The sequence below is a fragment of the Nelumbo lutea genome, chromosome 3, assembly GCF_056320005.1.
Source record: "Nelumbo lutea isolate HS-2025 chromosome 3, American lotus-T2T, whole genome shotgun sequence".
Classification (NCBI taxonomy): Eukaryota; Viridiplantae; Streptophyta; class Magnoliopsida; order Proteales; family Nelumbonaceae; genus Nelumbo; species Nelumbo lutea.
Genome location: NC_142686.1, coordinates 53,573,918 through 53,646,006, shown reverse-complemented (window position 1 = coordinate 53,646,006; position 72,089 = coordinate 53,573,918). Strand labels below are relative to the sequence as shown.

The 72,089-nt window shown below is 36.9% G+C and overlaps 2 protein-coding genes across 10 annotated transcripts; one reads left to right on the top strand and one right to left on the bottom strand.

The window, feature by feature from the left end:
* The first annotated feature begins 17,902 nt into the window (after positions 1-17,902).
* Positions 17,903-42,671, top strand: PKDM7D (Transcription factor jumonji (jmj) family protein / zinc finger (C5HC2 type) family protein). 9 transcript variants are annotated; one of them, XM_088979112.1, is made up of 14 exons: positions 17,903-18,056; positions 21,191-21,247; positions 21,382-21,453; positions 21,530-21,677; positions 21,803-21,874; positions 21,962-22,039; positions 22,162-22,683; positions 22,794-23,021; positions 23,224-23,385; positions 26,109-26,477; positions 26,573-28,166; positions 28,258-28,361; positions 37,341-37,538; positions 41,970-42,671. In XM_088979112.1, the coding sequence occupies exons 4-14, from the start codon at positions 21,555-21,557 to the stop codon at positions 42,297-42,299; spliced, it is 3,780 nt and encodes a 1,259-aa protein (XP_088835238.1). In that variant the 5' UTR covers positions 17,903-18,056; positions 21,191-21,247; positions 21,382-21,453; positions 21,530-21,554; the 3' UTR covers positions 42,300-42,671. The 9 variants fall into 9 exon arrangements, with proteins under 9 accessions (XP_088835238.1, XP_088835233.1, XP_088835237.1 ...); XM_088979107.1 differs by having other exon boundaries at positions 17,910-18,056; positions 21,382-21,677; XM_088979109.1 differs by having other exon boundaries at positions 18,006-18,056; positions 21,191-21,252; positions 21,382-21,677.
* A 1,754-nt stretch (positions 42,672-44,425) lies between these two features.
* On the bottom strand, positions 44,426-47,626 carry LOC148865007 (putative arabinose 5-phosphate isomerase). The gene is made up of 3 exons (XM_088975998.1): positions 45,930-47,626; positions 44,809-45,032; positions 44,426-44,703 (listed from the first exon to the last, which is right to left on the bottom strand). Exons 1-3 carry the CDS (start codon positions 46,728-46,730, stop codon positions 44,547-44,549), a joined length of 1,182 nt encoding a protein of 393 aa, XP_088832124.1. The 5' UTR covers positions 46,731-47,626; the 3' UTR covers positions 44,426-44,546.
* Between the last annotated feature and the right edge of the window lie 24,463 nt (positions 47,627-72,089).

Genomic DNA, 72,089 nt, shown 5'->3' with positions numbered 1-72,089 from the left:
GTTGATTCAAGCCTTAGAGATGGGGTAATTTAGTCTAGTGAAAAATAACATTTATATATTTACCACTGCTCTTTCGTTGATTCAAGCCTTAGAGATTGGGTAATTTAGTCTAGTGAAAAATAACATAAGCCAACCACATCTATTTATACTTTTATAGATAGTATAGATATATAAACATAAGTTTTACGGAGAAGTAAGGACAGGCCCAATGCAGATTTCTGATTTCCACTGCAGAACTATAAACATTCAAAATGGCAACAACCCACACTCTATGCACCAATGCCCGCCCGTAAATTGGCATCAATTCCGAGCTGACACCTACCCTAACAGTACTCTATGTCTATTAATTCTGACCCTGGGTTTAACCATCTATCTCCCAAAGTTTTAAGGGAAAACTTTAAAATGGTGTTTCTATAAATCCACAAGCACATACAAATATGATATGCCTGATAGGCAGTGTATCGTACCGAAGTTTTGAACTTAAGTATTGTGCATCAAACAGGTTTGGGTTCAACTTATATTAAGCCTTTTCACACATGTGCCAGACTTCGGCTTGAGGTTTTCCACTGAAAATAAATTAAAATATAATACTGAGGCAGGAGCGCAAGTGGAATTAGATATTGAAATATGCATTCTTTTGTGACTACCTAGATATGAAAGTTGGGCGGGCTGGCTCGGGTTTTAGCTCAACCCAAACCCAACCCTGGGAATTAACCCTAAAAGTTGAGTCTGAAGTTAAGCCCAAACTATTCAGCCCAAGCCCAGCCTTAATGTAATATGCAACACATATGCACATATATATGTATATAATTGGGTCGAGGCAAGTTCAACTGCTCAGACTGAGTTTGGGCTTCTTAAAGACAAGGCCCAAGTCCAGCACAAAACATTTAAAAGCATGAGCTTTTGAGCCCAGGCCCAGCCCAAGGATAAAAAATTTAAGCCCAGCCCATGTAAAATTACAGGCTGGGTCAGTCTAATCTTAAGTTGGGCCCACCCAAATTGCACCCCTATTTGTGACAATGGTATTTTCTTCTCACATTTAACCAATAAATGATTTTTTAATATTGCAAATCAAGTAGTGGCGACAAAACAGGGGTATATATGAGCAAGGATGTCAATGGACCAGTTTAGGTTGGATTGCATCCAAATCAAAACTAATTTGGACGGATTTGATGGACCTATAAGATATATTGAATTGGACAATTCCAAAGTATTTATTGGATTAGATTGGACCTAGACCACCCCTAGTGGACTTATATTAGATTAGTTTGGATTGAACTAATACATGGTCCATTGATAGAAGATAAGAATACAGGTGCCAATGGACCAGGTTTGAGTTGGAATCAAACTAAATTAAAACCAATTTAAACAGATTGAATGGTCTAGACATTGAATTGGATCAGTCCAAGGTATTCATGAGATTGATTAGATCTAGTCTATTTATAATGGACTCATATTGGACCAAATTCAGTCCAATTGACACCCCCTTTACATTAGGTCCATTAACCTTACGACAGAGAGCCTGCAATCACGTGGGTTTGATCCCGGACCGCTGGACGCCAAGTGACCATCTCAGCTACCAGTAATTAATCACCTAATAAGTAAAACATAGATTAGGGGTCTGTAGAATAGGATTTGATAGGAATTTTTCCTTTTTTTTCTCACATTGGTCAGGTGATAGAAAGATTACCTCTTACATATAGAGGCCGGTTTAGTCTGTTTATTTTCATTATACCAGTTTTTGTTCGAGTTACAGATCATGCACTTTCACTTATTAAGACTGCATTTGGCATTTCTTATTTTAAGGATTTATTTCATGAACACGACTCCCGATCTCCTACCTACAAGAACTCTACCCACATCGACCCATAAAACACTATCTTTGTGCATTGGGAACATCTCCCTGTGTATAATAAAATGCAAGAGGATGAGACGTTTTCATGTGGCTTCAATGTTATGTGGGTGGGAAATCCAGACTCAATGAACATTGATTTTTAATAGCAAAAATGAGATAAATCATTAAAATAAAGAATGCCAAATGTAACCTATGTTTGGGCTCAAAATTCTCATGCGGATATATAGGTCTTGACTCGTTTGGTAAGAGGTAGCAAAACATGATGCAAACCCTTATTAATATATTTTCTATACAAATGACCAAAATGTTGAGTTTTTTTTTTTTTTTTTTTTTGCTGTTTCTCTTTCATTCTTGTAAAAACAATTCCAGTAATTGAAACTAACAATCCATTTGGTTTCGATGGAAATAGATAGAAAGAAAATCCAAAGTTTGGTACAAGGAAAACCAAAAGAGAATAAAGAGTTGAGACAAAAATATGAAGAAAATTATCTCTTATTCTCTTTGACAGTTTGACCATTAATATTTTTATCCTAAAAGTAAAAGATGGAAAAGGAAAAGAAAAAGCAAAGAAAACAACAAAAAGTAATTTGGATTGGATTGCGTGAATGAAGAGAAAAACAACAAAAAAAAAGTAAGAGGAAACAAAAGTGACCCAACTCTCTCGGACATTAGTGAACATGAAATTCCAGAAGACAAATCACACCCAGACGGAGAATTTGACCCTTCTTGAAGGAGAATTTGGACTGACTTGCGTCCTGTTATTTGTTCCTGCAATGGAGAGCTTATTAGAGCCATTGCTGTTACCTGCCAACTATGCCTCTGCTTGTGAAGCCAAGAGTTATAGCCTGTAGTTGTACGTTGGGTTGTTTGGAAGCACTTTGGATTTGTTGGTTATCTATTGGCTGGATATGAGGATATCCATTGTTGAATCCTCAATAGGAATTCATAGAGCTGTAATGTGGGCCAACATGGCCCAGCCGCTACAGTACTATGCCATGCCGGGTCTAGGTTGCGGAGTGGACTGCGCCTCTGAGGCATGGCCCGGTCAGAAAGCCCGGCCTGGCATGGCCCAATGCATGAGTCGGTATGTCATGACCTAGATACCAGGCCGGCATGGCATGCATGTCGCCCATGACAGAATATAGCCATTGGAGGGGCCCCAACAGAGAATCCATCCCTGTCGGGGATTAGGAATAGAGGACAACTTTTATCTCCAATGGGAATTAAGGTCGGGGATAGAGATTTATGCCAAAATCAATGTTAAGGGCGGAGAATATGATCCCTGCCCTGTTGTCATTCCTAGCCATTAGGGGGCATTTTTGTATTTTAGATGATTGGGGTAAAAATGACCTAAGTGTCCTCTGAATTAGGGGTATTTAAGTTTATCACTCCTAAAAATGATCAAAATATCCCTCCCAACAGCCATAAATAACTAATTTTTAAGGGTATTTTGGTCAAATTAATCCCCCAATTCCTATAGATACCCTACCCTACGCTACTTAATTCTCACCACAATTTTCATACTCTATTACTCTCTACAATGGCCAACTCTTTTCAAAATCCTTTTCTTTTGTTGACGAAGCCCAGTGGGTAACACTAAAAAGGAGACATGCATGTTTGGAATATATTTGAGATTGTGGAAATCTGTAGAAAGGGAAGAAGAGCAATTTGTAAAAAATGCAAACGTGAATTTAGCTGCCACAGCAGTGGTTGCACTGACCATTTATATAAACACGTGGCATCTCACCTTAATTAGAGAAGAGGAGGAGATCGAGCATCTTGAATGAATAAATGACCAACTCCATTTTATTATTTTTTTAGTGTATTCTTTTTTCTGTACACATTAAATTTGAAAGGATAAATTTCTTTCCAACTTAATGTCTATTAGTCATGTTAATTTTTTCATATTATATATTTTTTTCATTTTTTTACTAATTTTTCTTATTAATCTAGAAAAAGTGGAAAGCTGCACTGGAACCCGGAACTGAAAGCATGGAAAAGAAATATGGTAGCTAGGTCCGACCTGCCATGGCCAGCATGACTGAGAACCAGGCCACGGGCCGTGCCAGGGCTGACCTGGGAGGTATGATCCCCCCAATGCCCGAGGCCTGGCACAAATGGCACAAATGGCGTCTGGGCCATGGAACGGGATTTTCTCTTCACACGGGGAAACATTTCTCATGAATAATAACTTATAAGTATGGGAGATGTTTCCAATGCATGGTAAGATGTGCGTGTAAGGAGCAGATCCGGTCTCCTGGGCCACCTACTATTCATGGGGTGCCGGTCCACATAGCAATTTATAATTATGCAACAATCTGTGCTTACACGATCAAAAGTGCATTCTTATTGAAGGGTGCTGAACGAGTTTGGTTTTGATTAGTGCAAAGCCCATGCTCACACCATTCAAACAGTCTCTTGCAACCTTGTATTGGGAATATCTCCCTATGAAATAAAAAACATAAGTATGGAGATATTCCCAATGCAAGGCTGTAAAGGCAGTTCGAACGGGCTTTACAAGTGAAGCCCAACTCACTCCTGACACGTTTAAGGTGCTGATGAGTGATGAAGATGGAAGCAACAAATGTGAGACTAAAGCGAAGTGGTTTTTCTCCAATCTTTGGTCACTTTGTTCATGGACAATTTCGCCATTTGTGTCTCAACTAATACCATTTGGAATATGTTTATGCTCTGTTTGGGAAGAATACAATTGTGTGCAATGCAAATACAAGGTTTAAAAATATAGTATACGAAGTTTTGTACTGTATATATTTGTATTTATACTCTTTCCAAATTGAGTCTTAAATCTTAATGATAATAATCAGTATTATATGATTCAATCTGGACCATATGGTCAAATTGTAAAAATTAGGAACCGGTGACCTTTTTAGGTCCTGGTTAAATGACAGTTTTTCCAGTTCTTTACTGGCTGAACAGCAAAACTGCTTAGTTAATCAGTAAAATCTGGAACCATGGAGCATTCCGGTTCTTAATCTAATTCAAATCCTACAACATTGATAACAACAACAACAATAACAAGCTTACTGTGAAGTGTTCTTACTTGGGAGCAATTTGATGACAGCTGAAGTTGCCAAACTGAATGAGTTATTATTGTTTTATCTCTTAAGGAGGTTGTGTGCTATGATTGTGGGCCTTGTCAGAGTTGCTTAAAAACAGCTGAAGTGGCTGAACTGAATAGCTTACTGCTTTGTCTTCTAGTTAATAAGTTAAGGAGGATCTAAGCTCCTAAACGGCTGAAGCTGAAGTTTGGGTAGAAAAGTACAGTACTCTATATATTCTCCAATATTTTATCATTTAATTATTTTGTCCACTAAAAGACAAAGAAATTATTTATTCAGTTCAGCAATTTCAGCTGTTATCAAATAGCCCCTTCCACTTGAGAAGAGAATAAGTGCCACAAATAACAAAAAATAAATAATAAAGCATCCCTCCGAATGGATTAACCTTGGAAGTATATATCATGGGTTGGGTCCAAACCATGGTAAAACAGAGTATAGGCATGGAAGGCCAGGAGGCCCCCTAGGGATATTTTATCATATAACATTTTTATGCATCTCTTTATCTATTCTATAAAATAAAAAATTATATTTATATGATGGGTTTGGTTATGATACAAGAAAGATGTGATATCAGAAAAACTTGTAACCAATCAACCGATATCATAAAATTGATAACCAATCAGGTGTTTTTTGTCAAAATTCACTGGAGATTTTGATTTGTTAAGACTTCCAAAAATTCACAGGGGCTTTTTTCTTGTATAATATGTTTATGTCAATAAATAAAATAAAAAATAATATATAAACCAGGAGAAAGTAGAATGCATCAACATTTTACAACTATGCCACTACTGAAATACAGATAAATTCTGAAAATCATCTAGAATGGGCCTGATGGGCTTTGAGATATCCAGCACAACTTCACCATACTTCAAACAGGTTCAAGATATGTGTAGGGTTCTTATGGGTGGGAGAGATGAAGCAATCAATCATTCATCATTCAATTCCCTTTACAAGATTTCTTGCCTATATAAAATTTTCGGGGGGAAATCTACCATACCAGAAAGATATGATACCGGAAAAGCTTTAAAGCACTCCGTGAATTTTGATTAATGCAACCCATTGATCACTTCTTTTGTGATACCATTAGATTGGCCTTAAATTTGTTCGATATCATATCTTTTTGGCATCTTAGTTGAATTTTTCTTTTTTTTTTTTTTTATAAAAAAATTATTAACTATGTCAGTGCCGTAGATTTTGTGTGCATTTTCCCGAAAACTTTCTATCTCGTGAGAAAAAGATATGAAATAATTATGGATGTTCGTGTTTCCTTTGTAGTTCACCAAAAATTTTTTAGGTTTTTATAGTTTAATCTACCTCAGAAATGTTAGTCTCATGGTAGAAGTGGGATGAATCCTGATCATAGATCGATGTCAAATCTATGAGCAAAATGCATTTATAAGGAAGCTATAATTTTAGATTTATGAGGTGAATTACAGTCTGTTTTCCTAAAATTTTTTAAATTGAGCAAGCACAAGTGTGGGAACAACACTGCAGCAGTACAGGTTTGGTGCATTAGGACTTTTGGAGCCTTGAGCTAAAAGAGGGTACACAATTTGCCGGGAACAATTAATACAGATCCCGACTCAGCCTTGTATCATTGTCGTACACTTTTCTCAAATCTGTAACGTTGGTTAGTTGCCTCACGTGATTCCTTTCCTAAATGCCGTTCCATGGTGGGTGGCCAACAACTTGTTATTTTCCTTTGGGTCGTGAATTTTGATGCTATCGTACCACAAAACCACAAAAGAGAAAAGGGTAAATTTAGCTAATTGATTAAGTGTGTCTTTACTGTTTGAAAATTGACATTGACATCTTGGACAGCCAATCTTAAAAGATCAGATTTCTAAAGTAGAGAGGAGGTGGAGGGCGGCAGAGATCTCCGTCAGCCTGCGCATGCTCCCCCGTTCGGTAGTTGCAGCTGCCTTCTTTTACGGCAGAGATCTCCGTCACAGGTGCAACTGCATTTTCTGTTCCTCTCAGGTCTTTCCCGTTCGGTAGAGATTGGAGACAAGGAGAGAACCGGAGACCGTCAGACATCTCCAGAAAAAAAATGGTGAGATTTCAGACAAAGGTTCAAAGGGTCTGGGTTTTATAGGGAGACCGAGATTCCTTTGAAACCCAACCCACAAACATTTAAGACCCTCTGCATTCTCGTCCATCAACCCAAATTGACCTCTACCCAGTTCCTTTCCGACCATGTAATGAGCTTTAATATCTTCAAAAGGCTTTTCCAAGATCATATCTTGCTTATGAACAAGGGAATGAAGAGAAGGCTTTACAGGCGTGGCGACCGGCGGCTGAGGCTGGTGCCTTTCGGGTAATGGGTGGGTCTGGTGGTTAGGAATTTTGGGCTGCGCATGAACGACAGGCTCTTGTCTTCTCCATTGATGCCTAACAACATTCGCTCCTGATCTATGCCCGTTAACATCTAGCTCCGGCACCTAATAACATTCGCTCATGAACGACAGGCCCTCTGCATTCTCGCCCATCAAACCAAATGGCGCTCGGACAAACAATCTGAAAGGATCAGATTGAGAAGGAGGGGGAGGGCGGCAGAGATCACCGCCCGCCTGCGCACGCTCCGCCTTCGGTAGTTGCAGCGACGTCGTCGTTGGCGATGGTGATGGTGATGGCCGCTTCGATGGATGGCGCTCCCTCCCTCTTTCGATGTGGCCATCTATTAGTCAAAATGGTCGCTGGCCATTTCCAACATTCCCTTTCCCCTTCATCTCGTCGACGACTATTTCCAAACTGCTCTTATCCCCTGTCCCCTGGTTATGAAGGCAATCCTATTATTACCCCATCTTCTCATATTTGTTTTCACTGTTATTTGGTTTCATTTTTAGTCTGAACTAATGGACTTGTTTTTATTTGATCGTGTGCTTCATTTAATGGCTGCCATTAAATGAGCTTTTTATTAAGTGCAGTTAAATGAACTTCCCGATTACATGGTAGAATTGATAGTTCAGCATAAATAAGAGAAGAAACAATAAAATCAACAAAGAGAATTATAGACCTTTAAGGGCTTGAATTTGGGTTGCTGAACGTGTTTAGAACTAATGGAGAGTAAAGGTTTTATTTTGAAAACATGAAAAGAATAAAGGGTAAAATAATTTTTTTGTCTTTCTGTTAACGGACGGTGAGGTAAGGAAAGTATTAGTCAATTGTCAGAAAGAATAGGGATAGTTAGTCAATTTTCAAACAATAAGAATATATTTAATCAATTAACTAAACAATAAAAATAGTTTAAGAAATTTATTCAAATAAAAAAAGGCCACTGTTGAGATTGTCCTCCCAAATGGCTTAAAGCTTTGACTGATATATGACATGCAGAGTTTATGCTTAGGAGTTGTAGGGTTTATTGGGCTGCATTTGTTTTCAGTGTAAATGAGAATTGAATAAATTTTATACCCTAAATTGAATTTTCTTGCATCTGTTTGAGGTGTTGTTTTGTATCTTAAATGAGTGTAAAATTTAGCTCTGGGTGAGTTTTCAGATCCTGGAGGATCCTATGGATTATGAAGTTCATTGTCTTTTGGTTTTATAATTTTTTTGTTTTTTGGATATTTGGTTATAATGACTCTTGAACTTTGCAAAAGACCATTTTTATCCTAAAATATTAAGTTGCATTTGGCATTCCTTATTTATGGATTTATCTTATTTTTGTGCCTATATCACATATTCATAAGGGTATTTCAACTGCCAACTACAGCCTTAAAAAGGTAATTTTTGCTTTCAAATTATGGTAAAAAAAAGTTATTTTAAGGCAAAAACAAACAATGTTGGAGACATTGTTTTACTGATGTGATACTGCTCAAATAAAAAAACTAAAAAATTACATACGGATACCGCATAAAATTCTCATTTATTCACATGTGACCAAGAGTAAACACAAAATATTTATTTTTATTTACGATTAATTAATAAAAAATTGTTAATAAAACAAAAAAAAAAATCTACTCTTTCAGCTAAGTAACTTTTAAGGGGAAAAATAACATGTGGGTCCTAATTAAAATTAATAATAAATTATTGATTAATAGGCATGGATAAGGTTTCCGTGGGCAAGAGATTTAGACATGATTGGAGTACATCGCAGTTTTAGAAATGAAGCTTACCCTAATTATATTATTAATAAAAAGGGAAAATCTATGATACCGAGCAGACATCGCATTGGAAGAGCTTTGATTAGTCAAAACACCCCCATGAATTTTGATAAATGCTATCTTATTTCACCTTTTTTATGATACTAATTGATTGATTGTAAGTTTTTTCTGTATCAATGTCGAACCTTAATAAAAAAATGCCTATTTAAAATACAAAAATACCCTTTGTTTTTTTCTAGGGTGGTAAATTAGAAACTATCACCCTTGGCATTGCACCTCCTAACTTTGTATTGTAATCTAACACTCCCTACTAGTAGACAGCTCGGACATCGGACTGGGTAGGTCGCGTGGCCAAACTGCAAGAGAGAAGTGATCAGAGTGTCAGGGTTGCTTTACCTGGGGTGGGCACTCTGATGCTTAAGTTAGCGAGCTGAGTTTGTAAGCTTGAAAGTGAGAAAACTAGAGTGCTTAGAAAGCTAAATCACGCGTACAAATTTTGTAGAAGGGGATACCTTTATATAGGAAGGCTGTTGTGAACTCCATGAAGTGCGTCCGGGATCTTTGGGCTTGGATTTTACATGGATTGGGCTTGGATTTTTGGTCCTTAGGTTGGGCTCAGGCCCAAGAAATCCGTTTTTTTTTTTTTTTTTTTGGGCTGGGCTTAGGCCTAGCCCTTAGGTAGTTTGAACCCTGTCCGAGCCCAACCCAATTATATACATTTATACATATATGTGTATATATGTAAATATATGTATACATATTTACATACATATGTAAATATATGTATATTTGTATAAATACATTTATATATGTATAATTTTAGAGTGGGTTCATTGACCAACCCGAGCCTAAGCCCAACCCGAGTGCATCAAATTACAAGGCGAGCTGGGCTCGAGTTGAGAAAATAGGGCTTGACATTAGGATCGGGCCTTAAGCCCAAATTTTAGGGTTGGGCCTGGGTTGACCATAAACCCAGCCCAACCCGCCCGATTTGCACCCCTAGGTTTCACGCCTAGAGGTGGACTCCGTGTAAGCAGGTAGTGTCTATCTAGTCATGCCCAAAGTGGGCGGGGTAATAATTGGCTCTTCCAACGTGGCGTCATGATCCCGAGGAAATCGAAGATGATAGCTCGCTTAAGGAGGAGGTCGCTCAACACGTAAGGCAGGTTGCTAATGAACTCGGGTCAGGTCGGCAGAAGCAAGTTGCCTCTTACACTGACCTGATGTCTTGTTGGGTCGTTCGCAGTTTAACTTGCCAAAGCGGTGTCGAGGTCGTCAAGGTGGATGCGAGGTGTCTGGAGCATTCCCAAGATTTGCTTACATAGTGCTGAGATGTCACTTGGTTGTTTTGAGGTGCAATGTGTCATCACATCATTGGAGGGCCAAATCGCCCCTCATCAGGTGGTAAATTAGAAACTATCACCCTTAACACTGCACCTCCTAACTTTGTTTTGGGATAAAGAACCTTTAAACTTTTGGATTTAAGCACTTTACCCCTTATTTTATTAACATGGTTGATGGTGAAGATAAACTTATTAAATTATCCATTCAATAAAATTAGATGGGTTGAGAGAAAAAATTATCAAAGTGATGCAAATAGGTGTGTTAGTGGCCATTTGGCAAGTCTCTTTAGGAAGATCTTCTGGTAGCTCTAACAGTCAAAAGATGCATTGAGCCTGTGCATAAAAGTCTGAACAGTCCGAAGTTAGTTTCACCACTGCACATCTTTATGTGCACCTTTTCTTGTCTTTCAACATGAGAATAAAGCGAGAAAGACGCGGAAAGCTCTATTTGGAGCTTTCCAAAATCAGCCCAAAATGGGTTTCTTGCGCCTTTTCAATTTACCGACTTTTAGTGGCTAAATTTATTATGAACCAAATGGAAAAAAATAAAAAATAAAAAATAAACACAGCATGGTCTACCCAGCTTATAAACAGCCGAAATACGCCAAACAGGGCCTTAATAAAGCACAATATCTCTTTTGGATTGGGTTTGGACATCATGCCCGTTAGCAAGGGGCACATTGCTTAAATCTAAAATTAAGGGGTCTTGCAAAACGAAGTTTGGGGAACTAACTACTAAGTATCATCACCCCAAGGTGGCAGTCTATAATTCATCTTTATTTTTATGACTATAAATAAGAATATCTTTTATCATTTTCACTAGAGATAGGTGCCTATTTAGAGATTAATTTCCACATGAGTCCTAATTTTAGTTCCCCAAAATTAGTGTCTTAAAGGATTAAAACAAGTCTTAATTTGTAATTTTGTATTGGATAGGCAGTTGCCACAAATTATTTTTATTGGGTAGACTTCCCACAAAATCCTAGGCCTCTATTGGGTAGCCAGTCTCCATTTCACCCTCAACTTTCTATTTCATCGAACCAAACACAGGGCAAATCTTGCAACCAATTATAGACATTACCAATTAAACCAACAGCTTTTATGTTTTTGTGACTTAAAAGGCTGGGCCTACATTTGTCACAAATTTGCACCGACCCATCAATTTGTTCGAAATTGGTTGTATATAAGGCTTGTTAGGAGAGTTAACCATTTGGTGCTATATGGAGCTGTCAATTTGATTAGATTTGGTCCAATCCGATCTAGTTCAATGTGAGTCTATTATAAATGGACCAGGTCCAATTCAATCCAATGAATATTTTGGATCATTTTGAACCGATTTAATTCAATGGTTGGACCATTCAATCTATTCAAATTCATTTTGATTTAAATTGGTTTCAATCCAAACCCGGTCCATTTACACCTATATTCATATCTTATACCAATGGACCCTATATTGGCTTAATCCAAGCCAATCCAATATAAATTTTTCATGGACGGACCGGGTCTAATCCAATCTAATAAACATTTTGGATCAGATTGATCCAATCCAATATGTCTTATTGGTCTGTCCAATCCGTCCATATTGATTTTGGACTGGATGGGGTCCAATCCAAAACCAGTCTCTTGACACCCTTAGCTATATGTAGATCAAAATTTTATTTTTCCTTAAACTAAAAAGAGTTATTGTAAATCTAATGAACAAAGTAGAGCTACAACTTGGGTGGATTAAGGGTTAAGCATTTGTCAAATTTTGAATGGGCTTGATGCTATCTAAATTCTTTAAAATGGGTATCCAACTTGAAACCCTAGGACAAATCAAAACAATTTAAAGTGAAAGAAGAAGAAGAAGAAGAAAAAGATATGTACAAGTGGTGTCATTCATGAGGACAGAGGAAATCTGTAATGTTAAGGATTGATTATAGTATATTTACATTTCTATTTTGACCTTGCATATTGTAGATTTTGCATATCATATGGTACCTGGTGTCAAACTAAGTGGCTTAAGACATTAACTAGAATATCTATCCTAGTTTAAATGGTTCAGTTGTAGGGTTCAATTTGAACCTTAAATCTATCAAAACTACTCTAAATCTTTGAACCAGAAAGGCATCCATTCAATTTAAAAAAAGTATATACATCAATGATCAGTCCCACATGCATTTTTCTAGTTGAAGTGACTCATGTGACAAGACAAAACATATTTTTCATCAATTTGTATTGATTAATCCAAAATGTTTTAGGTAGAAAAAACAATGATACCAAATACAATTGATGAGGATGGATTTGGCCCTCAAATGATATTGTGACATATGGCACCTCAAAACAAATAGGTGACACCCGAAACCACTTAGGCAACAACTTGCCTTAGCCAAGTTGATGGTGTCCCACTTGGCGGCCTGGCCCAGGCGTGACCTGACGGCTTGGCCCAGGCGTGGCTTGACGGCCTGGCCTAGGCGCGACCTAACGGCTTGGCACGGGCGCCAACCTAGCAGCCTGGCATAGGCGCCGACCTGGCAGCCTAGCACAAGCGTCGACTTGGCGACCTGCGAGACATGCTCGTCGACAAATTCGACATGCATTTCCAAACACTTCCACGATCCTTGGAAGTTGGCCCACGTACCGAACGATCCAGAGGATGGTCAATGTGCATGGCAGTTGCCTCAGGGAATCTCATACTACTTAGACGACTTCTCGGAAATCTCAGATGCGGTGTGTGAATCCCACGCCAAACAATGCCTATATAAAGGCACCAACCCCAATGGCAGGGGGCGGCGGCAAGGGGGGCATGCAAGCATATTCTAACTCTCATACTTTGTGATTTTTAGCTCGCAGTCTACTATGAGAGTACTGATTTAAGCATCGGAGCGACCTCGCCGAGTTAGCCACCCGGGTCCTCTGACATTGATTCCTTGCAGGTCTCTAAAGAACTACGAAGCTCAACAATTAATCCAGCTCGCCACTATCCAGCTCGGCACTCTGGTCAACTCAACACCAAATAGGCAGCTCGGCCCTCTGGTAAGCTCGGCAACTAATAGGCAACTCATCAACTAATAGGCAGCTCGGCCCTCTGGTCAGCTCGACACCTAATAGGTAGCTCGACACTCTGGTCAGCTCGTCACCTAACCTGCCTAGCTCGGCCCAGCCAACTCGTCACCTGACCTGCCTAGCTCGGCCTAGTCAGTTCAGCACCTAACCTGCCCAGCTCGACCCAGTTAACTCGACACCTAATCTGTCCCCAACTTGGCTTGATCAGCTCGGCATCCAGGTCCTCATCCAACAAAAGTTTACTTCGGCCTCTGAGTCATTGGCCACTTGAAAGCAGACCAAATGACAAGGTACTTAGCACAAAAATTTGATACATCACAAAAAATTGATTCATCCACAACCTTATTAGCTTTTGGACTAATACAACATTGGTAGTGGTACTAGCTAGTTTGTAATCTAAACGTCTAAGAGGTTTAAAAGAATCATTATTTGGTTATGCTTACCAAATAGATAGGTCATTTTCAAAAGACATTTGCCATTTGATTTTTAACTGTCCAAAAAAAAAAGTTACCCAATGGCCTTGACTTTTCAATTGTACATTTAGCTCAGTTTGAAAAGAGTGCAAATACAAATATCCATGGTATAAATGTATATACAATGCTACAATGCAAGGTTTTGCATTCTATGTATTTGTATTTGTACTCCATTCAAACTGAACCTTTTGCATTAATGAAATAGTTCAAAAGACATTTGTTTTTGCGTCAGAGTAATCTTCCAAGTAGGTTTGATTTGACTAAAAAAGGTCTGATTCTATGATGAATATCAACCTTTTTTATTTGGCCATGGACATATATAACCTATTACCAAGAAAAAGACATATGTAACCACTCCACGCACTCGTAGCTACAAATGTTCCCACATCTCTACTCACAGAATACCACCACCATGTATTGGGAACATCCAACATCTCCACATGAATAACAAGGGGGATATTCCAGATTCTCATCTATAATATCCCATGGATATGATGTAGGAACAGCTTGCGGGTAGCATATCCAAGCCCATCTTTAACAATCACAACTCAAAGCACCCTGATCTTGACACTACTTTCATTTAAATAGTATTACTACTTAATGATATTTTCAAAAATTTGATTTAAGAGTAATATGAAACACTGAAAGGTTTGCTTTCTAAGTCACAGCTTAATAGAACAAACCAATGGTTTCATGCCAAGCTTATAAATCCTTAGGCTCCATTTGTTTTGCAGTGAAATCAAAATACGCATTAGATTAAATGCATGAGAGTGCATATGGGCCAAGTGTAAAATTCTGGTTTACTATTGTCTTAGGTTTTGATTCTGCTTTATTTGCTTCTGATGAGGAGTAATTAAAATGAAGAGTACAATGGTATGGTCTCCACCTCTATATGAAAGAGAACAGAATCACGAGGAAGCTAATTTGTTTGAGATTAGCAAAGCAAGAGAAATAAAAAATAATATTGTCCCACTTTATAAGGTGGTATGAATTTTGCATGAGGTAATGGCATGAATCATTTAGGTTGTGTTTGGTTTGAATGAAAAAGTAGGAAAAGGATGGGAAAGGAAGGGAAAGATAGGAAAATCTTTATAAACCTTGTATAGGTTTCCCTACTTTTCCCTTCATTTCTTTACCTTTTTCTTCAAACCAAACATAGCCTTAGGGGGCGTTCTACAATATGAATTTTTTTGTTTTCACATGTTTTGGAATTGGCCCATTAGCAATACACACACACACACACACACACACACACACATATATATATATATATATATATAGTTGAACTCTGTTTTTATTTTCAAAAGGAAAAAATAAGTTGGTTTTGTTTTAAAAAAGAGTACATGTTTTTGGAACCAACAAAGCATTAGTTTTTTAAACAAAAACAATTTTTTTTTAATATAGAAACTATATGATTTATGGAGCATGAATTTGAATAATCAGATGAAAACATGTTTTTTAAACCAAATTCAAGAACATGTTTTTTGTTTCAGTTTTGAAAGCAGAAAACAAACACAACCATTTCTTTGCTTTTTTCTTCTTAGGCCCCATTTGTTTCACAGGAATAGGGTTCTGAAATTGGAATCGGAATGGGCTTTTCCGATTACAATTGTTTGGTTGGGTGGAATTGCGATTCCTGCTGGAATGAAATTCCCCCCATTTGAGGGAATGTTCATTCCCCGTCCCTCCATTGAGAATGAAATCTTATTCCTTCTGATTTCAATTCCCATTCCCATTTCTATATGAACCAAACAAAGTATGAAAATAGACCATTCTAATTTCGACTGCAAGCCAAACATACCCGTACCCTTAGTTCATAAAGTGTTCCAATTATTTCCGCTAACTCCATGGTGCATATACCCACTTCTGATGTCAAATGATTTGTGTGTAAATTTCAATTTATTTTTTATTACAAAATTTACTTTATTTTATTTGGTTGCAATATAATGAAGTAAAATAAGATCCCAAGCGGAATAAAGTAAAACCCTAACCAAAATTAAACTATAATTTGCATTGTTTTCACTTGCACTCCATACAAATCAATGAGAGCCCACTAAATTGGGCCTACATTTAGCTTGTGATTTAATCCCATATGGGGGCCCATATCAAAACAAGGTATGATCCATTTTAGCAACAAACGATTCCTCATCATTATGAGGGGTCCCTGGGTTTATCATCTGGGGTGGAGCCAAGTGTGCCGTACCCCCATCCCAATGGAATGGGCCTCCAATAATTCTTTCAAGGTTTCTAAAATGGCCCCACCAAATGCAACCAGTAGATTAATGCCAAATGGGACATATGAGATGCCAATACAAGGTGGGGGATTGATATTGAATGTGAATGAGAAGCCAAAACCCGTTTCCATGTGAGGGACCCAGATAGCATTCAATCCCAAAGGCAAGAAAATTCCATTTGCACCGGGATTTGCATCATCTGACAAAACCTTCCTTCCCATGTTAATCACGCTCGTCAAATTAGGCCTTAAACCCAACGGCAAATGATTGTGTGGTGCAAAAATCCAGGCCCAGCCCAATAACCTTTCACGTGAGTCATGTGACACAAGGTTGGATTTTCTGGGCCAGGCATGATTTCGGCTCCGTTATCCTGGCATATAAATTTGAACGTTGGACAAAGGTTCTGATTTCTGAGGATAATAACATGTGGGCCCTTTTGTAGGAAGACAATTAGCTTGTGGGTCCGATTGAGGGCCCAACAAGACAGGTACGAGTTTTGTAGCCATTGGACCAGGACAGTCCCGACCCAACTCACCCAACTACAAATGGAAAGCGTGTCAATCGAACGTAAAACGCGTTGTCGCGTTGAGAGTTTTGGTAGTTAGTGACGCCGTAACGGGTCTATGGCTCTACATGTCCGTTTAAGCAACAACGAGAGTAATCTGATTGTACGTTCGTCCCAGAGAGGTGGGCCCGCATCTGCAAAATTTTAGACACACCCTCTAATTTAATGTTATGTTTGATTTAAAAGAAAAATGAGGGAAATGAAAGAAAAGGAAAAGAAAGAAAAAATCTTTAAAAATTTTCTATAGATTTTTCTACATTTTCCTGCTTTTCCCTACTCTTTCCTTCAAATCAAATATAGTGTAAGGGGATCGTGAGTTCGTGATACTGCCCCCTCAAATTTTGTTTTGTAACAAAAAAAACCCCTCAAACTTTCCCAATACATTCTAACATGATCTTTGTCGGTGTATTCACTGATCTCATGCATGTTGCATGGTGGTTTCTAATCTTATAGTGAGATATGCAGACACAAATAATGGTGTAATGTGTTGGCACAGTATTTTTATTGGATACTTGACTTCCCTCCCAACAAAGTTCTATTCATGAGAATATATTCTCTATGTGCATGTGGATGCACATGCTTTGGGGAGTTCAACTTGAGTCAGGGCAAAGTCCATTTCCACAGTTTTTATTGTCTTAAATTGAGAATATCTCTATACTTATGTGTTTTATTTCATGGGAAGATATTTTTAATACAAAGTTACAAAAAAACTCTTAGAATGGTGTGGGCACACTCGGATAGAAGCCGATCTCTTTTGAGGTTTAAAAAGCACAAGGGTAATTTGGGGTTTAAAAATATACACACTCACCACATACATGATACATGATAGCCACAAGAAAATATTTGTATAGCTAGGGAGCTAATTGACAGAATGGTAATGGCAAGGGGAAAGTGCTAAGCTCTTTCAGTCAAAAGCAAAATTCAGTAAGGGGTTAAATGTCACAACCCCTAAGTCCAGAGTGGATTCTGTAATTTACACTTAAAAAGTAACAACTTGAAAAGATGTGGCGAATAATGGCCATGTGATCAGATTATCCAAAATAAACGGCCCTGGTGATGGTCCCATAGATTGTTTGATCACATCCAACCGTCAATATTCTGTCACGTGTCCGAGAAATTTTTTACTTCCATCACGCTACAAGTGTCGATCAACAGGACTATAGGTCTATACTCCATAGATGCACAAAAGGGTATCTCCAAAGTCCAAACTAGCGAACTAAAGATAGAGAGCCAAAGCCAAAAGGGAAGCGAACCAGAAACCCACCTACTACTTAACACCTTTCTTTACTTTTTTGATTTTTCAGTAAGTTCTGGCTGAGACTGTTCATTGGTGGTGGAGAGGTTGGGTCCCGTTGAAGGTTATAATACCAGCAAATTCTCACCAATTTCTCGCGTTTTCTGCTCCAATTTCTCAAAGCCTTTATTACAGTTTTCTTATTTGTTTATTTAAGATAATTTTTTTATATTTATTAATAATAATTTGTAATGTTTGTAAATTGTAGGACTAAAAAGGCCATGAGTCCATGACTATTTCTTTAGGGGCTGTATGTAACTATGTATGATTTCTGTTTGTTAGGGTTAGGGTTTTAAAATCGATTATTTCATTCTCTCAAGATTTTTTTTTTCTTTTCTTTGAATCGTTCCTTTTGCCAGTGAAATATCCAGTATTGCTGAAGATAGGTTTGTTTTGCACCCATAGGCTGAGTCAATTGGCTCCATGGTTTCTTTATTTGCAAACTTAGGGTTTATTGTTGTCTGTGATTGGTTGAGTTTCAGACTGTAGAGACTGGTTTGGGGTTGAGAGGATGCAGTTTTGTTTCCAATCTATAGTTTTATATACCCACCCATAAACCAGTTTTGCTAAAGAGAATTTCCTTTTAAAGGGTTCGTTGTTGTGAGATATCTGGTCTAGGGCTAGATCCGCGGTCAAGAAAGCGGTTTTTCTGCATCGACTAATCTACTACAAGAAAGCTTTATTGTTTTTGGACCTTTTCGTTTTTCTAGATTTTTGTTGAATTTCTCCCTTCTAGGTTCGTCTGATTATTGTTTTTTCTTCAATATCTTGGGTGTCATCAATGCACTTGAGTTGATTTTAGGTCAAAAGCAGGAATCGTTCTCTTAAGTCTAGAATATGTAAGTTCACTAAATTTTAGAAAATTTCTTTCCTTTTTTACATGTGATTTTTCTGTTGATTGCTCCAATAAAAATAATATTTATTGATTAATGTTGATTTTTGTTGGTAGAGATTACTGTTCATTTTTTATGATAAATAAATATCCTCTATTAATTAATAATTTTTATGACTTGTTAAGCACTTTTATTATATTTTGGTTCATTTTTGTTTATAGTAGTGATCTTCAATATGTGATGATGTTTAGAATCCTAGTATCAAATGATAAGACTGCTTTATTGTTGAATGTGATAAGGGGAGAAAAATTCTTTGATCTTTGGTAAGATATGACATTTTTATGTGCTGACTAATTTGCAATTAAGAATCTTTAGCCTGCACTTGTGCACAGATGGTTTTGGTAGAAAGATCCATTAAGAATAATAGTTTTGTCAACCACAAAAACAGAAAAGCAAACTACATAGGGCATGGCAAATTTTTGGAAGCAAATCTTACTGAAGAGTTTATTTCTATCTGCAGTTATGCTGCTAGTTATTTTCAATAATCAAGGTTTTGATTCTGAGATTGCTATGTTGGCATATGCATCTTAAAGAAACTTCTGAAAGATACATTGCTTCAGCAACAATGATGAAATATGAATTACTTCTTTGTTCTGTGAAATTTGAGAAGATAGATACTGGACATCTCTTATGTCTAATGAGTTATTCCAAAGTGAAAAATGTTCATAGAGGATGTGATCCTCTAATTGGAAACTCTGGATGACATTGTTTGCAAGTTTATGTTGATGGTTCATGGTTTAAGCTGTAAGTTCTGGTAATATCAGCTTGTGTGTGTATCAGATCAAGGAATACATCAATTATGAATAAAGGAAGTACAAACCCAAGATCTTGGAGTGAGCTCAGAAAACCAGCAGAAGAAGAGAACTGCCCTTAAAGATAGGTGGTAATGCCAAAATTTCCATTGAAACACCTCAGTATGGAGGTCTGCTCACTCCCTAGTCCTTCTTAGGAAGCACATTAGCAACTGAATTGGTGGTTCAGACTCAAAAGCCAGTGATTTCACCTTTCTGATATGGTTGTTCATCTCTTATGACCTGTTGAAAGGTCAGATATTTTGCTGATCACAACCTAGGAATCACCCTCACACAATGAATTCAACAAAATCCATTTTACGGACAGTTCAAAACCCAGAATGGGGGAAATGATCTGAGCTTTAGCAGAACTAGTCTCATCTGTGGGTCCAACATACACCAGCAATACCCCTTGACCACTTTTTGAAATTCAGATAAACCATGAAATCCTGGGGTTATCCAAGGAACATATGTCAAATCCAATCATCAACAATTTGAAGTACATGGAAATGCCTTGTCTAGGGGTCAATGGGAGTGTCCCTAAACAATTTTACATCATGAAGCCAATAAATTACTTTGATGTGGGCAAGCTCAAATAGCTCATGAGAGTCGATAACTTGAAAAAATCTATCATTTGTATTACTTCCAGATTAAAAGATAATATATAGGAGGGGATATGCTACACAAGTATATGAACAAAGTGTTCATTATCTAACCTGGCCCAAAAAAGTTATTTAGGTGTGCTTTCACTAATTAAAAAAAATTTCTGAACCCCTTTCTGATTAGAGAAGCATATCTGCCATTGAGTTCAGCTCCTCTTGAGTCTATCTTATTTGGATGTTCATAGATGTGAAGATTTCTATAATCTTGTGAGGGAAATGGGTGAAACACCAGAGTCCTTTTCAACCTTTTGACACCATTTTTCTGTGTTAGAGAATCATTCTCAATTGCCCTTTTCCAAAGATGAAAGCTGAAGCTGATTAGCTATTGAGCATCCATAAGAAGAGCCCTTGCTTCTGCTTAGATAGAATAAAAAATCCCCAATAGGCACAGAAGAGGTCCAGTGAATCCTTTCATTAATTCTACAAGCAAACTCCATCAATTCCATTGCTGGTTTCCCCTAATAGTTTGACTTAAATGAAAAATATGAAAATTTACCAAGTTCAATTACTGAATCACAATAAACAAGATAAACAAAAGTTCACAATAATCTGCTTTCTCTATTAGAAACGGTGGTATTATGTACAGAAAAGATAATGTCATTCTTAGACAAGAATCATACCATCGGATGACCTGTTATGCGCATTTGATGTTCTTTCTATAATACCATCTTCCTTTTTAATGACCTTTTTTCCAGATGACCCCCTGAAAAAAAAAAGAAAAAAAAATAAAAAAGCACATAAATAAACAAAGAAAAGAGCAAAACTGAAAAAGAAACGAAAATGCTGTTGGTTTTGGATATGGAATCAACTTCTCTTGTAGAGTCCACTTATAAGTTTTATTTATGTCTACAGATGCAGTGCCAGGTTGATGGATGTCTTCATGTATTGCTTACTTTCATACAACTTTTGGTGAGGTTAATATATCCTAGTCCTCTTATCTTTGACCTTAAATTCATGTCTATTTTTAATCTTAGGATTCAACTTTGGGCTTTGAACTGCCATATCTTAATCTATTTTGCATGCTGAGTTCTTTTGATTTACAGTGTTGATGGGGACAGAATGCATAAGAGCTTGTGTTAAAGAAGAGAAAATTGAGATTCCCACAGTTCCCCCAGGTTTTGTGTCACTTACATCATTCACTTTGAAGAGGATAGATGATAGTTATGTCATGACTAGTTGCATGGCCTCCAGTGCATCTGAACAACAGCCAAATCATATGGATATGGAAGATGATATTGATAAACCAAAACTTACAAGGTGCCTTAGGCAGAGACCTTGGATAAACTATAGTCAATTTGACAACAGCTCAGATGAATCTGATTCTGAACAGTTTGATCAGGTCAGTTGTTTTTTCCACTTCTGTTTCGTTGTGCCTTATTCTAGGATGTTAATAATGTAAATTTCATTCATATCAATGGAGTCCCAGTTCTGAAGTATTTCTTTGATATTCCATTTCTCTTTCAGAACCTTTCTGCAAGGCCTCGCCTTCCAAGGGGCATCACCAGGGGTTGTTCAGAGTGCAAAAACTGTCAAAAGGTAGTTTTCTCTAGTTAATTTCCAAATATGTGAATTTGGCTTATGTTTCTGTGATGCATGTAATTGATAATTGACATCTTTGACTAGGTAACAGCAAGGTGGCATCCAGATGAAGCATGCAGGCCTGTCCTTGAGGATGCTCCTGTATTTTACCCAACTGAAGAGGTCTACCCTATCTCTTGTCATTTTATGGAATTGGTTGCTTCTTGCCCGGTATTTTTACTTTTTCATCAAAAGATAGGTTCTTTATAGAAGAAACTTCTAAAAGTGCTTTTAACAATCTCCAGGAATTTAAAGATACATTAAAGTATATTGCAAGCATACGCCCAAGAGCAGAGCCATATGGGATTTGCCGCATTGTACCTCCCTCTTCTTGGAAACCACCGTGCCCTCTTAAGGAAAAGAATATATGGGAGAATTCTAAATTTGGTACTCGCATCCAACGGATTAATAAGCTTCAAAATCGGGATTCACTGAGGAAAATATCTCGAATTTATACCCACCTGAAGAGGAAAAGGAGAAGATGCATGGGAATGGGATTCAATTGTGTGACTGGTAATACTAATATCATTAATGAAACTGCATATTATGAACCTGAGAGATTTGGATTTGAACCTGGTCCAGAGTTCACTCTGGAAGCATTTCAGAAATATGCAGATGATTTCAAGATGCAGTATTTTCACAACAATGATGAGAGTACAGATGTGGGTGGTAATCAGACTGTTCTTCAAAAGAAGTTGGAACCATCAGTGCAGGATATTGAGGGCGAATATTGGCGAATGGTTGAGAAGCCAACTGAAGAAATTGAGGTATGATGGAAGAAATTGGTAGGCCTAATACGAAATTCTTAATTCTTAGGGTTTTTCTCGTCTAAAATTATTTGGATAGCTTGATATATTGCCCTGGTATGCTTTTGTAGGTGCTCTATGGTGCTGATCTAGAAACTGGAGTCTTTGGTAGTGGGTTCTTGAAAAGGTCCTCTCCAATGATGTGTTCCAATAGTGATGAGAAATATTTGACGTCTGGCTGGAACTTGAACAATTTCCCAAGGCTTCCGGGTTCTGTTTTGTCCTTTGAAAACAGTGATATTTCTGGTGTCCTAGTGCCATGGTTGTATGTAGGCATGTGCTTTTCATCATTTTGTTGGGTAAGGGATGATTTTCTGTTTAGTTTTCATGTCTGACTTATCATTATCTTTTGCTTTAAATTTCTACGAGCAACTTGCTTTAGTCAGTATGTTTCATGGTTTAGCATAAGCAATAACTGTGCATGTTTTATAGGAGCAGTTTTTGTATTATGATCTCTATTTCTGTCTCTTCTCATCCCTCTCTTTTTCTTTGGAGGAACAGCATGTTGAAGACCATCACTTGTATTCATTGAATTATATGCATTGGGGTGCTCCAAAAATGTGGTATGGTGTCCCAGGGAGAGATGCCCTTAAGTTGGAGATGGCTATGAAAAAACATTTGCCTGACTTATTTGAAGAACAGCCTGATTTGCTTCATAAGCTTGTAAGTTTATCTTTTTATATTACTTAGCCTATATTATCAAGGATGCATAATTTTGTAACATTGTAGGCATGGATACATTTTTGCACCGGTTAAGATTTGTATCCATCGCTAACGATCCAAAACCAAATTCACTTGTATTATTTTATTTGGACCGGTCAAAACTTGAAAATATTTTGAGGCTACAAATTTTATTTTCTGTGACTAGAAGCCTTTAGATAAAGTCCTGAACTGTTGGGCAAATGAATGGACTTTTCTTTTTTTTTTTTATCTATTTCCTTTTTTTATGGTAGCTAAATTATTAAATTTATCATTGGAAAGTAGTTTTATGTACTGTATACCAGCATCCGAGAACTTATTTGCCTATATTATACAAAGTGCCCTGTACCCCTTTTAGTATTCACATTACTCTATATTATATTGGCCCCAAAACAGTCTATCCCTAGTTGCTCCTTGCTTGGGCAATGCGTTAATCACTCACTTTACTGATCTAGCAACCCTATTTTATATGGCTCTCAACTCCCTTGTCAAGAAATTTATCTCCCTCATCATGTGCCAGTACGGCCACAGGCCTTGATTGTTAGTCTCATCCAACTCACTACCACATTTGAATCCCCTTTCACAATTACATTTTGGAAACCCAGATTTCTTCTGGTTCTTGATCCTTGTACTAAAGTTAATAATTCTGCCCTTAAAGAATCATCAGTACTAGATGGTCCAGAATATATTGCAACAATATTTCTTTTACCTCCCTGTCATAGTTTTCAAGGCGCCAAGGCGAGGCTAGGCGACGGGAAGGCGCCTAGGCGATGGATTTTTTTATGTTGAAAACATAGATCCTAGGGTAGTTCCCTAGGTACCATAACCATATTTCCTTAATAATTATTCATAGTTTTCATAAGAAAAGTATAAAGTTCATATTAAAGTATAGAAAATCAACATATTCATTAGAAACCCTCCAGTGCCTGATGATATAGGGTTTCTAATGCTGCATCCATCAAAATTCAGCTTTCATCGATGTTCTTGAACTCTAGGTCTTGTCACCGATGAATTTTCCATATTCCAACCCTAATCCCTTGTGATTTCATGGAAAAAGGAGCAAAGAATTCCATGGATTTCACCCAATGTCCATGCTTGCCACACGTCTCTTTCTTTCTTGCTATCCCCTTGAGTATTTGTCATTTCTTTCCTCCCATAAAGACCATGAGATGGCTGCCCTTGTGCATCTCCACAAAATCTTCCTTCTCCCTGACTCCTTCTTGGCGTTCCGTAGAAAAAGGATCAGTCCTGCTACTTCATTTGGAGGATCCCACTTGCAAGTTGCAGCCAAAAATAGAGAAGCCACTCCCACTTTCTCTGAGGTCAGGTGTCAATATTTTGGGATTCGATGGCATCCTCAGCAGATCCAACAATTTACCTTTGGTGGAAGGTATAGGTGGGGTTATTTTGAGGCTGGATAGGAGCTTTGTTTTTGCTTATAGTGGCCCTGTTTCTGCCACTGATGTCTCAGAGGCTGAAGTCCACACATTGCTTGTTGTTCTTTGTGTGACTAAATCTCTGCATTTGGATTCTATTATGGTAGAAAGTGATTCTAGAAATGCAATTGGCTGGGCCAAAAATCTAAGTGATGGTCCTTGGATGATGGCTCATCTCCTTAATGAAATCTATGATATTGCAGCTTTAAATGGATCCCTAGGATTTTGAATTGTCAAGCAGTTGCTCTACCTAAAGCTGGGTTGGCAAGTTTTTTTTTTTGGGTATACTGCTAATTGTTATCCTTCTTGAGTGGGCTTTTATTCTTTTTGTTTGAAGCCATTGTGTGTACATTTTCTCATGTACATCCTCGTACTTCCCTTTTTTGTTTAAATGAGAGTTATCTGTTCTCAGTGATTTAAAGGCATGCCTGAGGTGTGCCTAGGTGCTTCAGGTGCAGCACTCTCAAAGGCGTGAGCCTGGTGCTCCTTGCACTTCGCATTAGCTATTTGAACTAATGCAATTGGGAAAAGAATAAAAAGATTGAGAGTTTTACATGCTGAATATATTTTATATGTTATGCTTGTTTTTACTTTTAAATTTTCATTTTAAATATGTTTTACATTTTATGTTTATGCATTTTAATTTGACATAAAAGGTTTTTCTTTGAAACATTTATTTTAAATTTTTTGATGGACTATCCATTTTATCTTCTCATGAAAATTCTCTTTCACTATAAAAAGAAGCAATGAATGTCCTTTAATTTCTATCTTCTCAACGTTAAGATTTCTTAAATCTTCCTAGGCTGCTCTTATCATCTATCCTTTCAAAGGGCTCTTTTTTTCATTGCTTCTGATAACCCATTTAGGTTGTGACTAGTTAGTCTGGGGTCCTTGCCATAAGGATAGGAATATTGGATTGATACTGTATCTACATTTATAAACCTCTGATCACATTCCTTGAGTTTAGTTGTGGTTTTTTTTTTTTTTTTTTTGTGTGTGTGTGTGTGTGTTTGTAACAGAAACTTATGTCATTTTTTCTAATTTTGTTGGAAATTAGATAACTATAACAATATCATGATTTTTTTTCTGTCAATTGACCTACTAACATGATTTTAGTGAGGATAAACTTTAGCTGGAAACTAAAGTTGGTTTTGAATTACAAGAGATGTTCTGTATCCTTTCATGTTTTATTGTCCTTTTCAATATTGTAATCTTACTTCCTTTTTTTTCCCGGGGGGGGGGGGGGAGCAGGTCACGCAGTTCTCTCCGTCCATTTTAAAATCTGAGGGAGTTCCTGTCTACCGTTGTGTCCAGCACTCTGGGGAGTTTGTTCTTACCTTCCCTCGATCATATCATTCAGGATTTAATTGTGGGTTTAATTGCGCTGAGGCAGTAAATGTAGCGCCTGTTGATTGGTTACCTCATGGGCAAAATGCTGTGGAGCTGTATTGTGAACAGGGGCGAAAAACATCCATTTCCCATGATAAGCTGTTGCTTGGGGCTGCAAGGGAAGCTGTCAGGGCACAGTGGGAACTTTCATTACTGAGGAAAAACACCTTAGATAACTTAAGATGGAAAGATGCATGTGGAAAAGATGGGATCTTAACAAAAGTTCTCAAGGTAAGCTCTGCTGCAATAGTTAATGTGCATGTCTCAACTTGTAATTTTTTATCAAAGTTATTGTTTCTAACCACTTAAGTTTCTGATTTGCATAGACACGCATTGAGATGGAGAATGTTAGGAGGGAATATCTTTGCACACCACAATCAAGGAAGATGGACATAAGCTTTGATGCGACAAGTGAGAGAGAATGCAGTGTATGTCTATATGATTTGCATCTTTCAGCAGCTGGTTGTGAATGTTCTCCTGACAAATATGCATGCCTTAGTCATGCAAAGCGGCTTTGTTCATGTCCTTGGAGTGCTAAGTTTTTTCTCTTCAGATATGAAATCAGTGAACTAAATCTCCTTGTTGAAGCTCTGGAAGGGAAACTAAGTGCAATATACAGATGGGCAAAAGTAGATCTTGGACTCAATTTGAGTTCTCATGTCTCCAGAGATAAAGTGCAAGTACCTGGGCTTGTCAGTAGTTCATCCCCTTTGTTGGAAGGAACCTCACAAAAAGAGCAGGCATCACAGGATTCTTTAACTTTTACCAGTACTGCTGTTGGTTCTACTCCTAGATTACAACCAGTAATTAAACCCCCTTTGTCCCAAGTGACATCTTTGAAAGACCTGAAAGCGGCAATAAGGGTCAAAGCATCTGGTCTTGTAGCTAGTATTTATCCACAGCAGAAAGAGAAACCATGTGAATCTGTGTCAATTGTTAAGAACAACATTGAGTCATGTGTACCAGATAAACCTGAACATGATAAAGAATCAGCACGTCATAGCTTGATCGCATCAGCTTCCAATGCAAGTAGTCCAGTTTGTCAACTCTCTCGGGAAGACTTGTCATACACTGAGCTTCCTCAAGGTTTTTCTAGTCAAAAGAACACTTCTGGTTGTGCTGACTTAGGTCTGATAGGGAAGCCTTCAAGCGACTTAGCTGTGGTAGAACCTAAAGTGAACAACATAACAAAGTCTGGGGATGGTAACATTATACTTCTTAGTGATGATGAGGATGAAGAGCTACATGGGCAATTATCACATACGACACTGGGTTCTTCAAAGGACCAGGAAGTTTCTAAGAGACTGTCAAAATGTGATGACAAAGTGAGTGCATGTGATTACCCAAAAGATCAAGTCTTACAAACACCAGAAACTAATGCATCAGTAATGAATGAAGATGATATTAGTTTGTTAGCAGATGTTGGAAAGGAGGATGGCTCTTCTTGTCAATTGCATGTAAAAGTTGAAGACTCTGAAAAAGCTAAAACATGCATGGCATACAACTTCATGATGCAGAAGGATACTTCAACAGGATCCTTCCATCAGAACCTAACTTGCAATGTAGGTTCTCCAACTGCAGATTCTGAAAAAAATATTCAGGGACTCTCTTCTACTCAAGCCACTGGCAAATGTAATATGGCTAATGTAGAGAGCTGCTTTCCACCATATGACAGTGGAACGTCAGCCAAGGATAAAGATGAAAAGATGGGGATACATGTCAAACCAAATGTGGAAAGAATACCACCAGTTATGGGAACTCTGTCTTCTGGCCCAAATAATCTGGATAGGTATTTCCGTCAAAAGGGTCCTCGCATTGCAAAGGTAGTGAGAAGGATTAACTGTAATGTTGAACCTCTGGATTTTGGTGTTGTGATTTCTGGAAGTTTGTGGTGTAATAGTCAGGCCATATTCCCAAAAGGTATGCTGTGTTCTGTGTTCTCCATGGTTCACCTCTCCCCCCTTTCCTTTCAAGTAAAACAATTATAGTATGCACTTCTTCCTTATTGCAGGGTTTAGGAGTCGAGTTACATACCTAAGCGTTCTAGATCCAACAAAAATGTGCTACTATGTTTCAGAAATCCTGGATGCAGGACGGATTGGGCCTCTATTTATGGTAATTAAAGTGTTCCTTTCATTTTTGAGTTTCCATTATATACTTGATTCAATAATTTTTTGACATGGAGGTTTGATTTTTCATTTTTCTGTTGTAATATGTGCAGTCAATTTGTTTCTTTTCTATTGGTGCTTAATATTTTCAATGCTTTGAGGAAAGATTATTTTAGCTTCATAGAAGAGTGAGATCTCAAGCCTTTATTATAGCCCAGAAATAGTTTCTGATGTGATTGTTAAGTTGGGAGTGATGAGTATAAGAGTTACATTGACGAACACAGAATATTAGGGTTGGACTTGAATTTGAATAACATAAGTAGAAGTTATGTAGTATTATCATTTGATGACCGAGGTATAGTCACCATATTTGAGGTGGCACCTAGGTGACAAGGCACCCTTGGAGGAATCTGTTTGTGGGAAATGGTAGATTTCCTACCACTCCCATGGAATCTTGTACTATGTGCATTTTTTATTACAAATAATACAAATTTGAGTCACTTATCATAAAGAGAAGGAAAAAAAAAAAAGAAAAACCAAGGTGGTTATGACCAATGCCAGCAGAGACAAATGATGGCACAAATGATGATTTAATTGCTATAAATTGGATGCTTTGAAAGGATAAGGAGAAGGCCAAAGGGAATGTGGTTTCAGATACTGAGAAAATATTTAAAGACTTGTCTATAGGTAGGGTAGAATGGTGGAACATGATCTGTATGGAATTATGGATGATTCAAGATGATTGGGGAAATGTTTGGTGGTAATATTGCTGATGATTATGGCACTTTGCATTCATTTTTCTACTTATCATTTGAAGGGCCTCTACTTTTTCTTGTTTTTGGATGTGTTATGGGTTTTGGAACTGGAGCATGATTGCACAAGAGGGTCATTTGTTCTGAAGTGTTTGGAACTTTGGCATCTACAATAACATCTAGGCCAACCATGTGCCAAGATCCACCAGACTTAGTGGGGGGGGATGTGCCAGTTGTTATCATGTATCTTGTGTATATGTAATTATCTGGTTAACCTCTTCTTAAATTTCTCTCTCTTTCTCTCTCTGTCTCTCACTCTGTGCGTGTAATTATCTTGTTGTCTATGGATTCCTATAAAAATGTATATGTAATTATCTGGTTAACCTCTTCTTAAATTTGTCTCTCTCTCTCTCTCTCTGTCTCTCACTCTGTGTGTAATTATCTTGTTGTGTGTGGATTCCTATAAAAATGCATCTGTGCTTTCCATTTTCCTTATTGCAATAAAGTCCTAATTTTTGATTAAAAGAACAGTGCTTGCAGAACATAAAAGATAAGATGCATGCTTTTAGTAAAGCTTTGAGCTTGTTATTAGGCATTTATGTACTTGAAACTTGAAAGTTAAATTCACTAGGTTGAAACGTCACATGATAACTCAAGACTAGCAATTGGACTCCAATAAGGTGTATTACCCCAGAATAATTTAGTTTCAACTCTCTGTTCAGTTTATTATTCCCCTGGCTTATAAAAACCTATTGGGGACAATTTGGTTTGGATGTAGTAAAAAAGTGCCAGCAGAGACAAATGATGATTTAATTGCTATAAATTGGATGCTTTGAAAGGATAAGGAGAAGGCCAAAGGGAATGTGGTTTCAGATACTTAGAAAATATTTAAAGACTTGTATCTTAGTAGACTTGTCTATAGGTAGGGTAGAATGGTTTAGCAGGAATTGGTGGACTTTTCAGAAGAAGAGATGGCACAGTTATTTGGGCTTTCAGTGGACCAATAGGGATAGCCTCTTCAACAAAGGCTGAAATTATGGCAGCTCTAACTGGAATCAGGATAGCAAGAGATCTGGGTTTTCAGAACATCACCATAAAAGGAGATTCAGCAAATACAATCAGGTGGCTAGCTGACCATGGCAGTGGGCCATGGGCTTTAGCACATTTCTTGACTGAAGCAAGGGATATCCTTCTCAACCTAAATGCTCAGCTGGGGTGGATCCCCAGGGAACTAAACACTGAAGCGGATGGCCTAGCAAAACCTGGTGTTCACAGGGATGTCTTATTTAGTAATAGTTCCCTCCCTACTTAACTTCTGAGTTGTAATTTCTGTGTACATCTCCTATGTACATTTTTTCTTTAAGGAGAATGTTTTGGGCTTGATTGTAAGACTTATATTCTGATTTTCCACCCATCCTTTGGGTGGTGTTATCTGTATTCTCCTTTTTTATCTTTAATGAAAGTTACCGTTTCTTATAAAAAATTGGGGAAATGTTTGGTGGTGGTGGTAATATTGTTGATGATTATGGCACTTTGCAGTCATTTTTCCACTTATCATTTGGAGGGCCTCTACTTTTTATTGTTTTTGGATGTATTATGGGTTTTGGAACTGGAGCATGATTGCACGAAAGGGTCATTTGTGCTGAAATGTTTGGAACTTTGGCATCTACAATAACATCTAGCTCAACCATGTGCCAAGATCCATCAAACTTAGCAGAAGGCTTGTCTCCCTCTTTGCCCGTAGGGGGGGGTTGTGCTAGGTGTTATCATGTATCTTGTGTATATGTAATTATTTGGTTAACCTCTTCTTAAATTTCTCTCTCTCTTTCTCTGTATGTGTAATTATCCTGTTGTGTGGATTCCTATAAAAATGTATCTGTACTTTCCATTTTCCTTATTGCAAAATGGTCCTAATTTTTTATTAAAAAAAGAGCGGTGCTTGCAGAACATAAAAGATAAGATATGCCACATGCTTTTAGTAAAGCTTTGAGCTTGTTATTAGGCATTTTTGTACTTGAAAGTTAAAATCACTCGGCTGAAACTTCACATGATAACTAGCACTTGGACTCCAATAAGGTGTATTACCCTAGAATAATTTAGTTTCAACCCTCTGTTCGGTTTATTCCCCTGGCTTCTGAAAACCCTATTGGGGACAATTTGGTTTGGATGTAGTAAAAAAGTGGGGTGGTTGCTGTGAGTGAACAAATCAGGTATGCTGAGATGGAGGAGCGACGGAGGAAATCAGTATGGGTCGAGGGAAGGATGTACATGTTCGAGGAGGTTTTATTTGGAGGGAGAGAATCCCAAAAAGTTAGAGAAGGAAAGAGATCAAATTTGTTCCTAGTTGATGAAGCAGTAGTTTGGTTAAAAGGTTTTGTTGACGGAGCAGTATTTTTGGTGAAAACAGAAGGTTGAGGGTAGAAATAGAGTGGTTTTATCAGATTGAGCAAAGGAAAAACATGAAAGGGTGGTTTTTGATGCTGTCAGAATTTTATAGACATGGTCGAAGACAGATTACATGTTTCCCTGACGGTAGAAATAGTGTTGGGTGGAAAATCATAACAGAACTGTTACAGGAATTTCTCACTAGGAAAGAGAAGGGGTTGGAGATTATACGAACAGAGCTGGATATTGGTGGTAGTGAGGAGGTAGCTAGGGTATTTGATGGAGAATCCCGAAACAGCAAGAGAGGAAATGAAAATTCCATTGCTCTGCTCTGCATTGGTTCCCAAGATGATTGTGGATGGGGGGAAGGAGGGGTGGAAGAAAAAATTAGTGGTTTCAACAAGGGAAGAGGTTAAGGAATGACGAACAATATTGGATACACTAGCCAGTGAAGGAATTGTTATGGTGGAAGGTTGGTCTCTGTTCTGCAATTCAAAAAAATCTGTGGAGGGAATTGTGCTGTTAAAGATTCTGGGACTCCCGTTCAATCTTTGGATTGTACCAGTTCTGGACAAGATTGCAACTGCTTGTGGGGGAATCTTGTGGCTGTGAATGAGATGGACCTACATGCAGCAAGAATCAAAATTTCAGGATCAAATCCAGACAAAATTCCTCGTTCAATCAACTTGTTGCTTGAAGGTTTTTGGAGGAAAGTATGGGTAGCAACAGAAGCTGAAGCAACACTTTGGTGCTACGTGAAAAAGCAGGAAGATGATGATGGGGCATGGAGGACAACGCATGGAGGTGGGGGATTGGGAAAGAAGGATGAGGTGGAATTAAAGAATAATTTAAAAAATAACTTGGAAAGAGAAGGTTTCATGAAAAACAAGGGTGATCTTGGGTTAAAAACCCAAGATTTTATTTACTGGTGCAAGGACTGGAGTTCTATGTGCTGGAGCATGCATACAAGGTTCAAGAGCAGAATGAGAAATCTAAGAGATGGGGAGAGGAGATGGAGTTGGGTCGGTTTGGTGTTTCCAACCGGACTATCAACACAGTTCAGGTATCTTCACGTGACAGCTTAAATGATCACATGGGAGGAGGTCCAACTGTGTTAGTTGGGATTACTATGATGGAGCCCATAGAGAGTGGGCTGGACAAAGCTGGGTTAAATAAGGAGCCCATAGAGGGTAGGCTGAATATAGAGGAGGTGCATGGGACTCTAAGTGATCCAGTGGACATTTTAGGAAGGGGTATGATGGACGTTTCTGCTGGTCCATTATCTTCTTCTTCGACTAGACAATGAAGGCATGGACAGGAGAATAAGGGGAATTCTGCAATTAGGTCAGTTGAGACTCAGGGGTTTGATGTTGATAGGAACGAGGGAACTACAGCAGAGATTTTGGATGAAACACAGGTTTCTCTTGGTGATAATGGAGGCCAACAGGATGGTGGAGATGGCAGAAGAGAATTTTGTGCAACCGGTACTTGTGAGGAGGAGAATGATATGGCTACATTGAAAGGAAAGGAAAAGGAAAGGGTGGAGAAGATATTAAGGAAGAAAGTAAGCATTGAGAACAGGTCGGGGAAGAAGCAGAAAAAGGATTCAATTATTGGATTGGAAGGAAGGGCTGAATTAGAAAGGTGTGAGGCTGAAGGAATGAAGGTTGATAAAAAAGGGCCTATAGAACTAAACCTTGTGAGGGAGATTCGGAAGATGAAAACAAAGAGGAGGAAGAGGAGATTATGTTGGATGAAGTCCACGAAATTGAGAAGAAAACTGATCTAGGAACAGTTCTCGACATTGAGGTGGGGGTGGCTAAAAAATTGGGTCTGTTCTTGGGAGGAGAGGATTTTGCAAGAAAAAGTCTTTGAGGAAATAGAAGAAATTCATATGGGTCTTCAAAAGAATGTTGAGAAGGACAGTGAAACCACTAAGAATAGGTCTAAGACTACAGAGGAAGAGGGGGGCATGATTCTAACAGCAGAGCAAATGTTTGAGCAGAATGCAGTTCTAGAGCTTGAAAGAATTAATGATAAGCTGGAGAAAAGTGAGAGTGCTAAGGATATGCCCAATGCAGTTAAAAGGTTTAAACAACATAAAAATTATCGAGTTTTCCCAGTTTCAAGGGCTTTTGCAAAGTTAAAGGGAGGTCTATTTGGAGTGGGAATTAACAAGAGGACTATGAAGACAAAAATAGCTTCGAAGAGAAGAAAAGAGGTTGTTTCAACTGAAGGTCTGATGTGATTTTGTTTTTGCTCAGTAGGGGATGGGGAGTTTTGGGTCTGTTTAAATGATCGGGTTTTTTGAGAGGGGTTCAAGAAGAGGTCAGGCATGGGCAAATCTGGGCTTCAGTGGGTGGTTCGAGAGCTTTGTCTAGGTTGTTTTTTTGTTTTAAGTTGTGGAATGTTGGGAGCAGGGTTTTTGTTCTTTTTGGGGGATGATGCCTTGTCACCCTTTGTAATCTCCTTTCTTGTCTCTTTCTAATAAATTTTTTTTCTTTATTTTCCTTCAAAAAAAAGGTGTATCAGTTGTCTTCATGGTGTGGTGTTGTTGACAAATTTTGTCAGGAGATGAAGGTATTGGTGGGTAATTGCAATGGTTCTCTTCCAAGCACTGGTTCAAATTTACCTCTATCAGTGTATTTTCGATGATTTCCTTACTCAGGCATTGGTAAATAGAGAACAGATTCTGGTTTGTCTATTGCATCAGAACTAGGAAGCTGTATTTGTTTTGTAAATGCTCAATTACCTACGAGGGTTGTCTCTAAAGTTTCTGGTTGGACCCTTTAGAACTAGATTTTTTGAGTTCCTCCTTTGCGGGTGAATTGGTTTTTATTTGCTGATGCTGCAGGAGTTTGTAGCAGTTTTTTAGTTTTTAGTTCAGTTTCTTTTTAACTACCATCCTGAGCAGAAGTAAAAAAAAAATGAAAAATCACATATCTGGATTGTCATTTTTGAGTAGTCAAATTGGAAACTGGTGACTTAGAAAACTTGTTGCATCCCCTTAGAGGTGGTCCCATGTCTTGGGGTTTCTTGGAATGTAGCAGTGGACAAGTTTACTCAAAATAACACTGCAAGCTTGGAAGGAACCATATTACTTTTGGAAGAAGAATCTCATTGATCAATTCAATGCTATCTTGCTATCTCTGGTTCAAGTATAAGGTTGTTAAAAGACATGTGCTTGGATGATGAGTTACTTCCTATGCATCATATTCCCAAGCCTTCCATCTATCATTTCAAGCCATATCTGGACCATTACTTTTACTTGTGACTCTAGTGTTTCTCGAGATTTTGTGTATAGACCACCATTATCAACCTGAGGGTGGGCCTTGGCACAACAGTTGGGTTGGTCCATTGTGACCTGGGTGACCCGGATTCAAATCTTGGAAACAGCCTCTCTTCATGTGCAGGGGTAAGGTTTCATACATCTGTCCCTCCCCAGACCCCACACTGGTGGGAGCCTCGTGCACTGGGATGCCTTTTTATACCAACATTTTTTTGATGGGAAACAGTAACTTCCATTAATTCTTCAAAAAGCTTAGTACAAACTGTCACCTTCAAAAACAAGGTGACCCCTCATCAAAATTACAAACAGGCCCAGTAAAGCTCTTGCCTACTAACTCCTTGCTTTGCTAAAGCATCAGCCATTGCATTGGCTGATCTCCTAGTCCATTTATAACAGACTTCAAGCTCCCTTGTTAGTTGCATAATCTCCCTTACAGGTTGTCTAAGGGACCAGGCACCTAAGCTGTTTGTTGCATCCAACCTATTACTAGTTTCGAATCTCCCTCCACTTCCAACTGCTGAAAACCCAGCTGTTTAGCCGATTTGAGCCCCTGTAGGAGTGCCGGAACTTCTGCTCTAAGAGAGTCCCCCAAGCCTATGGAGCCAGAAAAAAGGGCCAGGACTTTTCCTCCCCCATCTCTAAAGACACCCCCAATTCCAGAGGGGCCTGGATTACCTACAGAGCTGCCATCAAAGTTTAGCTTAATAGCCATAGCTAAAAGGGGATTGGGGGGAGGGGGGGAACCAAACCTCTTGAATAGCTAAAGAGGGGCAGGAATAAGCTGCTATTGTACTCTGCTTTCTAACCAAAGCATCTACAGAGAAATCCTTGAACAGGTCCAGTGATTTCAGCCAGTGTATAACCTTGATGGTGATCCCTTCTATGACTTCATGTGCTGATTTTTCTTTCCCTTGAAAGATTGTGTTATTTCTCTCTTCCCACACTGCCCAAACAATTGCTGCCCTCATTGTTCTCCACGTTACCCTTCTTCTTTTCTTTGGTTGATGAAAAAAAGCTAGATTCAAGCAAAGGCTACAAACATGAGGGTATAAGCACCAATTCGGTCTTTTTCTCTGGAGCCAATCCAGAGTGTTGATTTTTTGGAGAACCACTTCCCAACATTATCAATTCTTTCTAAACCCACTACACCATTATCAAGATGGCTTTGTTGTCAAGCTCTCTTCTGCAAAGCAACTGGTGAATTGTGAGCACTTTGGTTATTCACTGTGCTTGGATCACTAGGATATAGAATCACTTAAAAGTTTCGTTGTGTCCAGGGAGTGCCTTCTAAATGATATCCTGGGTTATTTGTGAGGGTTGAAAAATGTCTCCCACTGGGAGAGGCAGGATCATGGAAAGATAGAGCTGACATTCTGAAGTATTTGGGAGAGGAGAAGAATGCCAGAATCTTTGCCAAAAGGGCTGCAATATTAGATTTTATTATCATAGATAAGTCACAAACAGGTTGGTTCATATAATCTTGATCAGTTGATCCTCTTACAAAAATTGAGTTTGGAGACGTCTTTGTTGATTATGTGATTGGAAGATGGCAGGTTGTCTCCAGTGCACCAATACATGGGCACCAGGGTATCTAGGATTCCATTCCTCCATGATGGTGATCCACTGAGCTCAACTTTGTTGGCTGTTTTCTGGAGAGCCTGGGTCTCTCTGAAGTGGATAGGTCCTTCAGACTTCAGAGATCATGGTATAGCTGAGCCTGATTGGAGATGGTACTTAAAGTAATGCTTGGTTTCCAGTTCACCATACTTAAGTAATGGCTGGCCAAGAGAACCTTTTTATGGGAGATTATGTTCCATGTTAATGCTTGGTTTCCAGTTTACCCCATGGTGTCCTTTCTGCCACTCTTCTTGGAGTTTGCACATACTTGCACAGTTGCACACTTATTTGTTAATATGTTTGTGCACATCCTGATGCCATTGTTAGTAAAAGGAGGTGTGTTGGTTTTTGTCAGCTAAGAATCATTTAATTTGATGCCATTGATAGAGAATAATAATTTAGTATTTAAATGCATGGTTTGCAAGGGCTGCTTTGGTACCTTTTCTTTGATTGTCTTTGAAAACTTCATAAAAGGAGGGTTTAAACTTAACTATTCAAAAACTAGTTCGTGCAACCTTAATTCCAACAGTCCAATTGCCTGTGGTTCTAGTCATATGCATACTGATGATGGTGGAATGGGATGGAATATAATCCTCTGACTGAAAATTGGCTTTTCATACATTGTCTGCTTGGTATGGAGGTTCAGTTGTCCTTCCCATCTGCTCATTGGATAGAAATGCTACATGTCTGTATGCCAATGAAGGCTTATTAAGAAATTTGTTATGCTGTTGACCTGCTGTTTGATGTTTTGAGGAATTCTGCTGCTATAACTTTTGAAGTCAAAACACCTGAATATGCATGAAATTATGTCTTCACACTTGAAGCATACGTTTGGGGGTGGTGTATATAAGATTGAATGCTAAACAGGGCTACACAGATAATAGATATGGTTTTGTGGTGTGGGTGTGTGTTATCATTTAACAGTTTCTTCTTGGGTTTTCAGGTTACTGTAGAACATTGTCCTAGTGAGGTATTCATACATGTCTCTGCTGCCAAATGCTGGGAGCTGGTAAGAGAGAGAGTGAATCAAGAGATAAGAAAACAACATAGTTTGGGGAAAGCGAAACTTCCTCCGTTGCAGCCTCCTGGCAGCCTTGATGGCCTTGAGATGTTTGGGTTCTCATCTCCAGAAATCATTCAGGTACTTGTACTAAAAGAATTTCTCGTACCCACAGCAAGGTGGTGGTGATTGGGGGGGTTCTTTCTGAGTTGTGAGATGACTGACACTGACCTTGTTGTCTATGTCTTCTAGCGTCAAGTGTAAAATTTGGGTGGTCACTGTGCAAAAAATGCTGAGGGTTAGGACTGTACCCAGTTTACCCTTTTCCAAGACCCCAGATAGCTGGGACCAACATTGTTTTTGATCAGTATAGCTGGGACCAACATTGGGTAATGGCCTTATGGTCTTTTTGATGGTAAGCATTATATTAGAATATTTAAAATAAGATGTACAATCCTGTGCCAAGCACCCCTTGAAGGTAGCTAGCCTCGGCTAGCCTCATCAGTATCTTGCTTATGATTAGAAGTTCCCATCCTGTGGGATTGATCCCCAATAGATATGACTTCTAAGCTCTAACTGTCCCTTGTTTGCAAGCCCATTAGCAACCTCATCTGATCTTGGCGTACATCTATATAAACTGCACAAAATTCAAGTACTATCTTTGTAATTTCCCTTAAAATGTATCTATACTTCTATGATCCATCTGTAGTTTTCCTCAACCAGCTTACAATTATATGTGAATCCCCTTAGATCAAAACATCCCTGTAGTGCAGTGATTTATCCAGCCATAATCTGTGTAGGAGGACCTATATCTCCATCTTAGTGGAGTCACCATAACCTGGTCCAGATCATAGAGTTAGTATGTTTCCTTCCCAATCCCTGAGAACACCAACTCCAGAAATTCCTTGGCTCTCCAAACTGCAGCTATTGGGATAGGGAAAATCCAATGTGATAACTGAATATTCTTTAATGAAGGTGAATCAACCACTTGTTGCCAATTCCTCAAGATGCCATTGATTATGTTTTCTGATAGATAAAGAGAAATTTTATTACTGAAAAACAGAATATGATACAAAGATGTGGTTAGCCTTGGCTAACCCACTCATGATACAAACAGAATCTTGGCTAACCATCCAAGATTTTGAGATTACAATTAAACTCCCTTTACTTGACCACTCCCCAATACAGATGCTCTCTGCCCATCCAAAACTTTGAGGTTACTCAATCACATAGCAATACTAATTCATTTGCTGATATAGGTATCCTATTTATAGAAGCTCCCAACTCTTGAATTAGATGCTGCAATTCTCTTATGATATGGCTATATTTCCATGGCTCAGTCTTATTACCCTTAAGCCAACCAGTTACCATCTGTTCTTTCACCTTCAACAATAAAATTCCTGAAACTTAACAGTTTGGCTCTAGTAAGGCCTTGGAGGGCTGCACAAATTTCGGCCATGGTAGTGTCTCCTATCTCTGTAGGTCCTGAATATAGTGCCAAAATATTTCCTTCTTCATTTCTGAAAACACCACCAATCCCTAATTGACTGGGAATTGGGATTCCAAATGCTGCAGCCATCAAAGTTTAGTTTTATGAGATTGGGATGAGGAGAGGTCCAAATGGCCTTGGTCAAAACTTTACCAGCTGAAGAATCTTTCGCTTGCTTCCAATTTCTCATAATGTCATCCACCATGAATAATGAGAATAGCTCTAAAGTCTTAACTCAATGTATCACTTTGAAAGTTACGTTTTCTATTATCTCCTTTGCTAGTCTTTCCTTATTGAATAATCTTGCATTTCTTTCTTCCCATAGGCACCAAAGAATTGCAGCTCTTGTGCATCTCCAAAGGATCTCCTCCCTCTTCTTGGCGGCTGAGTAGGAATCAAGAAACAAACTCTTCAGGTCCAAAGGGAGGATTCCACTTGCCACCAAACAGAGGAAAAAAATTCCAAATAATAGATGCAAAGTTATAGGAGATTAGCAAGTGGAAAGAGTTCTCACCACTTGCTCTGCAGAAAAGACAAATGTAGAGGGTGGATAGGTACCAAAAAGGTTTTTACTTTGCAGGTTCTAGAACAAGCAAATTTTGTTATGAAAGACCTCCCAAAAAAAGCTTTAATTTTGGGTGGGACTGGACCTCTCCATATGCCCTTCATAGAGAAAAAAGGAAGGGGTTGAGGGCATAGTTGTCAAGGCATCGCCTGGGCGACTTGGTGCCCTTGGTTGGGAGCCTCACCCAAATGCCTTGACTTGTAACAATTATGTGCCTTAATTATAATATCATTTATATTGCTGCATCTTATTAATATGTGCATTAATAATTCTATTATATACTGTATATATCGTTTGTACTTTGTTATTTTACTATTGAAATTTAAAAGATCAAAGGGTTTTGAGGAGAGAAAATGAAAAAAAAGAATGAATAGAAGTATAGAGAAGTTTATTTATTTTTTCTATTTTCTCTCCCCCTCTAATCAATTAAATAAAATATCTATTGCACTTTCCATCTTGGGTTATAACCTTCTTTAGTGCTAATTGATATGAAATTGCTCCATTAAATACTTTTTATAGTAGTATTATTTTTGAAAACAATGAAGTTAATATATTTAAAAGATTTTTATCTTTTAGATATGATGATCTGCCAAATTTTTAGAGGAAATTTAATGTTCGTAACTTGCTATTTTTTTCAACATGCATGCTGAATAGTATATAAAACTGGGGAACTAGCCAAAAGTTAGTTCTTTATATTATAAATTTTTTATCACCTAGGCATAACCTAGGTGCCCCAGTGTCGCCCAGAAACACCTAGACTCCTTGATGACGATGGTTGAAGGTCTCATCCTAAGGTAGAAAAAAAGGAAGCACAAGAGAAAGAGTGAGAGGCAGAACGGGTCTAGATTCTGGAGTCAGAGAATTGGGCTCAATAAAAGTTGCTGTTTAAAAGGTGAAGAAGAGTTACATTATCTGAAGTTTCACAATCCCTAATCCTTCGACGAAGCCCTAGGTTCCAGTTTAGACCAAGATCAGACACTAGTGCAATTGGACACCAAATAATCTTTGTTAGAGGAGAGAAAATATTGGGAATGTACCACTCAAGATGTCATCCATTGTAAAGGGTGCAAAAACATCTATCACGTCATCCCAGTGAACCACCGTAATCATGACATTTGCTATGATACTTAAAAGAGTCTAGCTTTTCTTTCTTCCCAAATCTACCATAATATGCTGCTTTCATGCATCTTTTGAGATATTTGTTTCTCTTCTTTCGTGGGGAGAAAAATGATGGGCTTCCAATGTTTACCAAGTGTTTTCACTTGCATTCAATAAAAGAGAAGGAAAATTCCCAAATACAAGATGCAAAATGAAAGGAGATTAACAGATGGGAAGTGTTTTCACCATTGTCCATGATAACCTTTTTTTGTGATGGTTAGCAGTAGCAAACCCTGTTTCCAGTCAGCAATTTGGGTGTAACAAGTAGATCATCATCATCAACTCTATGGCATTGGCTACATAAATCCTGTTTCACCACTCCGATCTGTTAAATGCCATATTCATTGTCAAATTTTGAGCGCTTACTACAATCCAAATCCTTTTTTGTCTGCCCCTAGCCCCTTCAACTTGTAATGGTTTGCTTCTTACGGGTTCCGTAGAATGGTCTTCTAGCATGTGACTATGCCATCTCAGTCTACTTTCTTTCATTTTATTGCCTATTGGAGCTACTCTTGGTTCCTTTGAATGACTTCATATCTGACCCTATTCTTTCTACCACGTTCATTTTTGGGACTTGTTTCTTCACTGTCCAAAACTCTGCTTGTTACAGCATAGCTTGCCTTTTGTTTCATCAAAATTTCCTTCTAATTTAAGTGGTATTTGCCTATTACATAAGACTTTGGATGCACCCATCCAGTTTGCAAATCCTTCTCTAATTCTCTGAGTGACATCCTGCTTGATTTTCCCCTTGTGATGAATTGTTGATCCTGAATTGCAGTCCTATTATTAAAGCATTTTTTTTGGGTTCACCTTACATCTTTCCTTGGGTATTTTTATGTGGGAGTTACAAGTAACTTTAGGTAGTAAGGTACGAAAGGAAGTACCATTTTCATTTTTTCAACCATCTTTGATTTGACAACCATATATCTATCTCAGTTTTCTCCTGATTTAAGACGCCATCATTTCTATAAATCTTTTTTTTTCTTTTTTTTTTTAATGTTGAAAGCCTATTTTTATCTTCTTAATGCTTTTCTTTTTGTTAATTCCACAGTACTTTGGTGTACATGGGAGCTTATGCAATCATTCTATGAATGTGTATGCATGAGTACAATGCTTTCTTAATAAAAGAGCTCTATCAACTAGTTTTTCAGTAGGCTACTTTATTTTAGTTCTAATATCAACGTTTGATTCTTTTATATTAGATTTGATTTAATGCTTACCAATTATTGGCAACTAGAGAAGCATGCTTCCTTGTCGCCTAGCCTTGATTTAGTGTCTTGACAACTGTGACGAGTGTATGCCTGTATGATTAAATTTTCTCAATGGATGCCAACAAATTGATTCATTATTTATTTAACAGGGCATAGAAGCAAGGGACCCAAATCGGGTTTGCATGGAGTACTGGAAATTCAGGTCCCAAAATCAGATCCTATCACATTGTCAACCTGGAAATGTAGTAGATCTCAAACCGAGGATCAAGGAGGATTTTAGTGATCAAGAAGCTGTTGCAGGCACTGGAAACCTACCTTCAGTCGGAGTTGATACAGTACTCAGAGGCCTCTTCAAGAAGGCAAACCCAGAAGAACTATATTCATTGTACAGCATACTGAGTGACAACACTAAACCAATAGCTGATCAAAGACTTGTGACTCAGCTTCTCAACGAAGAGATACAGAAACGCCCAAGATAATTTTTTGACCGGTCTCACAAAAGATTGAGACCGGACTTATTGATGCAATTTTAGCCTTTCTGATGCTGAATTGGGATTGTAGAAGCATTGTGATCTTCCCATCCAATGTAAAATTTTCCATGAATTTGGTACAGTATGGATGCATCAGCAAAGAAGCTGAAAATTCTTGGCGTGCCCATCCTCTGGCAAAATGATCCTGTGGCTGACCTTTCTTTTTCTCTCTTCCAGTATGGTCTCAAATCATTCTTGGTCATTTTAGCAATGACGCTGCTGCTATATATACCACATTTTTTCCTAGATAATGAATTAATTGTATTAACAAATTGTAATATGATCATTTTTGATAGTTAAAGGAAAAAAGTTTCTGCCTAATGCACAGAGGTCTATTCTTCCTTTTTTTGGTTCCTATTTTAGTCCTTTTGAGATTAACTGATGCTTGTGTGGTGGTTGACAGACATTGGACCGTCCTTGTTGGGTGTTGCAAACCTGTTTTCTTTCCTTTTGGATGTCGGTCACCCAACATATGTTTGTTGGGCTGATCCTATTTGACATTTTTTTTTTTTTTAAATTCAATATGGTTTAAGAAGAAATGCCTATAACTGTCGTCGTATCTTAATCTATTGGGTAAATTGTTGAAACCTCTCCCATTGCTCAAATTTCCCCTGAAGTTTAATAATTGCAATTACCTCCCTTGAATTTTTAGATACAGTTGTAAGTATACCCCTTTAGATAGCATGTTCTAAACAGGGCATGAAAATGCCTAAAATACTCATGCAATTACCATTAAGGCTGGTTTTTACCAAAAAAATACAAACTTTATGAACAATAAAAACAGAGAGTATTTAAAGTTGCATCCCTTTGAGTTATTGATTTTATGGACAAATTTGAAAAATAAATCAATTTCACAATAGAGATTGAAAGGGTTTGGGGTAGTGATTTATATGAAGAGAATATTTGAAAAATAAACATTTTTATCAAAAGCAATTGCATATTTGTATGGATATTTTGACATTTTAATACCTCTTTTTAGAAAATTCTAGTGGAGGGGGCCTACTTGTAACTATGTCAGAAATTTCATGGGATGGAATTGTAATTAACAAACTTTAGGGGAGGTTTTGAAAATACATTATCTCTACGACAATGGTAGAAAATCCAAAAACTTAAGAGGCAACCTTGTGCAACTAATAAATTCTAATTAATAAAAAATAACCTACATTATGTTTATCTTATTGTATGTAAATTATCAAACAATTTAGAAAAATTCAATATTTTTATTTAACTTTTTGATTGCCTCTTAGAAAAACTTAAGAGGCAATCATGTGCAACTAATAAATTTTAATTAATAAAAATTAACCTACATTATGTTATTTTATTGTATGTAAATTATCAAACAATCTAGAAAAGTTCAATATTTTTGTATAACTTTTTGATGGATCCATGTATTTTATAGGCCATCTATAGATCCATTGTATGGTTGTTTCTTAGTTCTTACCATCAAGATTACACAACACGATGGAAAAGAAAATAAATCTTTTTAATTTCTATATTTTCACAATTCTTTAAGGCTCTGTTCGCTTTTGATAAGTTATTTACCTGGGTAAATGCAGTTACCTGGGTACCCAGGTAAGTGTATTTACCTATATTCTTTTATTTCTTAAGTAAAAGGGAAAATGGCAATGAGGGAGAGGAGTCAAGATTTCCATATAGAATTTTAGCATCTTGGAGCAAAATTAAGCTGATCAACGAATGCTTATTTACTGCATGCTTATGGTAATGTCATCAATACTGCTCAAAGATTTCCATCAAGAATGTTGCTTTTCTCATCCCTTGAATTGAGGTCTTAGCTGAAATAGCAAGATCTTTCTGCTGGAATAACGATAGCATCTTGGAGCATAATTTGCAACTTGAGCACATCAGGGGCTGTGCAACGTGAAGGGCCATTATTCAATTTTGGTCATAGCTATCTGGACCAGGGGCTGTACAACCTGATTTTACTTCATTTTTATCTACCATGGAAGTATTCTTTTATTATTTCAGCAGCAGGAATTCAGGGGGAGGATTATAAGTTGTTAATGAATCTGCATGTTTTGATAAGCACATTGGAATGGTTCAGAGACTGGACAAAATGATGAATAGGTTTAGATAACTTTCACATTTCTTGAATACTGAACACTAAGAACAGAAGATCCCAACATTAAAAGGCACAAAGAATCATAACATGGACGGAACACAACACAATACACTGATTCACAGGCCTGCTGACACCAATCCATGTAATGTGACAATACCAATCACAGTGTTTTGATGGTCAATGACAGGTAGGAATTGCACAGGTGATGGTGGGGACTCCATCTTCTGCATGGCTTCCACCGCCATTGCATCAGGACCAATTGTTCTTGGGTTCCTGGAAAACAAAAGGGGTTTCAGTAAATATTTAATATTTGCATAAGTCCAGGGAACACAAGACCTTTTAATAAAGTGAGATATGACCCAGCTTTTTCCTTTTTACCTGTTGCACATCTCTCCCACAGTGAGCTTGAAGATACCCTCTTTACTGGCCTTGAGGGTTCGCCTCAGATCACCATCAGTAAAAGTCCCAATAAGATGGTAGCACTCATCAACGACAAGTAGACATCCACATCCCTTACTTGTGAGTTCTACTAGTTGATCCATGATCAAATCTTCTTCCCTGCACACTGGAAGCTCCTCTTTCTTTTTCATAACATCCTTTACCTGCATCCCAAATGATAAGTCACGTCAAATTATATCTTCAGACAGAGAAGGGAAACCATACCAATAGATGAATAAGAACTTCCCCTCCTCTGCATCTGGTTCCAGCCAGAAGGAAAGGAGCTAAACTGAGTTGAATCCCTTAAAATGCACAACTTAATTCTGCCAAAAAGAATAGATTGCTCAATATTCATAACAGAAACCCATCGAGAAAAAAACAAATTCCCATCGACTCTCATTGTTGAGATTAATAAATATGACCCAGATCAGAAAATTGAGCAGATAAAAAAGAAAGAAAAAAATTCACTTAATAACTGGTTCATGGCTAAGAGCATTATTTCAACTGCCCTTAAATGATCATGCCACTCGTAAATCACTATTAAATGAAAAGGACCTAGATCTTTAACTACCAACAGTGACTGAATTACAACAGCATCCACACCTAATAACAAAAAGGTACCCCAGACAACCTTCAGTTCATAATTCAACTAACTATTCACTGCCAACATCTAAAATACCATAAAAGACGAGTTTTAATTCCTTCCTCGATCCAAAAATAATTATCTATTGAGAATTACAAAACATCCAAACCACCAAGAAAGGGGCCATTGTTTTGTTTTGAGAAATAAAAGCAAAGAAGTCCAGATCTGAAATCTATGCAAGGATAAAAAAACAGCCAACGATTAACTAAAAAGCAATCCAATCTGATACCTACCTTGTGAGTAACGATCCATATAAAGAAAAGGGATTACAATAAATTCCACATAAAATATCAAACTAACTGATCGTGAAACCAAATTATGAAACTAAACATTATCCAGATCTGAGTTCACAAACAAAAAGTAAAAGCGATGCAAACCAATAGGCTATCTAACTCAAATTAGATCAAACCATTCTCACCTTAAAAATAAGGCTCTTCCCAATCCTCCCAGCGGGATGATTCGCTGCGTACTCATCCCTTGTCAGATTCTTCGCACCCATTAGAGCAATCGCCACCGTATCTCCAAAAACCATCTGAATTGCCGTTGAAGTCACCGGCGCTAGATCGAAAGGGCATAATTCTCTCTCCAAAGGCAAATGTACATTCATATCACAAACACTCGTCAGCAAATTGCCCTCCGACGACGTGACGGAGATCAAGAACGCCCCTTTCGCCTTGGCACAGGGCACCAATCTGAGTAGCTCCTCGGTGTTCCCAGACTTGCTAAAGAAAATAAGAAGATCAGATTGGGACAGAATGCCGATATCGCCATGGAGAGCATCGACGGGAGACAAGAAACCCGATTTGATGCCGAGAGAAACCAGGGTCTGAGAGATCTTTTGGGCGACGAAGCCAGATTTTCCAACACCGGTGAAGAAGATTGTACCTTTGGCATTCAACAGGGTCTGGGTGAATGTCAGGGTCTGAGAGAGATCGAGGTTCTGAAAGAAGAAATTAAGATATTTCTGCTGTGATTTGAAGAGATTGAGAAGTTCGTTAGGGTTAATTTGTGTCTGTGTTTCTTTAGGGGGTGAGAAGATGCCCGGAGATGGCGGGAGAGATCCCATTTTCGCTCCCCTGGGCTCAAAGCTGTGTCGGTGTTCTTTGAATAACGACGATTCTGTGATAAAACAATTACTAAATTCTCGTATTATACCCGTATAGTATGCGAATTCACAGCGAACTTTATAGATATACGGTAAAATACGCGATTTTATCATTTATTCATACACCACGTGTACGTCTAATATTGAAGATTTGAAGTGAAGTTCTTTCAGAAATACGAAGCGAAACAAGGTCAGTCAGTGTGACACAGTGATGCGCAGCGCGCGCGTTCTCTCTTTCTCACAGTATTTTCAACGAACACCTCGAGAGAAAACAGAAGAAACCCAGGAAAAACATCTTATAGCGGATCATGGGATGAGCAACTAGGTAGATAACTACACCCTCTCTCTCTCTCTCTCTCGCACACACACACACGCAATATTTTCAACGAACACCTTGAGGGAAAACAGATAAGTAGAGGAGGATCTTTATTCTTTAACAAAAGGCATAGTAGTGAAGCGCGTACACCCTCTCTCTCACAGTACTTTCAACGAACACCTTGTAGGAAAACAGAAAACGGGAAACAGCAATGGAGAGCCCCACCAAACATCGTAGCAGATCATGGAAGAAACAAAGGAGATGAGTAGAGGTCAGCCGTGAACAAAATGGGCAACTTCTCTTCCGGCTCTGGGCTCTGGGGTGTGTGTGTGTGAGAGAGAGAGAGATGGGGGGGAGGGTTTCAACTTTCAAGTTCAACTATTAATGGATGAATTAATCGTGAAAAAGATGGGCTAGAGAAATTCCATCTGGACGGTCTTACAACTTTAACACGTTGCCGTTGGCTACCCAAAGCTTTGCGTATTTTCCATCTCATGTTCGGGTTTTACACGTAGGCGGGCCCACTTGATGATGCGGATCTCTTATGAGGGGAGACGCTTTTGACGTCAGATCAGATCTAGATACTCCACTTGTCCCCCACATTGTTTTTGGCATGAAGTCCACGTGCCCACTTCAGCCAAGAGATGCTGCTTCTTTCCCTCGCGAATCACGATGGGCTGATTGGCTCAGCATTCAGCTAAGCAACGCTCCACATAATTAGCTATTTGAAGAGGCTGAATCAGATATCCCTTCAAATGGCTGATTTGGGCTCTCCAAACTTTTCATGGGGCCCACCTTGGCAAGCCAAAATCCGATTGTGCTTTGCTCTCCAACATTCGGACGAGAGATACTTTGGATAAGCTGCTTAGATGTGCCTTGGAAGCGTGGCCGTTTTTCTGAAAAACGGTGCTACGTCAGATCCTTGTAGGTGATTCAACAAGCACCCACATACATGATTGTTTGGTTCAAGTATTTCTTGAAAAAAAAGACTGAAAAACAGGCATGCCTCATAAGTTGATTCCCAACCATTGCATGAAACATCAAATTTGACGTTTCACGCTTCGGTGAACTGTTGCCCCCCAACGATTGACTGATATAGTGGATATGTGTATCCTATGTGGTGCTTACCTGTTAGATGAGTTGTCACTAGTGGGAATGTTCTTGTGCTTCTTGGCCCACCGGAACTTTCTAACCCAACGGGTGGTAGGGTTTTACCTCTACTCATTTCTTCTTGCCACCGAAAGTTTTCTCTCCTCTCACGGTTGATGCTTTGTAACCTCTACTTATTTTCTTTGTCACCATCGTTGCTGGAAGAGATTGATCGTCGCCGGAGGAGGTTGGTCATCACTGCAGGAGTTTGGATATGATGCCATTATTCATGATGATGTTATTGATCTAATCCAACAACATTTTCAACCGTTGGATTTAAAATTTTAGGCTAGATATTATAAAACAATCATCCAACTAATCTAGACCATTTTATAAGCATCGTTATATAATGTAGTATGATATTAGTGTGCACCATCTTACGGAGTAATGCGTGCACATACATGAAAAATAGTGATGAAAATCACCTTACCAAATAGCACAAGTGTTGCTCACTGCCTACATGGCAGAAATACTCCAAAACATATCAAAGCGTTTTTTTTTTTTTTGTGAAAAAGGGTCTAGCAAGCATGGGCATTTTTTTTTGAAAATCGGTCTCAAAAAATGCCCACACTTCGAAACACCATCTAAAACAAGCTGAAGTGGATAACCCAAAAAATGACTCACTGAGCTGATTTGGGTGATGTTTGGCATCTCACCGATGTTTAAAAATCCGATGATTTTTGAAATCAGTATTTTTTCTTTTTCAAAAAATCAGTAAATTTTGTTATTTGGTATAATTTCTGGCATATAAGTCTGTTTGGTACTGATTCTTAAGGGTCAATTCCTATCATGCTGGATGCCATATCATCCTCAACAAGGCTTATTTCAAGAATCTATCTTTTTCCAATTTCTTGAAAATGACTAAAATCAGCCAGACAAACAGAAATTTCAATGCCGATCCCTTTATTGTTGACATGGCTGAAGAAATCATCATCAGTGCCAGACATAACCTTGACCTCTCCAGATTTTTCACCAAACATAGCTTAATGGCTGTCCACGTAGGTCTCACCTTGGAAAGCTAGAAATCATTGCAGTTCAACCATTACAAAAAGGACATTTACTTAACTGCAACGTACAGCTGAAAACTACGTCCATTTGTCATGATCCAATCGAATTAAGGGTGATTCGAATTCAATTAATTTATAATTCGACAAAAATATGAATGAGCTCCAACCGGCAAAGACACTACCCATACACCCTAGGCACAAGACACTACAACTTTACATTGGGTTCATCTCTAAAATTGTATGTTATCATTCATGAAGAGATGTTCTCAATGTGCAGTTGTAGCATCTAGCGGGTAACATTTTGTGAGTAGAAGATTCGGAGTAAGGGTGATCATGGACTGAGCCATGCCGGGCTTAGCACATGTGATAAAAATTATAGGTCGAGCCAGAGCCCGACCCAAAAAACTATGAGGCTCGAGCTTGGTTCGATTTGTTTCCACCCCTAGTAAATGTATATGCGGGTTGGGCCTACGCAGTGCTAGGTTGGGCTGAAAATGATTACTTCTTATCTAGAGTGAATATGAGTTAGTCTCTATTTGATATCTGAAGGGTACTCTCACTTTTGGGCATCTTCTTCAACCTGGCCCACCACAGCTGTCAGCCTTCTACGATGCTGATTGGGCTGGCTGTCCATTGACAGGTGTTCTCCCAATGGATATGTGTTTTTCCTCACAAATGATAGTGGCTCGTTCTTCCGCTGAGGCTGAATATTAATATTAATCCCTTGGTTACACCACAGTTGAGTTATATTGGCTTTGTTCTTTGTTTTAGAGCTTCATGTTCCTATCAATGCTCCCCTTGTCATCATTTGGTGCAACAATGTTTCAACAATTTCCATGACATCCAATGTTGTATTCTATGCCCGCTCCAAACACATAGAAGTTGACTTCCATTTCGTTCGTGGGAAAGTGATGCAACCAAATTACTATTGATCAGTACATTCCCCCAATGACCAACTTGTTGATATCTTCACTAAGGGCCTACCCTCTTCTTGTCTCTAGCTACCTGTTGGTTAGCAGGCTGAATGTGTCTTCCCCCCACTCAACTCGAGGTGGGGGAGAATAGCATTGACCTTTTTGCAAGTTCTCACCCACCGCTCCCATGGCTCTCATCTCTGATCTCTGCCATCCTTCTTCCTTTAGGCTCAGTTTGGAAAGAGTATAAATGCAAATATATACAGCGTAAATACATACAAAATAATACAAAATATAAGATTTTGCACTCTACATATTTGCATTTGTGTTCCTTCCAAACTCAGCCTTATTGTTCATCGGGTTATATGTACAAATAATTTACCTGTATGGTCAAATAAAACCTTGGGATTTTGTTCATTTTGTCCTCTTGGGAAGAGCCATAAACTTTTTTTCTTTCTTTTTTTTTTTTTTTTTTCGAAACTCAGTCTTGTTCAGTTATTTTATTTGTTGATTGTTATAGTCGCTTTGTGGATTTATCCTTTAATTCACAAGTAATCAAATGCCTTGTCTACATTTAATTTGTTGAATTCAATGCCATCTTCATATAAGAGGGTTGTACTGTAAAAGTCCTTAGTTGACAATTATATTGTTAGCATCTAATAGATAGTTCTATTAGGTTTTAATCTCTATTATGGGGGCTTACATATTTAATGAAACAATTGCATTGATGGACTACTTTATAAGTGGGCTTAATTAAGTGATTCATTTATGTAAAGTCCATAGACTTTAATAAGTGGTTATGGGTTTAATGGGTGGATACCATATTTTGACCCATATAGGCTTAATGGGATCCTATTAGGTCAAAATATAAGGACTCCTACGTTATGGTTCCCTATACGTTAAATCACTCAGCCACTTTCTATTCTCTACCCATTAGAGACAGATAGTTGAGAAAAACTTAAGGAAATAGGGATTTAACTGAGGAAAGCCACACCTGTCGATTCAAGCACTTGTTCATCATTCATTCCATAAAGGTTTGATTGCTACAATGAATACAAGTATTTATATCAGAATTTCCTTAATAATTATAGCATGATGGATCTTGGGTGTTTAAAGTGTTTTGATCATTGTGTGTTTATTGATCTTAATTAAGTCTAACAAGTGGTATCAGAGCCTAAATCATGTTAGGTTATTAGGATTATTATTTTGTTTTTTGTTTTACCATCAAAATCCTTAATTGGGACTGTATTGGGCACTACACAACCGTTCGGTAGTGTGCAATGCCAAATGGCTATGTAGCAAGGCTGTGCATTTTTCGCATAGCCGTGCAACTGTTCATCAGATTTCCAGAAATTTTGTATGACAGTAATAGTAAAGCCGCATTCTATTTTATTTCAAGTTGTGACTATCTATCTATCTATCTATCTATCTATCTATCTATATATATGTATGTGGTTTACATGAATTAGATCTGTATGACAGTAACATTGAGTTGATTTTGTTTTGTCATATGTGCAATACTAAGGATTTTATTTACACTAGTTGTATACAGTATTTTCAAATTAAGTTGATTGAAACATGTTACCAAAGTAGCCTCTGCTGTGTAAAATTAATTTGATTTGAAATGTAAAGATTTTGTGTATTCACTGTTTATGCGGACATTGATCAACCCAAAGGAAGGTTAATGTTTGGCCAGGAAATGAACACACATGCGATGATAAATATTTATTATCAATGTTTGATTGTTGCGTTGAGAGTACCATTTACAATTGATATTTCAGTGCAAACACTAAATGTCAATTTGTGCTAGGTATCTTATTTTGTAATTTGTATTATTGATTATATGTTGTTTCTTTGTTCCTCTATTCAGTTTGTGGCAATACAACAGTATTTTGCCAAAAATGAAAAAGCAGAAACAAGTAATCTTTTGGCTACTCTGATTTCTATGAGGTACAAGGGAAAACGAAACATAAGGGAGTACATACTGGAGATGTCAAATATTGCTGGAAAACTAAAGGCACTAAAATTAGAGATAAATGATGATTTACTCGTGCATTTAACTCTCATTTCTCTTCCTACACAATTCAGTCAATTTAAGGTGAGTTATAATACTCGAAAGGATAAATGGACTCTTAATGAGCTCATTTCTCAATGTGTGCAAGAAGAAGAAAGGATCTAGAGGGAAAAGACTGAAAGTGCTCACTTAGCATCGACCTCTCAGAATAATAAAAAGAAGAGGGCTAAGGATATTGCGAGTGGAACACCCTCGTAGAAAAAGGCGAAGAAGCAAGGTGATGAATTCACCTGTTTTTTCTGCAAGAAGGGAGGACACATGAAGAAAGAGTGTTCCAAATATGCCGCCTGGCGTGTAAAGAAGGGTAAGTCTCTCACTTTAGTTTGTTCTGAAGCTAATTTAGCTTCTGTACCTATAGACACTTGGTGGATAGATTCTGGTGCTCCTACTCACATAAGTATGTCTATGTAGGGTTGTCTCTGGAGTCGACCGCCAACTGATGCTAAAAGATTCATCTATGTGGGCAATGGCAATAAAGTTCTTGTGGAAGCTATAGGACATTTTAGATTATCTTTAAAAACTGGTTGTTATTTGAATTTAATTGAGACTTTTGTAGCTCCGTCATTTAAACGAAATTTAATTTTTATTTCCTATTTGGACAAATGTGGATACTTTTGTGGTTTTGGAAATAATAAAGTTAGTATCTCTCTAAATTCAGATGTTATTGGTACCAATATTTTAATTGATCGTCTTTATATGCTAGAAACTATTGCTTCCCATAATGAAATCCTGCATACAAGTTCTAAAGGTACAAAGCGTAAATTAACTGAGAATTCTGCTTCCTTATGGCATAAGCGTTTAGGCCACATCTCTAAACAGAGAATTCAGATGCTTGTGTCGGATGAAATTCTTGATTCCCTTGATTTAACAGATTTCCAAGTCTGTGTTAATTGCATTAAGGGAAAATTAACAAACTTAAAGAAAATAGGTGCCAACAGGTGTACAAAAGTCTTAGAACTAATACATACGAATATCTATGGGCCATTCCCTATAGCAGTATGGAATGGTCAATAGTACTTTATTACGTTCATAGAAGACTACTTAAGATATGGGTACCTATATTTAATAAGTGAGAAGTCTCAATCCCTAGCCATTTTCAAGTCTTATAAAGCTAAAGTCGAACTTCAACTTGGTAAGAAAATTAAAACTGTCAAATCTGTTCGTGGTGGAGAATACTATGGAAGATATGATGGATTAGGAGAACAACGTCCAAGACCCTTTGCTAGCTTCCTAAAGGAATGCGGTATCGTCCCACAGTACACTATGCCAGGCAAACCCAGCATGAATGTGTTGCTGAAAGATGAAATAGTATGCTTAAAGACATGGTAAGAAGTGTGATTAGTCATTCTTCTTTACCTGAATCACTTTGGGGAGAAGCATTAAAAACTGCATTATATATCCTTAACAGAGCACCCAACAAAGCAGTAACTAAAACCCCTTATGAATTGTGTACTGGAAAAAAGCCCAGTATAAGGCACCTACACATTTGGGGATGTCCAGCTGAAGCAAGGCCTTATAGGCCTAACGAAAGGAAATTGGACACTAAGACAGTTAGCTACTACTTTGTTGGATACGCAGAATGCTCTCGAGGATTTAAGTTTTATGATCCCACTACCCAGTCCTTCTTTGAGATGGGAAATGTGAGATTTCTTGAGGATGTAGAGTTTGGAGGGGAAGAATTAAGGAACATCTCTTTTGACGAAACAATTGTCTTGGAATTTCTCTTCCTGATATTGTTATTGATGGTGATCAGACAATAATTTCTGACATTGTTCAAGAAGCAATTCCGGTTCAAGACAACAATGAAGTTCCTCCTATATAGCAAACTCAACAACCTCAAGAAGTGCCATTAAGGAGATCCAATAAAGAAAGGAGAAATGCGATTCCAGATGATTATATCGTGTTCCTCCTGGAACAAGAAGATTCTGTAGGCTTAGCGGAAGATGATCCAATCAACCTTCGCGAAGTTCTTTAAAGTTCTAACTCTCAACGTTGGATCAATGCCATGCAAGAAGAGATGAAATGCATGAAAGACAATGACATTTGGGATCTGGTCGAGTTGCCTGAAGGTTCGAAACCCATTGGTTGCAAATGGATATTTAAAACCAAAAGGGATTCAAAAGTCAATGTTGAAAGATATAAGGCTTGTCTAGTCGCCAAAGGATTCACTCAGAAGGAAGGCATTGACTATAAAGAGACATTTTCTCCAGTTTCATCAAATGACTCTTTTAGGACAATAATGGTACTTGTAGCTCATTTTGATTTAGATCTACATCAGATAGATGTAAAGACAGCGTTTCTCAATGGAGACATTGATGAAATGATTTATATGGTTTAGCTAGAAAATTTTGAATCCAAAGATTCAAAGTTTATGATATGTAAATTAAAGAAATCCATCTATGGTCTCAAACAGGCTTCTCGTCAATGGTATCACAAATTTCATCAAGTGATTACCTCATATGGTTTTGAGGTAAATGTGGTTGATGATTGTATATACCACAAGTTTAGTGGGAGTAAGTTTATCTTCCTGGTGTTATATGTCGATGACATACTGCTGGCAAGTAACGATATAGGCTTATTGCACGAAACCAAGAAATTTCTCGCTAAGAATTTTGAGATGAAAGATTTTCGGGACGCCTCTTTTGTACTAGGCATACAAATACTACGAGATCGCTCTCGAGGTATTCTTGGGTTGTCACAAAAGAGCTATATCGAAAAGGTGCTAAGCAGATTCGGCATGAAAGGTTGTTCGCCAGGAGATACACCTGTAGCTAAAGGAGACAAGTTCAGTCTTAATCAATGCCCCAAAACAGACCTTAAAATAAAGGAGATGCAAAAGATTCCCTATGCCTCAGCAATAGGAAGTCTGATGTATGCTCAAGTTTGTACCCGTCCCGATATAGCATTTATAGTGGGACTGTTGGGCAGATATTTAAGTAACCCAGGACTAGATCATTGGAAAGCAGCCAAACGGGTTATGCGGTATTTGCAGAGAACAAAGGACTTCACGTTAATCTATAGGAAATCTGACAGTTTGGAGATCATTGGGTATTCTGATTCTGATTTTACGGGATGCCAAGACAGTAAACGATCAACTTCGGGCTATGTGTTTATATTGGTTGGAGGAGCTATATCTTGGAAAAGTGCCAAACAGGCACTCATAGCTTCTTCAACCATGGTTACAAAGTTCATAGCATGTTTTGAGGCATCTAATCATGGGATATGGCTGCATAATTTTGTCATTGGGCTGCGTGTAGTTAATGGCATTGAAAGGCCATTAAAATTATTATGTGACAATAAGTCTGTAGTTTTGTATTCCACTAACAACAGAAGCTCTGTGAAGTCAAAACATAATGACATCAAGTTTCTGTTTGTTAAGGAGAGAGTTCAGAGTGGTCAGATTTGTATAAAGCATATAGGGACAAACTCCATGGTAGCGGATCCGTTGACCAAGGGATTGCCACCTAAGGTCTTTCATGAGCACACTGCTCATATGGGTATGGGCATATTTTGAAATGCCTTGATTTAGTGGGTGCTTTTTTTTTTTTTACTTTTGGATGTTCTATGGATTAAGATATGTTTTACATGTTTATATTTATGCATAATAAAGTTTTATGATTCATTTCATCATCTATATCTCTGAATATGTTTGTGAATTTTTAGATTGATCTCTCTAAAGAATAAAATAGAACCAGTTGGAAATAAACATGTTTTGAGATCACATTGCATGTAATTTCCATGTCACTCATCCATACTTGATCTATGTCAATGAATGTATTGATATGGTGAGCATGAAAGGTTTAGTCACGCTTGTATGTGATGACAAAAGCCGTCATAATCTCATATTGGTATAGGAAATGGACCAGATTGAAACTAAGGAGAAGTTTAAAGAAAATAGCATAAAAGGTGTACACATAAGGAATTTGTTCAATATAATTGTTTCAGATTTCATATGTAGCCCAAGTGGGAGATTGTTAGGATTTAATCTCTATTATGTGGGCTTACATATTTAATGGAACAATTGCATTAATGGGCTATTTTATAAGTGGGCTTAATTAAGTAATTCATTTATATAAAGTCCATAGACTTTAATAAGTGGATATGAGTTTAATGGGTGGATACCATATTTTGACCCATATAGGCTTAATGGGATTCTATTAGGTCAAAATATAAGGACTCCTATGTTATGGTTCCCTATACATTAAATCATTAAGCCACTTTCTATTCCCTACCCATCAGAGACAAAGAGTTGAGAAAAACCTAAGGAAGCAAGGGATTTAACTGAGGAAAGCCACACCTGTCGATTCAAGCACTCGTTCATCATTCATTCTGCAAAGGTTCGATTGCTACAATGAATACATGTATTTATATAAGAATTTCCTTAATAACTATAGCATGATGGATCTTGGGTGTTTAAAGTGTTTTGATCATTGTGTGTTTATTGATCTTAATTAAGTCTAACAAGTTCAGTACTACTGCTTTATATATGGAGGATATCGGAGGGAATTATTTGGATATTGCCAAAGATTTTTCTTATTTCTTGCCTCCCATATAAGATATATATATATATATATATATATATATATATATATATATATATTATCAGACAAAATTTACCGGGCCAGTCGTTCTTCCAAAATGAGATGTGGGGGTTTTGGTGTCAATTTTTCTAGGTTGATGCTGATTTGGGCTTCACACCAAATAGCCTGAGTAGAGGGGCATTTAAAAAACAAATGGTAGGAAGTTTCAATTTGCTACTTTCATAGGTAGCATAATGTGTTTAGCATAAAGTGGAGAAAGTTTTATAATTGATTGGCTATGGCATACCACTGCCTATTGTTGGTGCTCAAGGATCATCAAAAGCTAGCTAAAACGGACGAACCATCCTTATGAATAACTATCAAAGAAAGGATTTGTCTCTGGAAAATATTTTTCATAGATGGTTTTATTCTATAATTTGTTTTGGTGAGTGAATAACTATCAAATCTTTTTGTTTTTTTTTTACAAAACATGGCTATGTGAAAAAGATTGCCACTAGAGAAGTTCCTTGTCGATTTATCCAACTGAGAGTGAAACTCATTAGGGTGGATTGTAGATGCCCTAGAATAAATTGGAATTGATTGTAAGAGCAACTTTGAACTCCAATAGTTGATTTGAGAGTGGATTAATTCCATCTAACATCTCTTTAAGTTGATTTCTAAGATTAATCCCCACTTTGGGTTCCAAGTTTTTGGTGCCCACCAATGACCTTCTTATTTTGAGAAGATGAGAAAAAAAAATTTTTGATGCCGAGGCACATTTCTGCTAAACATTACGCTGAATTTCCCATATATAGTTAATCCTTTGTCATGAGAAGATTCAAAAGTGTGCAATATAATACATGATGGAGGGCATTAATCTGTGAAATTAAGGTCAGCCTTGCAAAAAAGTATGCAACCATCCATAAGTAAAAGATGATGAGTTAGACAAGTGCCATTGCAACATAATTTGATACCTTCATAGTTGTGTAAGGATTTCTATATATATCAATGATAAATAGATATTGAGACAAGGGGTTTACTTGACACAGGCCTCTTTTGAGTTGAAAGTGACCATGTGCTTCTCCACCATTCTTGATGGAAAAGGAAGGTGTGAAAATGCATTGATGTAAGCTTACATCATTTCCTAGGGAAATTCATTATGCTAAGAGTTTGTCAAAAGGAAATGCCAATCCATTGTGTCTAAGTTTATTGGCCACATATTCTTTTCCTTTGTTGTTTCTAAGTCCTCATAATCTCTCTCTCTCTCTCTCTCTCTCTCTATATATATATATATATATATATATAATATTACTCCCTTACCATAAGAATATTATCTGTGACTCCCTTACTGATTCAGAGATCTTTTGTAATAACTCAATTGTAGTTTCATTCTCCTTTAATTTGAATTCAGTTTCTTTGTTATATTTTCTTTCTTCTTTCCCCTTCTTCCATTCTTCCTTGATGTATTTCAGCTTGTAAAATTTTAGTTTAGCAATCTAATTCTTTTTGATTCATTCGAATGGTTATGAATTGTACTTGAAGTTTCTTGAATAAGGGTGTTATTGTAGATTAATTCGGCCAATTAACCTTCAAAACTCAGATATGAATTCTCAGATCTGAGATTACAAGATTTGAATTATTTGAAAGAGAATTCAGATTTGCAAATTTCGGATTGGCCGAATGGATCTAAAGCTTGGAATTCCTAGAGTGCTTGGGAGAGACTCTAGGAATTCAGATCTACTATTCAAGAATTGAATTGGATGCAAGATTAGAGATAACTTGCACAATTCAGTTGGTGATCAATTCATATTTGAATTGATGCTTTAGAAGTGTTTGAAGAAATGCATGCATGGGGATTAAATTCTTGCTAGAGATAGAAGAACCGCCACTCGTGCATAGGATGAACATGCGCTTGAGAGAGGCTGTTCATGACCTTGGGGTTTCACCAAACCGAGGCTCAATCATGATTTATTTGAATGATCCAAATTGATAGGTTTTTGAATTCTGAGATTAACATTTACTGCTTACTCTTCTAAACTGATTTGAAGGCAATTGGGCCAATGATTTAGATAGATTTTAGTTTAGGATCTTTAGCTTTCATTAAAGTTTGATTTATTTGTTAATCAGATAAGAAGTACTCAATTTAGTATTGATACTTGTTTCCTAAATCCTCGTGGGAACGATACTCTATTCAGTACTTTACTACTTGAACAACTAGTGCACTTGCTAGTGTCACAATGAGCCACCACATCAAGTTTTTGGTGCCGTTGCCGGGGATTTAGGGAAACAATATTAAGAAACATTGGGCATTTTTAATCTTATCTCATTCAGCATTGCATTCATAGTTGGTTTAATTTGCTTAATTTTTTCATTTCAGCTTGGATTGCAACTGCTGTACTACTGTAGTTGGGTTTTGGTAGATTACTTTCTCTTCCCTATTTCAGTTTAATTTTAATAAAGGGAGACCTGTTTTCCTTTCTATCTTAAATTTATTGTTTTCTTAAAAAAAGTGAAAAAAAATTAAAAAAGCTGAATGTTGCAGATCTGAGTTGCATTCGACACTTAGATCTGCAGCACTCAGCTGAAAAAATCTGTTTATGTTTCAGCCCTTTATCTTCTTTTTCTTTCATCACAAAAAAAAAGAAAAAAAAATATATATATATATAGAAAATGAAATAAAAGAGAGAGAGAACCATATAACCAAAAGAATGGAAACCAAGGATTCGGATCAGAGCTCAGACGTGAGTTCAGATCTGAGTTCTGCTGTAGCAGATCTACAACAGTTCAGATCTGAGTTCACCTGAACTCAGACCTGAACTGATGTAATTTTAAAGGGTAATTGGGGGTTATCATCACCCCAATAAACCCTAGAACAAATCTACTATCTCCCAAAAACAATTGGATAGCCATGGGTAAAGAAATTCATATCTGAAATCACCCAAATCTGAACTGGGGTTGTGAATAGAGCAGGATGCAGGGTAGACTTTTTTGTATTAAATGACTTGTGCTCTGCTCTATCTGAGCTGATTTGGTTGAGGAAAAGTTTGTTTAACTTGAAAATTTTTGTTGCCTCAATAGTTTTAATGCAATGCATCACCTCCACACAATTTTTCTATTTCAGATCTCACTTCTGCTATTGCAGATCTGCTCAATTCAGATCTGAGTTCATCTGAACTCAGACTTGAACTGATGCAATCATGAGGTGAATTGACTATCATCACCACCCTAATTCACCCTAGGGTACTTATGCTATTCCCCAAAAGCACTTTGGTAAGTAGCATCTAAAGAAATTTAGATCTGAATTGATTCAAATCCGAATTGCAATTGAGGACTGAACCAGAGCTTTGAATTTTTGATGAATTGTTTTCTCTGCTCTATTTACTTATAACCAAGGTAATGTATCTGAGGAGATGTATGTCTGAATTGAAAATTTGTTACATCAGATATCTAATGAAAAGTAGCACTTTTTAAGTGTTTCTAGTAAGTTCAGATCAGTAGCCTTGCTACAACAAGGTTGAATCAGGGAAGGTTTGAGAATAGGTTTGTATTAGAATTAACATTACAAAATTGGCATTGTGAATGGTCTTGGGCTGATCCTTGAAATTTCTCAAGTTAGATAGCTCTGATTTTCAGATGTGAATGATTAAAAAGTCTAAAGATTTGAACTCAATTCAGATCTACTACTGCTGCACTTTAGCTTACAATACAACAGCTTTGAATTTGAAAATGTGTAGAATGAATGTTTTGCTACTGCTGCACTTTGGGTTGCTATTTTTGGCTTATGGGGCATTTGTGTGGATTCATAAGGAACCTGAACCCAAACCTAACTCAGGTCGGGTTATAGCTCAAATTATGTCATCAGAGGTGAATGGATGTGTGCAGTAATGCCACTTTAATTTGTATATTACTGTTCTCAGTAGCCGCTGAGATTTCAAGTTTCAGCAGTTTAGATATGTGTAATTAATTTTCATTGCTGAAATCAAGAAGTTTGTATACTACCCAATGTATATACAGATTGGAACCCGAAGAACAACCTAAAGTTCTTGATTTCAGTCTTGTTTCAAACCTGTTTGCAGTAGATTTCAGATTAGTATGCATTAAACTCCATTGCTGATCTAGTTAGTTCTCTCTCCCATTGATGATCTACTTCATCTTTAATTGCTGATTTAGTCTCAATAGTAGAGCTACATTCTAGTTTGCATATTTCATAAAATAGTGTGGATCAGATTTGTATATATTAATTGTCATGGCTAAAATAAAAAATCAGATCCGAGCACACTGGTAAAAAAAAAGATTTCTGATCTTCGTTGCTGATTGTTGTTGTCTCAATAGTATAGTCCTGCATATTTCATAAAATAATGTTCTAGTTTCAGTAGTGGAGTTGAGTTTTCTTTTGTTCTCTATACTTCATAAAAAATTGTGTGGTTCAGATCTGCATACATTCACTGTCATTGTTGAAGTTAGAATGCAGATCTGAGCACAAAAGAAAAAAAAAATTCTGCTGTTCTAGTTTTAGTAGTGTAGCTGCATTATAGTCTTGCACATTTGAAAAAGGGTGTGGTTCAGATCTGTATACATTACTTTTCATTGTTAAAATCGAAATTCAGATCTGAATACACAGAAAAAAAAAGATAAAATTAGTGTGGATCAGATCTGTATACATTCACTGTCATGGTTGAAATAAAAAATCAGATCTGAGCACACTAAAAAAAAATAGTGTGGATCAGATCTGTAACTTTCATTGCCGAAATTAGAGTTTAGATCTGAACACACGGAAAATAATATACATAGTTGTTCTAATACAGTAGTGTAGCTGGTAGATGTAGTTTTCAGATCTGCACACACTCACATTACTGATTTAGGTAATATTTTCTTTTAGTTCTGCACTAGTTAATCTGAATTCTCTTTCCTTTGTAGTAGGATTCATATCTGTATTTTCTGATATCTATAGTGTAAGTCAGATCTGAATTTTTCTATTACTGCTTTGCTTAGTTCAGATCTAGCTAGTTTCAGTAGTTTTAGATTTTTTCCCCTTGCCAAATGCGTCTAGGTTAGGCTGCTGTAGAATTTTGCTTCTTAATTCTAAAGTTACTTGGATGATTTGATATATTTTAGATCTGATTTTCTGCTGTTATGGACTCTATTTCTGCTATCGTAACTTGACGTTATAGCTTCCATTTCTAGTTTAATAGATCTGATATAATTCTGATTTAATGTAGGTTTCAGATTTGTATTTTCTGATATCTATTGTATAGTTCAAATCTGTGTAAATTAATCTTCATTGCTGAATTCTTAGGCTGCTATTCTAGTCTCAATCTTGTATATCACTTTGGTAGTGTGCAGCCTTCTTGATTTCAACATTGTATATCAGATTTCAGAGCTGTTTATACTGACTTTCAGCCTGCTGATTGTTCTTGTGCTTAAAGTTAGATAGCACTCCGACTTCTTTGCCTTGTAAGTTTTGTACAGTTTATTATTCTTATCAGTTGAGTTTAGTTAGTATTTATGTAGGATGGTAGTTGAATAAGTTTACTGATCTCTTTCTCTAGTTGCAGTGATTTCTAGCAGAAGAAGCTCCCCACCGACAACTTATTGTAGAATTTAAGAATGATCTTCAAGGAAGTCCTCTAAACACCTATTACTTGATGATGCTCTTGTTGGTTTTATTGTTACTCCCTATCACTAGGAACATTGAGGACAATGTTCATCTTAAGTGCGGGGGAGTGAGCCCGAGGCTAGGGTATGGGGGCTGAAACCATGCACCTCATTCACCCCAACACACATATGCAGGTAATGACATAACCAAAAAAAGACTGGAACCCCTCAAATTCATTACTATTTATTTGATGATTTTTAAGAAGGAATTCAATGAGTTGAGGGAGACCGATGTACTTGTTAAGTTTTTATTCTTGTGAATGACCCAATTTGATATATGCATGGGAAAAGGGGAGCTGAATATGCCTTTCAGCATGACTAGCCCTAACTACCTTCATGTGTATGGAAGCCCTTGATTTCATTGTTAATGGTCAAGAAAGCTAGTGCACATCTGAAGTGCTGATTCTTGAGGTTCAATAATTGCAAAGAAGGACAAAAGCCGAAATTGACTCTACTATTTTGAACTGAATAGTAAAATTAGCAGCTCAGAACATGAGTCCTATTACCTACCTCAAGCAAGTGACCAGTGTGAGATGAAGAATAAGATGCACTCACACAAAAAAAAAAAAAGAAAAAGAGAGAGAAAAGTGTGTGAGATGGAGCATAAAATGCACTCACACCGAAAAAAAAGAAGAAAAAGAAAAGGGTGAGATGGAGCATAAGATGCACTCACCCCTAGAATTAAGAAATTGTGGTGACAGCTGAGGTTCAAAGGGGCACTCTAAAGTTGAACTCTCATTAAGATTTAGTTACAGATGTGAAACTTAGTGAATTTGATTATTAACCTTAACAATTAAGGAGCTGATTTATATATGAATTAGGAGTGAAGGCTAGACTATGATGAAATTCATATTCTCCTTTCCTTGGAAATTATACATGTGTTTAAATGGTAATTTATAACAATAGGAGCTGAACACTTACAAAAGTTCCCTGACCACTCAATGCATTTCTATCTTAAATTCATTAGGTAAATGGTGAGAATAGAGGGGGGGGGGAATGTTCAAATTATGGCTGATGTCTTTGCTTGAGGACAAGCAACAGCTTAAGTGTGGGGGTATTTGATGAACCTACAATTTATCTATAATTTTTGAGGACTTTAGCATGGATTTTTATGCTGGTTTTATAATTTTTTTCCTTAATTTAGCTTAATGCTAAGAATAAGTTTCAGGGATAATTAATCCAAGAAGAGGAAGGAAAAAGGCAAGAAAAGAAGGTTCAAAAAGACCAATTTCAGCCCAGCCCAATTGTGGAAGCAAGAGAGAGCACTTCGGCCCAAGAAGAGCAAGTGGATTCTTTGAGAAAACCCAAGAAAACTAAGCCTAGTTAAGAGTAGAATTCGGCCCAGCAAAGAATGTCCATTCTCAGCCCAAAAGAGTAGCTCAAAACATAACTATCATGTGCTAAGAGAGAGCCTAAGTGCAGCCCAAATAGCAGCCCTTAGGAGGCTTTTAAGAGAGCTCTAGAATGTTCAAGAAAGGGGTGTAATACACCCCATTCTAGAGGCTTCAAGAAGGGGCAAGAGCCCCCTTGAAAATCTATATAAGTAGGCCTCTAGGAGGGGGAGAGGTGTTCAATTGCTTGAGAGGAAGGCTCTCCCACTCTTAGAGGTTCGGCCACCTTGAGAGAAGAGAAGAAGGCTAGGCGTAAGGAAGAAGAAGAAGAAGGGCTGAAGGAAGTTCAAGTCAAACAAACAAGAAGAGAATGTGAGTTTGAAATTGGGGGTTTGTGATTCAGAGATCTTTTGTAATAATTCAATTGTAGTTTCATTCTCCTTTAATTTGAATTCAGTTTCTTTGTTATATTTTCTTTCTTCTTTCTCCTTCTTACATTCTTCCTTGATGTATTTCAGCTTGTAAAATTTCAGTTTAGCAATCTAATTCTTTTTGATTCATTCGAATGGTTATGAATTGTACTTGAAGTTTATTGAATAAGGGTGTTATTGTAGATTAATTCAGCCAATTAACCTTCAAAACTCAGATTTGAATTCTCAAATCCGAAATTGTAAGATTTGAATTGTTTGAAAGAGAATTCAAATCTGCAAATTTCAGATTGACCGAATGGATCTAAAGCTTGGAATTCCTAGAGTGCTTGAGAGAGACTCTAGGAATTCAGATCTACTATTCAAGAATTGAATTGGATGCAAGATTACAGATAACTTGCACAATTCAGTTGGTGATTAATTCAGATTTGAATTGATGCCTTAGAAGTGTTTGAAGAAATGCATGCATGGGAATTAGATTTTTGCTAGAGATAGAAGAACCGTCACTCATGCATAGGATGAACATGCACTTGAGAGATGCTGTATATGACCTTAGGATTTCACCAAACCAAGGCTCAATCATGATTTATTCAAATGATCCAAATTGATAGATTTTTGAATTCTAAGATTAACATATACTGTTTACTCTTCTAAACTGTTTTGAAGGCAATTGAGCCAATGATTTAAATAGATTTTAGTTTAGGATCTTTAGTTTTCATTAAAGTTTTGATTTTGTTAATCAGATAAGAAGTACTCAATTTAGTATTAATAATTATTTCCTAAATCCTTGTGGGAATGATACCCTATTCACTACTTTACTACTTGAACGGCTAGTGCATTTACTAGTGTCACAATGGCTAGTGCATTTGCAAACTTGATGTGGTGGCTCATTGTGACACTAACAAGTGCACTAGCCATTCAAGTAGTAAAATAGTGAATAGAGTATATTTCCCATGAGAATTTAGGAAATAAGTATCACTACTAAATTGAGTACTTCTTATTTGATTAACAAATAAATCAAAACTTTAATGAAAGCTAAAAATTCTAAACTAAAATCTATCTAAATCATTGGCCCAATTTCCTTCAAATCAGTTTAGAAGAGTAAGCTGTAAATGTTAATCTCAGAATTCAAAAATCTATCAATTTGGATCATTCGAATAAATCATGATTGAGCCTTGGTTTGGTGAAACCCCAAGGTCATGAACAACCTCTCTCAAGCGCATGTTCATCCTGTGCATGAGTGACGGTTCTTCTATGTCTAGCAAGAATCTAATCCCCATGCATGCGTTTCTTCAAACACGTCTAAGACATCAATTCAAATCTGAATTGATCACCAAATGAATTGTGCAAGTTATCTCTAATTTTGCATCCAATTCAGTTCTTGAATAGTAGATCTAAATTCCTAGAGTCTCTCTCAAGCACTCTAAGAATTCCAAGCTTTAGATCCATTCGACCAATCTGAAATTTGCAAATCTGAATTCTCTTTCAAGCAAGATCTGAGATTGCAAGATCTGAGAATTCAGATCTGAGTTTTGAAGGTTAATTTGCTGAATTAATCTACAATAACACCCTTATTCAAGAAACTTCATAACCATTCGAATGAATAAAAAAGAATTAGATTGTTAAACTGAAATTTTACAAGCTGAAATACATCAAGGAAGAATGGAAGAAGGAGAAAGAAGAAAGAAAATATAACAAAGAAACTGAATTCAAATTAAAGGAGAATGAAAGTATAATTGAGTTATTCCAAAAGATCTCTGAATCACAAACCGCCAATTTCAAACTCACCTTCTCTTCTTGTTTGCTTGACTTGAACTTCCTTCAGTCATTTTTCTTCTTCTTCCTTGTGCCTAGCCTTCTTCTCTTCTCTCAAGGTGGCTGAACCTCTAAGAATGGGAGAGCCTTCCTCTCAAGCAATTGAACACCTCTCCCCCGTCCTAGAGGCCTCCTTATATAGATTTTCAAGGGGGCTCTTGCCCCTTCTTGAAGCATCTAGAACGGGGTGTATTACACCCCTTTCTTGAACATTCTAGAGATCTCTTGAAAGCCTCCTAAGGGCTGCTATTTGGACTGCACTTAGGCTCTCTCTTAGCACATGATAGCTATGTTTTGAGCTGTTCTTTTAGGCTTAGAATGGGCCTTCTTTGCTGGGCCAAATTCTACTCTTAGCTAGACTTGGTTTTCTTGGGTTTTCTCAAGGAATCCACTTGCGGCTGAAGTGCTCTCTCTTACTTCCACAACTGGGCTGGGCTGAAATTGGTCTTTTTGAACCTTCTTTTCTTGCCTTTTTCCTTCATCTTCTTGGATAATTATCCCTGAAACTTATTCTTAGCATTAAGCTAAATTAAGGAAAAAAATTATAAAACCAACATAAAAATCCATACTAAAGTCCTAAAAAATTATAGATAAATTGTAGGTTCATCACTTACCAAAAGAATATTATCTGTGATATGCTTGTATTTTAAGAAGCTTGATTAAAAAGGAAAAATGATTTCCTATAGGATTGGTTATGGGCATAAGACTAGTAACCTAGAGGTGATTTTGTACAACACATTACAAAGACTAATTGATTTATAGTAGGGGGGTTGTTCATCATATGATAAAAACTGAGCAAATCGACTAAATTAACCTGGCTTGACTTGATTTTGTTGATTATCAAATGAATTGGTTGGCTTTGGTTTTATTGATTGAAGAACCCAAATTGTTGGTTCGAATGTGGGTTTTGACTTTGCAAACTAGTAAATGTGGCATCTTAGAAACATACTAAGTTAACATCTTAAAATTTAATTTTTTATTTAGGCTACGTTTGGAAACAATGCAAATAGAGTGTAAATCCCGGTTCAGGTAAATTTGTACTCTGATTCACTTTTGCCTGTGTTTGGCAACATTACATTTTTGCATTGGCAAATGACAAACCAATGCATATTTACATTGATAATAAGTTGTAAAAGTACATCAATAAAAAAGAAGTAAATTTGCATTCAAGTGGACTTTTGATAAAAAAAGCATATGCTTTATTGGAATTCGGAATTCGTGTTTGCATCCATTACAACTAAAAGTCTGTTTGGTAAGAAGGTAAATTTGTCAGTGCAAAACTAACCCAACTTTGCAATTTATATGAACCATTTTACATTCTACATATTTGCATTCACACTTATTTGTGTCGTTTCCAAACGCAACCTTATTTTGTTACTGGCCTTTTACATTTTTAGATGATAGCTACTGGTCTTTCCTAGACCTACTGCCCCATAAAAGTAATAAGGAAAAAAAAGACAAAACCAAAGGTTCTATTCTCCTAGATTCTTAGTTCACTAATTGTGATATTTGTAAAACTTGGAACATTTGGTAAGCCTAATTGATCAAATCAACAATTGTATGAATCTAACTCATGATTTTGGGCCCATTCTACCTTCATGGTGGGTCAAATTACATTGATACAATGCCTAGATTGCATTGCAACTTGCAATGGTTATGCAGCATTGGACCCAAACTCTTGCCTAACTTGTCTACACAAATAAAGTTGGTAATAAATGCAAGGGAGAATTCATAATAAGTTATATTAAGTTGTCAAAATACAAACAAATAACATAATTGGTTTTAGTTGCCTATTGGTCAATTTGGTTAGCCCAATTGTTAACCTAATAGTGTCAATTTTAGTTAGCACAATTAAGTGAAACCGAACTAAACTGACCTGTGTACAATCCTAGCCTATAGCTAGATTGATCTACAAGTGTATTCTTAAGAATGAGTACCAGATCGGTATTATTTATTTCCTTTGAAAGAGTTTCTTAGTTCAAAAAAGAAACACCAATTTATGGATGTCATGTTCAATTAAGGCCAAATAGTGATAGAAAAATTGTGAATCTGTATGGACCTATGCCTCAGGTAATATCCGAATTTGAATTCAATTGGAAAATCTGGTATCCAAATTCAATTTGATATCCGAAAGATATTGGAAATTAATATTTGAATTCGAATTTGATTTAGCTTGAATTTGACCAATTAATTATTTTAGGTAATTAATTATTTTATTTATATAAAGTATATAATATATAAATTATTTATATAATTTAATTATCATATATAAATTATATAAAACATTTAAATATTTTATATATTACATATAAGAATTAAATAATTGGTCGAATTTGAATATTTATTGGATTGAATTAGGTCATATCTGAATTCGATCGATTAGATATTCAAATTATTTGAATTCGATTCGATTCAAACCTCGGATTTGAAATGGGATTTTCAAATGTTGTTGACACCCCTACTTATGAGGATGCATATGTTTAATTGTAGATATGACTTCCTCATAAGTTGGAGTTTGTAATAAGGAATCTATGTGGCTATATTGGAGGGGGTAATGTGGAAGCATTAAGTGAAGATGGATCAAAGTTTTTAAGGACCACTTACATCTAAGATAGAATTCGTGAAAATGTTTCAGATTTCAGTCTTGTTTGAGGTCCATGGCCATCATTTTTTTTTTCATTCACTATATATTGTTATTCATGTTTTTTTGGTTTCTCATATGATGAAAAATTTTTGTTCTTATTATCATCTTTCAATTACAATTCCTTAGATTTCAATTTCCATAATTGCTCCTCCTTCGATAGCCAATAGTGATACTTTTGTTGGAGGGCCTTTAATTGATTTGAAACCTCAACTGAGGTGAAGCTCATATGGATAAAGGAGATTGGACTTGAGGGCTTTTTAAACCATGATTGGTCAATTCATACCTCTATATGTTTTCATGGGATATTTTAGAAATCTATGAGTTTCATATGGTTTTCAACCATGATTGGTCAATTCATACCTCTATATGTTTTCATGGGATATTTTAGAAATCTATGAGTTTCATGTGGTTTTCATCATTATTGCTAATACTTATTATTGCTCCCTCTTTCCTTTTGTCGATGCCAAAAGGGGGAAAATTTGTTCTTAATTAAAAAAATAATATATTTTGAAAAAAAAATAAACATCTTCTTAAGAAGCAAAGGGGAGATCTAAGGAAGAAAAGTCTCCTCAATCAAGGGGAGATCAATGAGAAAGATGTTTATCCCCTTGTATGATTCAGAGGGAGTTTAGTTGTGGTACTTAAACACTTATCTTGCTTAGGGGTAGTTATTAATGATTGTGTGCATAAAAGTTTACATATGTTGAAAATTTACATGTTTATATGATTGTTCTGAATTTATATATTAGGTAGTATTGTTAGGAGTTATCATTATACTATTTATTTGTGCTTATTTGTTATCATTTTTTCATCAACAATTTGTCATCATAAAAAAAGGGGGAGAATATTGGCCCTATCTGCTTTGATGATAACAAATTAACTCATTGAGTACTAATGACTGCGCTAAGTGTGTAGCTGTATCCATTATGCTAAAAGTGTTTAACATATTTCTATAAGAATAAAATCTTGAATAAAATGATTAGATAGCTGTCAATCATCTTGAATAAACTTGTAACTCTTTAAAGAAGAAGTTCACTACCAAAAACTGAAAGGAGAAAGCATTAAAGTCTAAGTGGTCTACATTGTTCTACAATTTCATGTTTTAGGATTTAATGTAAATAATATGCATGGTTTAATGTAAATAATATGCATGTTTTAGGATTTATGTTTGGTTCTTAGGTGTTCCTAGACTCAAAAAGTAATTGATCTAAGTTTAGAAGCCTAAAGAAACAATTGCTAGACCTTTGGAATAGAAATATCTAAGTTTCTAAGGTTATGAACAATGAATAGTTGACTATTCATTATTTTTAGTCGATTAACCATGACAGCCAATGCTAGTGTTTATGAAGACATCATTTAGTAATTGACTATAGCAAAAAACGAGTCGGCTATGCCTAATAGCTGAGATTGGGTACAAGCTTCTAGTAGTCTATTAGAAGGGAGTAGTTGACGGATAGAGAAAAATATTTCATCCAACAATTGGTAATTGACTATTAGCTTGTGTTAGTCTATTACTTACTTGTAGTAAATTAGACCGTTTGAAGGCACAACTACTATTACCTCTTATTGTATGCCTTCTATTTTGTCAGGAATTCAATCTGAACATTTATTAGTATGGATTAATTCTTCCCAATGGCTTTTCTAATGGTTAAATGCTCTTTGCCACTATAAATTAGTAGTTTTGGCTTTAAGAAGATAAAGAAATCAATAAGTGATTAATTACAAGTAAAGAGAGCATTTTGTGAGCAAGAGTCAATCTAAGAAGAAGAGATTTTTGCGCTAAATCAGTTACAGTGAAGAAAAAATCTGAATAACCTTTTTGATTTGTTTGTTTCACTGAGATTATTTGTGAGTCCCTTCAAGAGATGAGCCTATATTAGTTTGTGCATTCTTTTGTTGTGACATAGTTTGTTTTGTATTTGCTTCTATCTATCTATTGAGAGGCATTTCTGTATTGTATTTGTGCTTATGTTGTCATATCTATTGTACTTGAAGGGTTAAAGAGTGAAACACCATTGCAGGATATTATTGTTTCAATAACACAAAAGACCCTTTGTTATCCTTTAGCTTCCTTATATAGGTACTGATTAAATCTTAGGCTTAATTTGGGAATAGTGTAAATACAAATATGTATAATGCAAAACCTTGTATTTGCACTATAGAGCATGGGTTGGTTTCCAAGGCAAAACTTGGAACCGGGACCTACCTTGTAAAGGTTGGTTCGGTCTTGTCGGTTCCAAGGTCTACCCATGGAACCTATTCTTTAAAAGTTTAATAACCTGAACCTATTCTTCAAAAAATTAATAACATGAACTTATTCTTTAAAACAACAATAACCTGAAGTTATTCTTTAGGCCTTGTTTGTCTTTACCTATCTAGGTAAATATATTTACTTAGGCAAGTGTTTCCTAGTTAAAATTTGCTTGAATAGGCAAGCTTCTAGCATCTTGTATGCTATTAGTTAGCCGAGTAAAGAGAGAGGTGAGAGGAAGAGAGCACTTATCATATTTAACAAGCATAGGTAAGTTATTTACTCACCTTGTAGGAGAGTATCAGTTACTCTGGTAATTAATACTTTGAGGTATCCTCATTTACCATGGGACCCAATATAGTAGCAAATGAATGCAAGTATTGTGGTCAACTTACTTGTTGATCAACTTAGCTCCCTTTAAATACCAAAAAATGAATGGGGACTTAAAGAGTTAATAGCCTAAATTTGTTCTTTGAAAAATTATTAACATTAATCTATTCTTTAAAAAATTAATAACCTTAACATGTTCTTTGAAAAATTAATAAGATGACATCTAAGTGAAATGTCCACCATAACTTAAATATGGTAGTATATATTAATTATTAAATTGTGTTAATATACTATTAAGAATTATTAATATAACATAAGAACATTTAGAATTATTATTTATTAATAATTCAATATTACTCACTAATAATAATTGAATAGAAATTAGTTTAAAACATTATATATGTTTTAATGTTGCTTAATTGAGTAATTTACATTTTGTAAATATTAGTTTTATTGATTTTCATTACTTATTAAAGCAAGGTAGTCCACGTCAGAGAGCATGTCTTTGCTCCAAACCCCTTTCCTAATTGCCTTTTTTTGAATTTTTATTTTATTTAATTCTACCTAATTGCCCATTAAACCAATAAGGAAAGAACATAGGCAATAATCCCCTTATCTTATTCCTAAAATCCCCTCTCTCTCTCTCTCTCACACACACACACACACACACACATTCCCAGTCAACCAAATTATCTTCTCTCCTAAAAGTTCTCCTAAACTATCTCCCCCTCCTAGAATTTCCTCCTAAAACATCCCCTAACCTATCTCACAATAAACAACCTAATTTTAACGCCTCTTTTCCAACTCCCTGTCCCCCTTTCTCTATCTAAAATATTAATAAGATCAGTAAAAAAATATCTAAAGGACTAATAACAATAAAATAAATAATACTGAAACAAATAATAAAAGTAATAAAATTTTATACTTGAAAAAGTATTATAATTATACATAATATTTTTTCATATCATCATTGAAAATTTAATAATTAATTATAATAATTTTATATTATATTGTAATAATTTTAATTTCAAAATGATTA

Coding starts and splice junctions, on each gene's coding strand:
- PKDM7D (XM_088979107.1), top strand. CDS start 21,211: ATGTCTTCATGTATTGCTTACTTTCATACAACTTTTG. Junction 21,875..21,961: donor AGTGCAAAAACTGTCAAAAG/GTAGTTTTCTCT, acceptor ATCTTTGACTAG/GTAACAGCAAGGTGGCATCC. Junction 22,684..22,793: donor AGCCAACTGAAGAAATTGAG/GTATGATGGAAG, acceptor ATGCTTTTGTAG/GTGCTCTATGGTGCTGATCT.
- LOC148865007 (XM_088975998.1), bottom strand. CDS start 46,730: ATGATAAAATCGCGTATTTTACCGTATATCTATAAAGTTCGCTGTGAA. Junction 45,033..45,929: donor GGAAGAGCCTTATTTTTAAG/GTGAGAATGGTT, acceptor TTTGGGATGCAG/GTAAAGGATGTTATGAAAAA. Junction 44,704..44,808: donor GTGGGAGAGATGTGCAACAG/GTAAAAAGGAAA, acceptor TTTGTTTTCCAG/GAACCCAAGAACAATTGGTC.